The sequence below is a fragment of the Thalia democratica genome, chromosome 9 (assembly GCF_965202585.1).
Source record: "Thalia democratica chromosome 9, ktThaDemo2.hap1.1, whole genome shotgun sequence".
Classification (NCBI taxonomy): domain Eukaryota; kingdom Metazoa; phylum Chordata; class Thaliacea; order Salpida; family Salpidae; genus Thalia; species Thalia democratica.
The window spans coordinates 7,094,384-7,166,472 of NC_139173.1; the positions used below are offsets into that span (position 1 = coordinate 7,094,384).

Genomic DNA, 72,089 nt, shown 5'->3' on the forward strand with positions numbered 1-72,089 from the left:
AAAAACTTCGATAGAACTCGAATAAGCTAGTGTTTTTTGTTTCAATGAATCATACATTACTCTATTGACCTGCACTATGTAATTTACTATAGCTACTTTTGTTAAATAAAACTTAACTACTAATAAAATAGCTTCACAACTTTATGGTTCGCTATATAATCTAGTTACAACTCTACGTAAGTCAAAAGCATTTCAATGGAAGCTTTTTTCAAAGTTTTATATGTTTTGTAGATACTAAACTTGTGTTCAACATATATTTTTCAACTATTTATCATTTTTTCAAACAAACTGACCTAGCCTACTAAAGGTATAGTTTCAAACTTTAGTAAGCTGAGTTTTTAGTTTATTTGAAAAGTTTTAGTTTATTTACAGTCGTACAAAAATATTTATGAACGAATTGTAGTAGTATAAAATGCAATAGAAGTTTATTTTACAAAAGTAAAATTGTAAAACATTAGAATCATTAAACATAATTAAGTTTATTTATAATACAACTTTTCTTCTTCACTTTTTGTATAAAAGAATTAAACTGTTCTATATATTTCTTTGTTTTAAATTTAGTTTTACTGTTGTTGATTCTATAAACTTTAGTTGTTGAATAAGATGTAGAGAGAAGCTTTTGGTTTTATTAGCTTAATTTTTCTTCACTTAAAAATAATATATTTGAATGTAGAAAATGAATCAATTTCGTTCATCAATATTTTCAAACAGTAGATTTGTGTGTGCATTGTATCGAACACGTTTAACGTCTTCTGTTATTAAAAAAATTGTTTTTATTGTGGAGAATTTTGAAGTATAAGACAAATCAATAGTATAATTATACACATAGATGTACTTGTAGTATTGGAGTTAAAATATTTATATTTTTTCGATTAAATTTAGTTATAGGTCTACGTAAAATTAAAAAACTACCTCCGTTGTATCCGTATATTTGCACCCGAAAATAATTACAACACTTACTGAACATTCCCTAAAATTTATATAATGAGTTAAGTAAAAAGATTTAACACTATGGTAACATATTATTACAACATTATTAAAAAGATAAAAAATTTAAATTGATACATTTATGAGCGTAAAATAAAACTGAATTGTAAATTTGAATTTACTTAGCGACTACATAAAAAGTAAACTAAAATAACATTTTAACTTACAGTTTTGTATGATAGAAATATAAATCCGATCAACACAATGAAGGTGAGGATAACAGTTAGAGCAATGATGCCATTTGTAAGCGACTTCTTGACCACATTATTTTTTAACGTAATCGTATTTTTTGATGATGTTGATTGCGAAACTACTAAAAAGTAACATAAAAAGTTTGATGTAAACTTGGCTGTTTATTTGAAAAACAATCGATACCTGTTGAAGCAGCAGAGGTGGTTGTTATTTTGTCTTCATGGTGTGATGAACAATTCCTTACTAGATTTATATTTAGCAAGACTTTATTCTTTCTAAGTACATTTTGTTCTGTTTCATAAGCCTGTATTTTCAATAATAGTTATGCTATTGTTATGGTGTGCTTCCAAGTTCGTTTTTTAACTTTTAATTAAATTATTTACTGAATATTTTTTTAGATAACAAGTTTACTTATCATGCATTTATTTTAATATAAATTATAACTGGATGTGTACTTACTACAACCCAAACGTCGTAGAACGAAATAATTGTTTTATTGCTGTTCTCAACAGCGCTTTTAGTGGTAATTTTTCCGGTTTCCTGATCCAGATTGAGGTATCGAACGAGTCTCATGTATTCTGATTTTGTTTTTGTCTCCCAGCAATACAAAACTTTACCAGCTAGACCTGTATCTGCATCGTTAGTCTGTATAAATTAATAATAAGTAAGTAAATGCTTGGGTTGGTAAAACTATAAAAATTAGAAAATAATAAAATTAGATGATTTTAATCTCTAAAATAAGTATAAATGCTTTTAGTCTCTAGTTAAAACTTTAACCTAAGTATTCAATATAATCAAAAACTACATCAGAATATATATATATAAATATATCAAAAGAGTATTGCTATAATATTATTTTTACCTAGTTTTTTTTTGAAATTTTCGAAGTGTAAACTAACAAGTGAAAAAATTCAAAAAATACTAATATGAAATAGATTGTATAACAAACTTTTATTTTAAACAAATAAAAAATATTGTTTAAAAGAACTTTTTTGTTTTAAAGATGTACAGTTTTGAAAACAAAAGTGTTTTTAAGAAACAACAAACTTAAATTTTTTTAATCTTTACTGTTCTTAATAACTTAATATTTTTTTAATTGCTATCATTTTGTTTGTTTAAAATGGTAAGTTAGAGAGTTCATACTTCTATATGATCTTAAAAACTACTAAAAATACTAATTAAAAACTATTTTTACCAAAAATTTTGGACTTTTCCTTAAAATATGCTATTAAGATCCTCTGTGCTTCAGAATAAGTTATCTTTTAAAACTTAATCAACTTATGTACCATAAACTTACACTAATTTGGAGTACAGTTTTGTTTGCAGTCATGTTTTGCCAATGAGTAGTTCCATTTGTTTTTGGGTTTGTAAATATCGGATGATTGTCGTTATAATCCCTTACGTAAACTATTAGCCTTTGGGTGGAGTAATACTTGTCATTATTAACTCCATTTGATGCTTTTATGAGCAACTGACGATTAGTTTAGTTTTAGTTTTATTGACTGATTAATTAAACTTGAACAAGTCATTCAAAAATCAGTTAGGGTTATGTAAGTATATACTTTGTAATTTACAATTTTTTTTTTTAAACTATACGTGATTTAGAAATAGCTTTTTCTTTAGATAAATCTATATAGATTGACAAATTTTAAAAACTCGCGAATACATACTTTCCATAAAAATACAATTCAAACCAACTATTCATTCATAGTAATGTTTACAAACTCAATTTTAGCAAAAACTTATTATGTAAGTGAGCATTTTAACGGTTGTTAAATATACTATTTTAGTAACGATCTTAATACACAACCTCATATTTATTACTTTCTTCAAAATCAAGAGGTTTAAGAATAGTTATTTTTCCATCTGAAGAAACCTTGAATTTATCTGTCTTATTGACAAGCTTGTAAAATATCTGAAAAATAGAAAAAAATATAAAACAAGTTTCTGAAACTTGTTGTTGACAGTTTGAGATTTAAAACCTCCACTAAGAAGATGAAAAACTTTATACAAAACATTAAAACAATCTATTGTAATTAAAACAAACCTTGTGCTTAACGCCATTCAAGTAATGAGCATTAGTTTCTCCAATATCTTGTGGAAAATCATCAAATTCATTTACAAATCTAATTATTTTTGTTGATTTGTAAACTGGAATACTTTCTTCTGGATTAAAAGTTCTCACTGTTATATTCTTAGTAATACATCTGAAAAAATAAAACAATGTTATTAATTGCTCAAACATTTTGTAAAACTTACAATGCATCATCAATATTTGCTTACATTATTTTGTACCAGGGTTTTCATAACTTTTTTTTATTAAGCTCCCTTTGAAGAAATTAAAAAATTTATGGCCCCCATTAATAACATTTCTGAAAAAAACTACCTAACCCTTTTATTTTTGATTTCCCTCATCAACTCAAGAATATCTAGTGCTTCAAATTGTGTCCCTTCTTTTTCAGCTTATTGCCCCTAAATCTCTGAATTACAGACGCATAAAACCTTTCTTTTTTACTCTTCACCATCATTTAAAAAATAAAGTTTTTAGTAAAAGTCTCATGACCCCTTTACTACTCTACCCCCTTTAGCCCTTATCAGCTTGTAGCCCCTAAATTTTTGAATGGCCCACTTTGTGAAAACCATTTTAATACTCTTTCTTCCACATTATTCGGAAACAAAAATTGCTTATAGTATATACTAGGTAGATGTAAGATAAACTTGTTAACTTAATAAATGTACTATAAAATGTTATGTGACATGTAAATTTTGTAAAAATTATGTGTTATAATTATTAAATTTATTATAAAAATATTTTTTAAGAACAACTTGAGCTTTTAAAATATATACTTATAAAATTTTCCACAATCGATCATTTTTACAAAGTCAAAAGTCTAAAGTGCAGCGGGCAAAAGTTTAAAAACTTACGGATCAGTTACTTCCCAAGGATCTTTTTCAAAACAAACATTAAAAGATAGGTACCAAGTTTGAGGTTTTTTATATTTAAAATCATCTTTAGCTCTCAAAACAAATTTTCTTTGATTATCCGTGTTTATATAATCAACTAGAACTAATTGTTTGCTTGCATTCCCTTTCATGCTCATATTTTTAATTTCACTTTCGTCTTTTGTTGATGATACGTAAAATATGTTGAAATTTTCACTTGTATTAGCAGTACTTGGTAGGTAGACTGTTTCGGAAAATATTATTTGAGTTACCATTAAAACCATTTTCAAATATTCTTGCACAAGTAGTATAAACATTAATTAGTAGCTAGTGTTCTGTATTATCAAGTTTTTCAATGTGTTTAAGTGTTAACAAAGAAATTTGTATTTACGTACTATAAGATATACTATGCGTAGGTTTCTGTATACTGTAATTAAAATTAGTATAAACATATTTTTATGTGCAAGTAAACTAACAAATCCCATCATCATCATACCCATAAACAGACGTGAACCTGAAGTCTTGTATTTTAGCTCCTTCATGAAACTTGTTCTTCAATTTAATTTTTACTTCACTCCTGTGAGTCCACAATGGACCATTATCAAACACAAACGCTTTTCCACTGTTTGAAAAATTCCCATTAATACATATTTCTAAATTCTATAATATTTTAACAAAAATACCTAAACTAAGCATATACATTTAAGCTGAAGTGTAAATATTGAAGATGAGTAACTTACGTAATAATTTGTCTTTTTTCCTCTTCTAGTTTCTTTGTCATAGTTAAAACCCCGCTGGTCGAATTAATTTCAACAAGCCCCCATAAATCGTTGTTGTGTCTTGGCAGTTTGTATGTAAGTTTACCATAAGGAAGGTCGTCCCCGTCTCTAGCTTTTATTGTCCCTAAAACGTCCCCTGCTTTCTTGTTGAACCATTTGACTTTACTCATTTTTTTCTTTGACGACTCCTGGTTGGAAATACGTACATCTTTAAACCTAACTTGATAAAGAAGTATTAAGACTTTGATTAATTTATTGCTATTAAAAAATTAGTTCATTAACTTAATTTTATAGATAGAATAGTTTAACAACTCCTTTCATTTTAATGATTGACAAAACAAAGTGAAAAACAATAAAAGGTTAAAATCATCTGCTGACATATATGTGTGGATAATCCTTATTCATAGCTATTGAAGTGAGGATGATACATGTAGATTCTTTTCCGCTTTTGCTAAAAAAGTTTATACCGAGACTTACGTCACGGACACTTGCATCACCTAGAAAAAAAATAATATATTCATTAGTATTTAAAAAGGATCTAAAAGGAAACTACTTTAACATGTTCAAGCTAAAACAATCATTTACGCTTTCTAAAACAAATTCACAAACAAACTTTTGTGGTTTAGCCAAACTTTGGATTAGCTTATTATAACATTGACCTTAATAAAATTTAAGCTTCAAACTTACGTATAACTTTGTTTCTAACGTTAACGACGTTTTTATCAAGTTTAGTAATCAAAAATATATCTTCCATTTTTAAAACATCTTCATCATTTAAGATATAACTTCTATTATCCGTATTAACATAAGTGTAGAAATCAGTTGTAAAATTTACATCTTCATTTGCTGTGATAATTATACTGTTTCAATGTGTCGTATGCAATAGAAAATAGTAGCATATACTTTCATTTTTAGCACATTTTGTGTTAAAAGTTTTCTAAATTCTTAATGTTAGACAATTGTTTTTTAAACGAAAGATAAAGCACTGGTCGAAGACCTGGTGTACTAAAAAAAACCTTTCGGTTTTTAAGTGCTACATCAAAGATACAGTTTTTGTCTTGTCAAGTACTTTGTAGAACAGCGGACTTGGTAGACTTAAGGTTTAAAACAAAGTTCCATAAGTAAGAGTAAACTACAAAACTTAATCTTATTTATCTTTAGAACTTACTTATGGCAGTGATGTTTATGTCAACTGTGCCGATGGGATCTGTTGGATACAATTTTTGCACCATGGTGCCCTCATCGCAATTTAGCAGCTTGAGTTCACTACCACTGTCCCAATAACCAGAACTCGAAGTGGCGGTCAGTTGAAACATAAGTCGATATTTTGTGGAGTAAATCTGTTTTGAATTTACACATTTGTTGGCTAAACTGTTACTTTTTGTTTTGTTGTCAATTTTTTTCGTATTTTTTTGATGATTTTAATAAAGTAAACCACAAGTTTTAAGGTAATGTGAATAGTTCAATAGTAACTGTATTTAGAATTTTTTTAAAACTAATAAAATTAGTTTTAAGGAGAATGACAGTTTGAACTTTACTTTGTCTAATTTCATATGTATTAATAATTTTACAGACAATTAACTTGATTTAATATTTTTTTACAAAAGTACAGTAATTATTACCTCACCAGATATCTCGCACAAACTTTCATAACACTCAAAAAAGTCTGAAGTTTCGGAACCAACGGAAATAATTGACCACTCATCAAAACTTTGGTTTCTATTTTTTTCACCTTGGTTCAAATTTATCAAGCTTAACAATCCATATTCGACCTTTGATGAATGCCCAACATTAAGATGGTTTTGCTGGAAATTGATAATATCAAATTTTTCACTCAAATTAAACAACTCGAATATTCTTCCAAAATGGTAACCTATTCAAATTTAAATAAACAATTGTGAAATTGTAAAAGACGTTTGCTTTAATCATCAGAAAAATTTATTTTTACTTAACGTAAGCGTAAAAATTGTAATTTCTAAATTTCATCACTAAATGACTTGAAAAAAATCTAGAACAAACTTTAGTATTTTTCATATTAAACTTGATAATTCAATTAAGTTGAGGTTAAAAACTACTTCTTAATTTTTTAAAAACCACAAAGTTTTAGAAAGGTAATTAAGTTTAAGCTTTAAAACCTTTAATTTTTCAAGATAAAAATATAATTTTAACAATTATAATTTTTGCGTGATAATCACAAACGTATTTGATTTCGTATTTGTCATAGCTAGTTTAAATAAGTTTAAAAATTTATATATATTAAGTAAAAATATATAGTTGTTTCTTCATGCAAAGCAATAGTTATTTTAGTTCATACCGTCTTTTATATCATTCCAATCGACCGATGTAGAATAAGTTAAGTTTTTAAGATATTTTAGAGATCCATTCTTGTTCATTTCTTCATACAAATCAGTTGAAAAAGTTTTTGTACTCCAACAAAATGATCCTCGATTTATAATAAAACATACTAACAACAAGTAGGTTTTTATCATTTTATGTTTTTTTGAATTCTGTGTAAAGCAGCTTTGGTGTGTATTGACACTAAACTAGTTTTTAAATATCAATGCTGTAAATTTTTAAATTTTTAATATTCATTATTGATAAAGTATAAGTATTAAGCAGCTAATTTTGTAAAACAGTACTGGCTGTTTAATCATATTTTCAAAAATTAAAAATATAATGCCAATATTTTAAATAAATCCTTATTATCTTCCAGAGTTATACTCATTTCGTTAAAGTCTGAATTTTAACGCAACAATGTAATAGTTAATTAAGCTTTAGTTAGATATTTTGCTTTGTTACGGTTTGGAAAACTTTATATGACACAGTATTTTTCGATTAGTGTTATTTTGAGTTATAGATGTATTTTGCAATTTAGAAAAGATAAAATTATAAATTGTTTTAGTCTAAAAACACTTTTTAAATGTTAATCTAAAGTATTTTCGCTGTAGTTTTTTTATAAGTTACTTTAACTGAAAAACATATCTTAAAGTCTTTGTTTAGGTAATTTTGAATTGACAAACTTTTTACTTTAACAACTACCATTTAAAACATGTTACATATGCAAAAAAATAAAATCTATTTATAAGCTCTAATTCTTGTATTTCAAGTTAAACTGTATAAAAGTTTAAAAGTTATATTAAACTGTAAAAAAAGACAACTGTATATATATATAAAATCAAGTTTTAACTGTAACATTTATTTGTTGAAATGCAAACAATAATAATACTAGGTTTTATCAGGCTGTAAACTGTAATAATAATAAAGATATATGCTTAATTTACTATTAAAAAATCGAATAATTTTTTTTCATATATTTTACTTTTAAGTATATGTTCATACAAACTTGTAAAATAATATGATTGTTGCTTTTTTAAATAACAAAGAACATTATAAAGATATATATATATTTATTTATTAACTTAAGCAAAGATATGTTGTTTTATATTTTCAAACGTAATGATATTTTTTTTCTGTTAAACAAACTATCAAAAACAAGTTACCTATTATATTTAATAAAAACATAGTACTAAAAAAGTAGCACTGTTTTACTAAACTGTGTTTTTAAATTTTACAATATTTTTTATAAGATTATCACAACAGCAAATTAAACAACTCAGGTATAACTTTAATGCCTAGGGGTTTAAAATACATAAAAATTTGTTAAAAAAAATTAATTCGAAATCAAGCTCAAATAAAACTGTGTACACTTTATAAACAAAAAAGAAGAATTAAATTTAATCCAAAACGTTTTAATATATGAGTTTTTTAAACTAATATTAGCTATTAATGTTGTCTATATAACAAATATATGAAACTAAAAAAAAAAAATTCTGTGCTTACATACATTAAATAAATTTTTTTTTTACTTTCAAAGCACTAATTATGTAAATTAGTTTTACTTTTTGTACAGTCTAACTTGCTTTGTATAAAAGTATCTGTTTTGTTTTATTTAGCACAAGTTTATTTCAATAGTGCTTATATTGTTTTGACTACAAAAGACTAATCTTTTGAAAATAGTTTAAAACGGCAGATTAAGTAATTACTGTTTCATCAAAGTAAATTTTTAGTAGAAGAAAAGATGTCTTAAAAAAGTTAAAGAAATAGATAATTAAGTGCATTTTCATAGCTTAAACTTACTCATAAGATAAATGCTTTACAAATTTGTATAAACAATGAACAAAGCAAAAGCATTTCGTAGTAAAACTAAACAATGTTGTTTGGTTTAGGAAAAGATAGAAATAATTTGTTTAATTTTACCTAGTAAACTTGGTAAAATTTATGTTTTTTTTTTCAAAGTTAAACGCTTTTAAAGTGCATAACAAGTTTTATAGTATTTATAAAGTTCGGGAAAATTTTTACTAATAATAAATAAGTACGTAATCTTCTGAAGTCTTGTAAATTATCCAAATTAAAAAGTAAATTAAAACTAAATAAACTTTTAAAAGTAAAACTTGTATTCAACTTTCTTTATTTAGCTAATTTCGGTGCAAATTCTACAAAATATGCATTTTCATTAGCTCCTGAATTGTTACAAGTGAAAAGTAAAAATTAATTAACTTTTAAAAAGTTATTTTGAATTCTTTAGTTAAGTTAATTTGTTTTTAAATTTTATTTTCATCAATTTAAAAAGCATAAATTTAAATTTTTTTTAAGTTAAGCAAACTGTAATTTACTAACTACTTTATAATTTTCAATAAAACACTAAGAATATTGACTTTTTAAAATTTACATTTGTTTCCAAACGTAAATAAAAAAAGTTGATATGAAAATATTGTAGGACTTAGTTTTTTGTTATTATGCGGTCCAACCTGCGCCTCGCAAACTTTGGCGAAAGAAAATCTTGTGGGATTATTAAACATTGTGGAATTTGAAGTGAAGATAAATCATAGTAGGTAAAATTCACGGAAAGTTTGAAACTTACACTAGATACTTCGTGCCTGTAAATAAAAGCTAAAATTGTAGCCCGAGAATACTTTTATCTTTTATATTTGACTCGCAAACCGCAAAGCAAAAAATATGCTAAATATGGTGATATACTTTTCAGCTAAATAATTACATTTTAAATCGGTAAATAGACTTTGTGGTAAAAACTTGCAATTAGGTTAACAGTTTGATAGTTGTATATTAGTAAAGATTTATTTAGTAGCTTGTTTTGTCACATTTTTAGTTTAAAACAAGTTTTTATTGACTATTACAAAATCCACAACCACGAGCAAATTTTTTCTAGAAAAGGTGGCTCAAGAGTTATAAATAGCCTCTATTTTTTTAATATTAGAAATATTTAAAAGTTTGAAAGCAAAGCGTAATGAACTGTTCTTAATTTTTAACAAAAACATATATAATGAAGTTACTTGTTTTTTTTAATCAATAGACTATTTTGTTCTGCCAAAAGCCTTAAATATTCGGAATCAAAATTAATTAAATATTTTCAAAGCTGTTACATTTGAAAATTAATGTTACATATATATGTGTACTTTTCTGTTAATTGGTTCAGGCTAAATATCTTAATAAAACGCGTTTTTAATCTGAAGTAAATCAAAATAATTTTCTGTGCCTACTTTTTATTCAGTAATCAATGTTTACAAATAAAGCTACACTTTTTATTTTTATTTTTTATTAATATAAGTAGGTTAAAATTTGTTAAAAGCTTAAATTTGAAACCTTCGTCAGTCTTAAAACCAAATACTTTAAAACTTCCTGTTTAAGAGTTGGCGATACGTTTATTTATCAATTTTCATTTATTATTTAAGGACATTTTTCAACAGAACACTTTTTAGAAGCAGCTAATCGTAAAATAAATTCATTATCATATTTTTCTTGAGAATTTGTACAAACTTTTGAGTTTCCATCATCTTTCTCTGTAAATGCTACTTCAATCCTGTACTTGCCTCCCTTTAAATTTGTCCTCATTGAATACAGGTTATTATGCCTCAAACTGCTGAACAGATTTAATCTGATAATTTCATCCTCCACTGAAACGCTTCTTTTTTCGTTCCTTAACTCTAAACCGTTAATAACTAAGCGACATGATAATATTTTGGAATCGTCTTTAACAATTAAGTTGATAAGCAGTTCAGTGTTGTCACTGTCTACTTTCAAATCGTATTGTTTCTTAATTTCAAACTCATTACTGTCACTGGCTGTAAGCTTGTCAGTTAAATCTAAACAAGTCTCATTTTTTGATATTCTAAATATCTTATTTTTGAAGTAAGATGCTTGAATTAAGTATACATTATCTATAAAAATCTTTTTAGGAACTGAAAATGTTTTTCCCTGGGAATTATAGAGTTTCACAGTGTTTCTATTTACGTCAACTAAAGTATACCAGTGTGTATTTGTTATTTCATACTTTGGTAGATTCTCTGTAAAACCTACAACTACTTGTGATTTTGTTTTCCACAAATGATCAATTAAATCTTTCAAATTCAACTTATAATGGCCTATCATATGTTTTGAAAGTTCTTGCGGGTAGTTGACATAGATTTCAAAAAAACTGTCAGAAAAACAAGTCAATATTTTAAACGGAGCTGCGCCCCATGATGATTGATATTTTCCATCGAAAAGCAACTTAACCAACGCTTTTTCTAATAAAGGACCAACTAAACACTCATTTGAACTTTTTGAGTAGATAAGTCCTTCTCCGTCACTTTTCAAATTAGCGTCAACAACAACTTTGTGGAGCCTTCCAAATTTGTAAAGGTTGAACTCAAATTTTGAATGAGATTTCGCTTTAAAATTCACATTGAAGTTCTGGCCATTCGGAACTACTTTGTTGTATAGCTCTCGGTTGCCACCCAGTGTTGCCATGGAAGCTACCATTCCACAGTTTCCTAATATTCTGCTTTGTATGAAGTTGTGTTCGGTTACATTGATGTTTCTGTTTTTATGCACGTTGTAAAATTCTTCACAGGTTTTTCTTTTAGACATCAGTCCTGCTGCAACTATCTTCGACAAGTCTCTTAAATTTTTACTGCTAATCTTAAACATAATCTAAAATTGAATTTATACCAGTCTTTATGTTTGAGTTTATTCTTTTATTGTTTGAATGTTAGTCGGGTAGTTGAGATACCAATTGGAAGGATTTAATAATACAATTTAAGTAAATTTATTAAAAGTAGGTTATGCACACAAAAGACATATCTTTAAAATCTAAATAATTATTTAAAGTAGAGTTTTTTTTCTAATTTAGTTACAAATTAGTTTACTTTAAAAACTTTTGCTAATCAAACAGTAAAAACGTCTAAAATAAGTTCTTAAAGTTAGTAAAAATTATCAAGTATGATTACCAAATAGTAATTTTTTAGTTTCAGTTTTCTTTTTGAATTATCAGATTTTTGTTTGAAACTTATTGCTTAGAATACAAATAAACAGTTACATCAAAAAACTTTAAATATCTTTTCTAGGACATAAAACTTGTAAACTAAACTTTATTTTTGCTATTGGCAGAGTTTTCGTTTCTAAAAATTAATATTAAATTATTTACATAAGCATGATATTTAAGCTGAAACAAACAAAAATAATCAAGCTCAGTGTTCAGATTTTTATTTTTATTTTGACTGCAACTTAGCATATAACTGGAATATGGTTAACTTGGAATAAAATTATCAGTAGTTCTACACTACTAGTGTAAGAGTAACTTGACTGTGTTTAAAAATGAAAAAAAAAACATACTATAAAGATTGAATAGGAAAATATTTAGAATATAATCATAAGTATTCATGTCTAGGCTTTAAGATTTTAGTTTGTCTAGCAAGTACATAATTAATTATGATTACTAAATTTTTAAAACATTAAGATAATAATTTGAGACACTTAATTTTTAGCAAGTAGTAATTTTGTAAAAAACATCAAAAACTTGGTTATCTTTATTTCCATATTTTAACTAATTGATTATATATTTTTGAACTAGCTTATTTTGTTTAAATAATACTTATAATATTATTTAAAGTGAAAATTTAGATATTAAAAGTTATTTCTAAAGTTTGTAATGTTTCAACAAAATAAGTTCTTTTGTCAATTTATATGTTCACTAACTAATATATTTTATTTTTGAGGAAGTATAAATTGTAGATTTTTTTTTTAATTTTGTCACATTTTTAAATACATTTAATATTTAATTTTATTAAGTTTTAAACTAGTTATAATTTCAGTAAACACTATATTTAAACAGTAAATTTTTAACAAAATGGTATTTAACTTATGATAATTTTTTTGATAGTTTTAACATTTTAATTTAATCAAAACTACAATTACCAGTCAAAGAACTCTTTTAAAAAAAATAAAAAAATAAAAGTGACTAAAAAATATGAACCTGTAGTTTTATTTTAGATATAATGTAACACTGGTTTTTTGTTTATCATAAAGTACAACAAATTACAATTAAAATATTGTATTATAGCTAAATCTAATTGAATACTATATTTAGAATTATAAAAAATTATTCATTTCTTTAATCAAAATATTCTTATATATGTACTACTTTCAGTAATAAAAACAAAGTTTTCTACTTTTCTAAATAAATTAAAGTATTCTGATCTTGGAGGACAATTTTATAAAAGTACTAAAATGTCTTTTTTCTTTAAAACAGCCGGTCCATAAATTTGTCTATGTAAACGTTTACATAGTATAAAGATTTTAAAACCTAAATAGTAGCCTTCAGGGCAAGTGTTACGCTGATGCAAGTTAACATAATGAGATAATAATGTGCAGACAAAAAATTACTTATATTTTACTTAAACAAAAATGTGACAAAAAATTAAGAACGCTGCTATACAAACAGCCACAGAAAGTGGTGAGAGATTCTAGCCACAGCCTGCTGCAGTAAACATAATATTCATGTTAAATAGACATTTGTACTGTTTGATTGTTTTGTGTAAAGTTTTTATTAAGCAATGGTGTCTTCTCATAAGTATTTTATAGTTATAGTTTCAAGCAGTTAACTCTCATTTTAGTTTAAACATTCTCAAAGTTTAATTACTGTTGTTAGATTTAATTCTTGTATATTAGTTTTGAATACAGTTAAAGTATTTTTTAAGTTTGATGTTCTTTATATATTTGTAATGTTTGCAATTGTTCTTTAATACAACATGTTCCTTCATGTCAAGCCTAGTTTTATATAGAGCAGCCCTAAGTGTCATTTAGTATAAGTTAATGATTTAAGTTACCAACATCTGTAGGTTATAATTGGCGTCCTCGGTTAAAGAACAACCAGTCTTTTAGGTAACAGTTAAATATTACCAAGACATCATTTAACCCAAAAAAGTTTTACTTGTATATTACCTTTTATTTAGAATGCAGTATTTATCACAATTTTATCTCACATTACTTTATTTTTGTCATTTTTGTTATATACAATAACCTCTCGCTTATTTACGCACATTGTGTCCACAGAAAAATGCGTACAGATATGAGAGATCGTAAAGATACGAGAGGTACCAATTATACTTACTATAATGGTTGTTTTTTGACATTGCTTCTAGTTAAAGCAGACTGTGGACTTTCCCACTTCTAACAATATTTATAATTATGAAAACAAAAAATCAAACTGTACATATAGTAAAAAAAGGATTTAAATTAATATAAAATAATATTACTTTTAGAAAAACTTTACTAATTTTAATAATAAGTAGATTTTATTTTTTATCTTTATATGTATGTGACTTATTTGATCCTTAACTTTTATATTCTATTCTACTTAGCAAATTCAATTTATAATTAAGCATTTGTTTACAATTAAGAAATGGTGTGGTGTCTATATTAAGATTTGTTTCTTTAGCCTTTTACAAAAATATGCATTTGATGCTGTAATGGATTTCTTCGTTTGAACAAAAATATATAAAATATAAAAAAATGTCTAATAAAAATTGTTTATGATTAACCATTATGTTGAATTTTATGACCATTAACAACTTGCTTTATCATATTGCAATGATGAACGTTTTAAAATTCAACAACTTGCCGAAAATACTAGTAATAATCGTGTGCAAAATAACCAACTACTTTCAAGTCGAAATGCTCAGTAAAATAAATCCATAGAAATTGATCATGATCATAATTTTATTAGCTAATTTAATTATTTACACCAATCGCAACCAGCATTTAACTTAAACAGTTTGCTGTCTCAAACCATTTTACTTTTTAGCAACCAAAATTTACAAAACATGCAAAATAACAACCAACTCGTCAGAAATACAGGTAACAATCAAGTCCAAAACAACCAACTATTTTCAAGAGGAAATTCTCAGGGTAAACAAGCATCAGCGCAAAATACTGAGATTCATAATTCAACGCATCACAGTTAAAAACCTAGAATTTAAACGATAAAGAAATTAAATTGAGTGCTGTTACCAAAATCAACTGTCTAACGTCTCTAATGTTCATAAAATAACCTTTGTGTTGAGAAACTCAGTTATAATGGTTAAGTTGTAACATATAATATTAAAAATTTCTTAGAAATGCTTATTAATTTTTTTAAAACTGCATTTCAGTCTTGTTCGATTTATTTTTATATCATTGGCAAAATGTATTAATTATACGTAATTATAATTTATGCGTAATTTAATCTGCTTTTTTTTACTATAAATGAAAGAAGTTTATATTTTTCTTGATCATTTATAAGAATGCTTGTTAAATAAAATATAGTTTTCAAAGCTATGAAAAAAAATACTAAATCTAGTTTGTTCTACTAGAAAAAACATGGTAGCTAGAATAAATTTCCCACTTAAGTTTTGTATCGTCTGTATTTGTTTCTCGTTTCGTAAAAATTCTCTTTAATTCATTTCATATAATTAAACATTATATACTTTTGTTTTCTTATTTATGTAATGAATTTTTCTATTAGAAAATAATATTTTTATAAAAACTAAACAGTTTAATAGATATTATTATACAATTAATGATAGTATTTGTGTCTATGTTTCAATTTAAAAACTGTTTATAAATTCAAAATTTATAAATATTATTAAGAAGTAACAAAGTATTTTGTAAGAAATAAAGTTTACAAATAGCACAAATTGTGGTAATTAATAGAAATCAGCACATTTATTTTTAAGTAGTGAGTAATTGAAAGTTATTGAACCATCAGATTCAAGTCAAAAAACCTTTAGGAGAAATAAATACTTTTATTTTTTCTAAACAAATTTCAACCTAATTAAAAGTAAATATTTTGTTAAATTGCTTATATGTAAATATTTTTAACCGTATAATAATAAGCAGTGGCTTGGTCTTATTAAAGCAGATGCTAACTTGAAAAAAATATAATGCATAGCAGAAATAATTATCAAAAATATTTATCAAACTAATTAAACTTTTTCTTACAATTTTTTGGTAATTGTATTACTTTAGCCTTAAAAAACTATTTTAAAATTATCAAATTAAAGTGTCTTTTAAGTTTTTGTAATTTTTCGCAATCTTAAAAAAAATACTATGCGTTCCTACTGGCTTACACAATAATTAAAATGTGTGTTGAGTTTATAATAATTAATTTAAGTTTTAAATTTTAAATTTATTTTAATAACCCTAACAAATTAAAAACTAAACTCAAAAGGTTAGACTTAAAATTTGAACTTAATTAGTTTTAAATATATCAATAAAATAACAATTCTTTTTTAAATGACACACAAAGTTTAACATAGGTCTAAAGACTTTTTAAATAAGAATATAAAATTAGAAATAAATGCCTAAATAATGGTTAAACTTGCACAAACTTTAAAAAGTAATAAATTATTTTATTATAAAATTATGGATTAACTTTGCTTGAAAAAGTTAAGCGGTTTTCTAAATAGCTGTAGCAAATGGAAAATATTCGACATAAGTTATTTTGGGTAGTATAACCTAATACATATTAATTTTTTGTTTGAAAATTTTTTTGTGCTGTCCGTTTTTAACTTAGTCTTTTTAATTCTATCTATACCACTTGATAAATTTAACTAAATAATTCAGTATATATATTTCTTAATATTTCTAGGCAAAACTTTTTTTAGTATTTAGTAATTTTAAGTCCAACAACTATTTAAAAAAATTAAGTTTAGCTTATAAATTTGGTTAAATCTTATATACCAAAAAAAGAAAAAATGAATTCAAGAAAACTTTATTAGTTTAATGTTGCTAAAATAGTAGACTTGTCATAACCAGCTTATTAATTTCATAATTTCTTAAAACTTTTTGGTTAATTTTCATTGTCAACTATTTAGCAATAATTAGATATTTTTGAATTTTTATATTTTTTTATACAAATTATACATTTATTTCAATAATATTCTTACTTGTTTCATTTTGAATAGAAGTAGTTAAGACTAAACTGTTTAGTGACTTTAAACCTTTTTTGTACACTGATATTAAAGTTTTTTGTTTATAAGTTTAAAGGTTGAATAACAAAGTTATCTAATAATGCTACATAGCATGATGGCCAATAAAAACTTGGATTGTTTTACTACAGCACTTAAATTACAAAATGAAGAAAATGCTTCAGTTGTACATTTTATAGTTTGTGCATTTGGTTAAGTCTAATATTCAAGTTAAATAGAATAAATGTCAAATAAGTATACTATCACACATTCTTTATTTCTAACAGAAGTAGCCCGAAGGGTTTTGAAAACTCTCTGAGTTGAATCAATAGATCAAAACCCAGTGTTGACACATAAAAAACGCTTTTTTAATAAGTCAAGTTAATAAATACTAAATATTATTTTGAAATTTATTAGGAATAAACAATATTACTATTGTTAACTGAACATATGTACAATAAATAGTTTTTAAATAAATTGTTATAGTTCAACAAACTTTACATTTGTTAGTTGAAAACGTTTATCATTGCAACGGGTAGAGTTTGAGACTGATGTATTTAAATTATTAAGTTCATTAATAAGCACCAAGGTAAACTATATTACTATTGTTCTCATTACTAGGGATGTAACTTGAACAAATCTTACAGTTGCTATCAAAAATAAAGCAAAACAGCCTTATAGATAAGGGATGTTTAATGTTTCTTTGAAAACTCTCTGAGTTGAATGTTGCAAGGTATAATTCTGGTGGTCAACACACATACTAAAAAAACATATAGTTAAAAAATATTATAGCAGTTTAAGCTACTCCATTTAAAAACAGTTTTTCTCTTCTTCTTTTGTTTGAGTTTAGTTGCTATAGCACAATGAGATAGTAGAAAACTTATAAAAATTTAAAACAAATGATAACTTATTTTATTTTTTGTGAATAAAAACATCAGTACTCACTATCCCCTCTTAAATGATGAATATTTGAAAGTCAAGCAATGTTTCATTATGTATTACTTCACCTACCCCTTAAATTACTAGTTATTTTAAATAAATAAACAAAAACAATATTTAAAAAAATGAGTTATACATTATTGAATGTTGAGATAAAAAAGACTGTAATACACAATTTAAAAGGTATTTTTACTCAAAAAGTACCTCAACTTAAACAAAATAAAACACCTCTTAAAAAGTTTTGATTTGAGAGACCCTTAGTTGGACCTCTAATAAATCATGTCGTCCAAAACAACACCTAAGTTTTTCACCTTTAGTTCTATTAAAAACCAAAAATTATTTTTTCAAAAATATTTAATAAATATCCTCTTATCACTCACGTATTTACCAACTTTACTTAACTGCTTAGTAATAATTTATCTCAACTCCTTATTAATATTTTTATTAGAAACATATGCAGGCACAAACATAATATCACGTTAATATCAAAAGCAAAACATATTTAACTAATACACACAATAAATAAGAACGGTTCTAAACAAGAGCCCAAATATATGCTAACCTTTATAATTTCCTGTTCAGAAACAACAGTATTTATCACAGTTAAGGTCGTGACACTTTTTTTTCACAAAAATTAACTTTAGTTTTTATATGAAAGCTTGAAATATAAACTACAAGCCAGTTTTTATAGAATTTAAAAATGTCATTTAACGTTTTAGATATTTTATTTTTTGTAAAAAGTTTCCAATACAAACGTAAGGACCTCAAATTTTTTGGGGTTAATTTTCTTGGAATTCACTAAAAATCTATCTCCTCTTTCATTTTTTAAGCAATCTTCTTCAGGAAATGTTCCTTATATTAAAAGAAAAAAAAAACGTTACTTGTGAATTTTAATAAAAAAAAAAAAAAAAAAATTATCTCAAAAAAAAAAATAAATGTTTTTTTTCAAAAAAAGCATATTTTTAAAATTTTTTTTTTAATTTCAAAGTAACAATTTTTTATGATTGTATAAAGATTAGACTGTGAAAATTTGAAGAAGATTGCTTGAAAAATGTAGGAGGAAATATATTTGAAATAAAATAGTCTTTTTTTGCAGTTTTAGTTTCCCCTTCCCATAGGGAAACTATTATGCGGCCCGACTTTGACTGGTCATATCTCAAAAACTAATTTGAATTTTTTTAAATGGTAAAAAACATCTTGAAGCTTAGAAAAAACTCTATAAAATAAGATAAACTTGTAAAAAACATGTCTTACCCCCCTATGGCCTTAATTGAATTTTATATTGGTAATAGCTTTTAAGTAAATTTGAAGTTGAGTTTTTTATATTTTAGTTTTAAGTTTTGATAATAGCTTATTATGATTAAAAGTATTAAATGTTTTAGCAAAACTTAGAAAAACAATAGGTTTTTATATGAAAGCTTTAAGTAAGTTTTTATAGAATTCAAAAATTTCATTTAAATTTTGAGACATTTTATTTTTTGTAAAACTTTTCCAATACAAACGTATTGACCACAAAATTTTTGGGGTCAATTTTCTCTGAAATTTTTAAAATCAATAAAAATCTATCTCTCTTAACTTTTCAAGCAATCTTCATCAAATTTCAGGAAGCATTTCTTATATTAAAAGAAAAAACGTTACTTATAAATTTTATTAAATTAAAAACAAATATTTTACAAAAAAATAAAGTCATTAAAAAAAATACTTATTTACTTAAATTATTTTAAATTCTTAATTTTTTTTTACTGTATAAAGATTAAACTGTTAAAATTTGAAGAAGATTGCTTGAAAAATGTGTTAGGAGATAGATTTAAAATAAAATAGTCTTTTTTTGCAGTTTTAGTTCCCATAGGGAACCTATTACGCGGCCCGAATTTGACTGGTCATATCTTATAAACTAATTCCAATTTCTAAAATGATAAAAAGCATCTTGAAGCTTAAATAAAACTATAAAATAAGGTCAACTTGTAAAAAAACATGGCTCACCCCCCTATGGCCTTAATCAGCTTTTTTTTTCACCAACTCCAATCAGTTTGTCACAGTGATTCACAGTACTCAGTTGTACTCTTGTTATTCAAAATCTATATTGTATTCTTTGAACTCAACACAGAATATTTTAAAGATTTGTACAACAAACTCTACACATTTGTTATAAAATAGATGGATATGGAGCAAGAACCTTTGAAACTTGACAATATTTGACACTATCTCTTTAAAAACTTATATGTTAATAATTCAAAAGTAAACAGAGAAAGTATTTTTTTGGCTTTTGGTAAACACCAACAACTTTTAAAATTTTAATTATCTGATATAAATTTTAAAATAGTTTGAGCAGCAAAAAAGCACAGTCTTATCTTTTTATTTCCTTAGTTTGATTTTCTAATCAACAAAACACCCATTTCAGCTCAATGCTTAATGTTTTTTTTGTTGCCAATTTTGCTTATAGTACAATCAGTATAGATATTTTTATATTTTATTACAGAATCTATATATTTTTCAAAATTTTTCTAAGTCTGCAAAAATAACTAAGAAAAGTTTGTTGATCTAAATGTCCTTTGGTTATACTTTATTAAATTTATATTAGAAAAGGCAAGAAACACCAAAAACTTAAAAACTGTAAATAAGTTTTAAAACTCATAACCAAAAAAAAAAAACAGTCTGAGCCATAAAAAACTAATAATATAAAGTTTTTGCTTTAAATTTTAAGTTCATAGGTTACCAAACTTTATCTTTGTTTAACTTTGTTTTTTCAATTGGATTTTGTTTTTAGGCTTTTTTATTGGTTGTCTAACGACTTTTATAGCTTAAAATTTCAAAGTAAGTATGTATGAAAATTTAATACCTTCTTTATGGAAAACCAAAAAGATAAAAAAACTTTCTCAAAAGATATATCTTTGTCTCAATTTTATTTTACAAATTTTGTGTGTCTTTTACACTTAGCCCATTACTAATATTTAAATGTTTCTTCAAAGAAAAGTTTTCACTTTGTAAAATATATAGTAAGTCTTTATAAAAATTCCTTTATAAAAAAAATTTAAATTGTTAGTTTCTGTAGGTAACCTTCAACCCCTTTTTGGTTTTAACTTGAGATAAATTTAATTCATATAAAATCTAAAACTCATATAAAGAATAACTAATATTATTATCAGTTTTACATTTTTAATCTTTCAATTATCAGTAATACTAACAGATATAAATTACAATCGAAAATGTCATCTGGGCTGAGGATAAAGCAGATCAACTACTTGGACACTGAATCCTGCAAAGATTTAGCCGTGACCAGCTTCAAAAACTGCAACATAAACCTGGTCTACAACAGCAACAACGACAACATCAGGGACCAGATAATCCAGGAGTTCCACTCCCTGACCAACAACATCCCGCCCAACAGGGCCGCCAAGCCCCAGGGCACCATCATAGTCCCGCTGCACAACAACAAGATCGACTCGGCTCTCAACTCCATCAAGGTGCAGCAGAAAGGGGAGGTTCAGCAGCCGATCGGCACCAAGCCGCTGCAAGGCAGTTCGAGCGGCCAGTTCTTTTACAAAGGGGCCAACTTGAACAATGGCGTAGGTCAGCAGCAAGGGGTTGTGATGTCCAGTTCCGCCTCTCTGCAAATATCAAATTGATTGTTGGACCTAATTGTTGTGGACTGTCTGAAAAGAACTGACTTGTGTGCTTGCATTATTAAATAAGATTTTTGCATATTTTGTTTAACATTTCAAAAAGTTTTTGAGTTTTTTAATGTTTCCAAAAGACATAACACTTATCTTGGAATTAATAGATACCAACCACCATGCTGTTTTTCTACTTTATTTTTTAAGGTTTTTATTTTTAATTTAACAACTGAGATTGGCACTTATGTTTTTATTTTGGCTTTTATTTTGTTGTACAAATTAACTAATTTTTTAACAGCTTGTTTTACTTTACACTTAAATTTGAGACTTAATGTTTATGTTTCAAAACAAATTATTGATTAAAACTCAATTTTTTTAACCTATTCATTTTGACTAATAGTTCATATCACAAATAAAAACTCAGTTTTGTATCACTTTTGAGATTTAAATTTTTTACTTTAAAATTATATTAAAGTAAATAGACTAACTCTGCACTATTTTAACTCCTACAGAACTAACAGTAATGCACATTAATGAATAATCACCACTTTGCTGGTGATGGAATAAACAAGAAACACTACAAAGCAACAGATCGCAACTGCACAGTAACAAACAGAAAAATGGTCCCTACAGCACAATTCAAAGAAGCAGACCGCATCACAGGGTCGGAATTGCTCCAAGGTGACAACAGCGACCCGACACAGAGACTAATTGATAACAATGAATACCATAACAGTTTGAATCACAACAATTTTCCCGCCAAAGTAAAGTACAAACGAAGTAGAAATGATGACACCTCTGACGGTTCTGACAGTTTGTCAGATTTGTCAGACAAAGTTCTTCTCATAAAACCAAACAGGTTTGTTGAGTAAAAGTTTGGCTTTTATATGAAAGCTTTAAGTACAAACTACAAGCCAGTTTTTGTAGAATTCAAAAATATCATTTAACTTTTGAGATATTTAATTTTTTGTAAAAATTTTCCAATATAATCGTATAAACTACAAATTTTTAGGGGTCAATTTTTTCGGAAATTTTAAAATTCATTAAAAATTTATCTCCTCCCTCATTTTTCAAGCAGTCTTCTTCAAATTTTCAGGAAACGTTCCTTATAATAAAAGGAAAAAACGTTACTTTAGAATTTTAGTAATTTAAAGAAATAAAAATTTTATCACAAAAATTTAAAAAAAAGTGTTTTTTTTCAAAAAAAATTAAAAAAAATTTACAAAAAAATTTTAAATCCTAAGTAACATATTTATGTTATTGTATAAAGACTAGACTGTGAAAGTTTGAAGAAGATTGCTTGAAAAATGTAGGAGTAGATAGATTTTAAATGAAGTAGTCTTTTTTTGCTCTTTTATTTTTCCCTTCCCATAGGGAACCTATTATGCGGGCCAACTTTGACTGGTCATATCTCAAAAAATAATTCGAATTTTTTAAAACGATAAAAAGCATCTCAAAGCTTAGAAAAAACTCTAAAAAATCAGACCAACTTGTAAAAAACATGGTTTACCCCCTATGGCCTTAATAAGCTTTTTGTAATTTATTACAATATTTATTTACAAAAAAGTATTTATTTCTTAAAAGCTAAATAGGTCACTTTAATGAGTGAATATTTTTTATGAATATAAAACACCAACAAAAATATTTTATTATTGTTTTGCAAATGTTTTGTGCACAGTAATTACTAGAAATGAATTTAGAATGAAATTGAATTATTATTATTATATTGTTTATTGTGCAATGTTGGACTCAGGCATCAAAACCTGAGCCACTTAAACAGGACACACAAAAAGAGAAAAAGAAAATAAAGTTATATTCAACACTTTAAAATAAATTATATATATATATATAAAACATAATTTAAATGAAAACACAAAGTCAAACAATATGATATACAAATGAACTAAATTAAAAAAAAAAATTCAATTCAAAAAATTTCAAACTTATATATTACTTAGTACACACAATAAAGAAGTTTGTCTAAAATCATCGCTTATAAAACAAAATTCATAATTACAAAATAAATAAGTAAACCAATAGTTTATAGGAGGTAGGCGTAGGGAAAAGAATATTTTTTGTTTATAGTGGAAAATTAGTGAATTTTACTGGTATTTATTGTATTTAAATCTTTTTAGCTTTAAACGAAATTGTTTAACTCCCTCACAAGATACTATATCCTGAGGTAGTCTGTTCCACATAGCTTTTGCTCTGTGAAAAAATGCACCTTGCCACTGAATGTTTTTAAAATCATGTTTATATTTTATTTTCAACTTATTTCCTCTTAGTTGATATTTATTCTGGGAAAAACTAAAAAACTGGTTAAAAAAACTTTTATATTTGCCATTGATAATTTTGTAAAGAGTTAATAGATAAAATTCCCATCTTCTACATTCTAGTGATTCTAAGCCAAATTTAATCATTCTATCATTATATGACGTGTAAGATATGTTGCAACGACTACAAATATGACGGGTAAAACCCCTTTGCACAGATTCAGTTTTATTAATATCCTTTTTTAAATGGGGGGTCCAAATTTAGGTACTATACTCAAGTTTAGGGCTAACATATGTTTTAAATAGCTTTGTCAGAATTGAAGCAGAATTAGTTTAAATTTTTTTTAATATTTGATAACATCTAGTTTGTGCAACCTTATATAGATAGTTGATATGTTCATTCCATTTTAAATCTTTGGAAATATAAATTCCCAAATCTTTAAAAACTTTAACTTCTGGTAACTTGATGTTATTGATTAAGAGGTCAGTTGGAGAAATTTTTTTTTGTTAATGGTTAGAATTTTGCATTTGCTAGGATTTAAGTTTAGCTTTCTTGTTTTTAACCATATGTAAATATTATCTAAAGATAGTTGTAAAGAAGTATTTGACTGACTAAAGATTTTAGCATCATCTGCAAATAAGCTTAACTCACTTTTAATATTAATGTTTAAACAAATATCATTAATACAAATTAAAAAGAGAAGGGGACCAACTACACCACCTTGTGGTACTCCACTGTAGATTTTTAAAGAGTCAGAAAGCGTATTATTGATGATTACTCTTTGTGATCTATTATTTAAAAAGTTATCAAACCAATCAATTAAGTTTTTATGTAGCCCATACTGATTTAAAATTTTTAATAATCTTTTGTGTGATACTGAATCAAAGGCTTTTTGAATATCCGTATAAACTACTTTAGTAAATTCAATTTTGAGATAAGGAACTAACCAAGAATGTAAGCATCTTAACTGTTGAATGGTTGATGAGCGGTTTGGGACAAATTATATGATATAGGAAGTTTTGAAAAATAGGATTTTAAGTAAATGGTCAAATTCAATTTTGTGAAACTTTAATAAACTTATTTTTTTGTTGTTTTTTTTAGTATCATACAATTTTAACATTTATGCTTATAATTTAATTCACAAAGCATATGATTATTTACCATATAAAATAAAACAAAATACTTGAATTTTCGTACATATAGATCATCAAGCAAAATCAATAAGTGATAGTTCACATAACAAAATAAGTTAGGATTTACTTTAAAACATACTTCATAACTCACTTTTTGTAATAAGTTATGATTTTCCAACAGATCATCAAGCAACATTAACATGGAAGATACTGACAACCTGATACCACCAAATACAATACTCAACAAGCAGGAAAGCATGTTCACAATAGCGTTACAAATGCTCTTCCCATTCATAATGGCCGGTTTCGGTATGGTGGCAGCAGGTATCGTATTGGATAAAGTTCAGGTTACTATTGGTGTTTTAGTTTGTTAGATATTTTTTTTGTTCACTTTTAAGTAGTCAATTAAGGTAGTCAAAGTTACAAGTGTATTACATAATGAGCAACACTTCTAACAAAAATTTAGAATAATTACTCTGTAGAATAATAAAAATGTCTTTAGAAAATAAACTTACAGCATTAGAAAATGTTTGAGAAAGTGCTAAAAATACATATAGATTTTATTTATTAAAATAACTATTATTCAAAAACAAAAAAAATTTAGCATTGGAAAGTTTTTGAGAAAGTTCCAGAAATATTCATTTTAGTTCCAGCACTATTAGGACTGAAAGGAAATTTGGAAATGACCTTAGCTTCAAGACTCTCCACTAATGTTGGTTTTATTACTGTTTATTTGTTATCTTAACTTATTTTTTAATTGTTTGAATACATTTTGTTGATTGTTTAAGTAATTTTTAGAAACTTAGTTGGCATGTTACCCACTTAATTAGTAATTTCTTAATATAAATTGACTTACAATATAAATAAATATTTGGTTTAAAAAGTTTAAATTGAAGTTTGTTGAATTCGATTATGTATTAAATTATTGAAGTTTTATGTCAGTAAAAAATTGAACAAAATCTATCAGTATTGCATAATTTAAAAAAGAGTTTTTTGATTAATTTAAATGTCTTATATTAGTTTTCAGGATATTGATTATGTTTTTTGATAATACAACAAATAATTGTATAACTTTGTTTGTTTGACATAAAAAATTAAATATAATTAAGTTGAAGTGTATTCTATTATATATGAGATTTTTTTAGTCTATAATACTAGAAGGTCAGAATAAAAATATATCAACTACTAGAAAAAAATAATGCAGTATTTTCATATTAAAATAAAGTTATAAACTAAATAAAACTTTTTGTATTATATCTTAAACATTTGTTAGTTAGTTAGTTATGTAACCAAAAGTTTGTTACATAACTATAAATGTATACCTATTGATAGCTTTACTTAATATACATTTTTTAGTAATAACATATTTGTTAATTAAACTCTCCTAATACATTATTGTACAGATAAATACAATAAATACCTATTTTATGAATTTTAAATTTTATTTTAGAAATTTTTTTTCTATAAATAATAAATAACATTTTGCATTTAAATTATTTTGTTTACTAAAATAGCAAATCAAAAGAATACTTTTGAGCTATGAAGATAAACTTATTAAAAACTTGACTATTTTTGTAAGTCGTAATCATTTGTTTAAAGTTAGTTTTATGTTCATTCATTTTTTGTTTGTAAATTTTGAGTGCACTCTTACTATTGATATTTAATGAGCCGTGATATAGTATGTTATTGTAACTTATTTCCGTATGTTTGCATCTAAACAAATAGATTTTTTCATGATCAAATGTTATCAAGTGTTATCAAGTGTTGTTTTATCAAGTTTTCAAATTAAGCTTTATTTAAGTTCTTTGGTACGTTTAACTTTAAAACTCATTTAATAAGTAAAAATATTTTGTCTGTGAAACTTAGATCCTTAATTTTTTTGCGTTTTTTTTAGTGTAAAAATAATAGGTATATGTTAAATCGTAAGTAACATATTTTAGGGATTGCCATTTTGAAATAATTTAAATTAATATTTTTTACTTAAAAGTAATAAAAGTTATTCATTTTTGTGAGTATGCATCAAAAATTAAATCTATATTTTATCTGAATTTTCAATTCAAACACAAAATTTCGGCCATAAGGTTTCACATTGAAATAGTCAGTTATGAGGCACAACCATTATTACTTTACTCACACGTGTACAAATTATCTTGTAAAATTCAATCGTCAACTACTTTCATTGCAACATTCAAGCAGTTGTGGAACTTTATCAAAAAACGCACAAGTCATAAACCATCCCTTATATTCCATGTATAAAGAATATAATTTACAAAATGCCAATAAAAATTAATTACACACCATACACCTAGCTATTTGTCGTTTTATATTTTACAATTAAATTAAATAACTTAGATTATTAAAATAAAATATGATTAATTATAAAATAAAAAAAAAACAAATATTTCAGGCGAACAAGGGCTTGTTAGATACCCCGGCAACACTAAAATGCATAGTAACCGGAAACATGTTCCTGGTTGAGGGGCAGGCCATGGTTGTGGGTTGGCTGGCGTCCCTGGTTGCCATGGTGCTCGGTTGGATACCGGATGGAAAGTGGGAGTCCAACCACGCCATGCTGCTGTGTTTGGGGAGTTTGCTGACCGGCGCCCTTGCTAGTTTCTTGCTAGGTTTGTGTGAAATTTTATAGTAATTATATAAAGTGATAAATACTAAACATACTATTTTAGAGTTAAAAATAAATATAATAAAAGTAGTTGAGGTTCATAAAAGTAAAACAGTATAACAAAGTTGCTTAGCTTAATAAGGAGATAATATATAATCGAATTTTTTTTGCTACACATAGCTTCGTTTTATAAAAAATAAAAATAATAATTTTTATTTCTTTTGGTTAAAAACATTAGTGCACCTTCGAAGCATAACAAGTTTCAGCTTATTAAAAAAAATACTAATGTTTTTTAATTAATCAAAATTTGATAATAGCTACAATTTTTAAAAGTTGGAATTGTGATATTATTAATTATAACATCAAGAAAATACTTAAAATTTATTTTTAGATTGAGTTATGTTATTAGTTGTTCTAATATCAAGAAAAAAACTTATGATTTACATAGTTTTAATTATGAGAGCAGTTAATATAATTTTGAGAAAGTAATTATAATTGATTATTAGGTGGAATAATGAATCTAAAATAAGATAAGTTATAAAAAATAAATTATAAAATCAAAAAAGTTCTAGTTTATTTTGTTGTAATTGTAATAATAACTATTGAAAAATCAAGAGATAATTACAATTTATTTTTCAGTGAAATAATGATATTAGTTATTATAATATCAAGAAAGTATTTATAATGTATTAGTAAAGTAGAATTATCAGGTCTGTCACAAAGTCAGGAAAATCAGGAAAAGTCAGGAAAAAATGGGGGTTTTTGAAAAAATGTCAGGAAATTAGATACAAACATGCTTTTAAGAAGAAAGTTTATCGTCACTATAAACTGCATTTTGCTAATGTTATTAAAAAAAAACTTTTGCTTTTGCGATTCTTTTTTTCTGGGCCTAATTGAATTTTTTGAATTAATTAAAATCTTCTATGATCTCACGTGTGTATTTACTATGTGGTAGAGATACAAGTATTTTGCTTCTAGAGCTGTTTATTGAATATACACCCATCATACACAGATGGTTCAAATGTTTCAATGGAAGTTATATGATAGAGTTCAGCAAAAGAACTGTTGTTTTGACCTGTATAAAATTAAGATTGAAAACTTAACATAAATTCAAGTCTTTGTATATTTGAAGCGTTTTTACTTAAGATTTTGATAAAAAAATCAGGAAAAGTCAGGAAATTTTTCTCAGCTTGACCTGTGTCAAACCTGATTTATGATAATTACTATAATGTCAAGAAAATCCTTATAATTTATTATTTACGTGTTATAAAAAAATTATTAGTTATTATATCAAGCAGATTCTTATAATTTATTAAGATGGAATAATGGTACTAGTGATAATAATATTATGAAAATGCTTATAATTTATTTAGGTGGAATTATGATATTAGTTATCATAATATCAAGAAAATACTTATAATTTATTCATTAGTAGAACTATGATACTTGTTGTTATTATATCAAGAAAGTACTTATTTACTTTTAGGTGGAATAATGATACTTGTGATAATTATATCACGAAAATACGGTATTAATCCCGACAATGTGGCGACTCCGATCGCTGCTTCACTTGGCGACTTAGTTACATTACTTCTGCTTTCTTACATTGTTGAGGTACTATTTGTTATATGTTATTAAACAATTTCGTGTAAATAATTTTTTTTTTCACATTTATTAATCCAAAAGTTGTCGGCAGAGATTACATTAATTAATATCTTTAACAAAAATGGAAGATGTTGCTTCTTTTTGGATAACCCTGATCTATTAGCCTAATATTCAATTTTTTTTTTCTTGACAACTCTTTTTAAATAATTAAATGTTTTTTTTTCTTCTCTAAAATATGCTATTTTATACCTTGTTCATATTATTTTATCTCAATAATTTTTAATACATAATATAAAACAAGAAAAAAGTGTATGTTTATTATTTATTTAGTTTTAAAAGCACTTTTTAGATAAACTAAAAACAAAATTAACTAAACCAACTTAATTAAACTTAGAATAGTGCCAATCTGTGTTTTTTAGTTTTAGAAAACTCTCAAATTTAATCTACCCGATGTAACAAAGTTTTATTAAAAACTAAATTAGCTTTTGTTTTTATTTATTGAAAGTTTATATCAACTATTATTATTTTATTCAAGTTATATCAACTTTTGTTTTAAAATTGATGCTTTTTAAAACTAAAAGTAAGATTTAAAACAAGGCAACCTATTATTATTAACCTGTTACTATTATTTAATTTGTAAAAAAACGAAAGTTAGTAAATTATAAGTTAAGTAGCTGATGTTCAACATGTTGTGAGACCTGTCAAGGTATATATATGTTTATTTTGTTTGTTAAAGTTAATTAATTATATTTACCTACAGTACGAGTGCAACACACTGGATCGGTTCAGCCATAATACTTAATATTTATTTTAGCTCTTTAGTATAACAAAACTTTATTAATTTTATTCCAGTCGATGTACAACATATTGTACGATCCATCTACATACTGGATCGGACCGGCCATAATAGCAGTGTTCTGCGTACTGACACCACTGTTCCTGTACCTCTCATACAAGAACAAATACACCAAAGAAGTTGTCATTGAGGGGTGGGAACCTGTCATTGCCGCCATGGGTATTAGTAGGTTTGTTGGAAAATTTTTGCTAAAAAAAGTAATTTACATAAATGAATCTTTAAGCAGGTTGGGGAAAATGTATGATAATAACTTAATAATCTTTAGAAATCAAACAGTTTATTGAGTAAATATTAAAATGCAAATTAGTAATTTATTTACTAATAATGTTATAAAAATTCTAAATGTTTAGTTAAATATAAATTTTATTTTTATCATTATTGTTAAATTGTTGAGTTGGTAGAAAAAAATATTGTGAAATATAATAATTAATAATTAATATAATAAATTAAATGTTAAAGACACATAAGTTCAAATAATATAATACACTAATGTAATTTTTATACTTGTAAAGTTTAAGATTTTTTTTTGCCATTTCAATTTTAGTGTTAATTTTTTTTACATTTAAAATTCTAAACCATAAACTATCTGAACAGCTTTTTTCCGGTGCATAACTTATTTAAAAAATAAAACAGAATACATTTCATTTTCTTTAAATTTATTTTAGTTCTGTCGTAGTAAGGCTCATCAGAAATTGTTTCTTACTAAGTTATAATGAATACAAATTGAAATAAAATCATACTGTAGTTTAAAGTTTTAAAGTATAAAATGACGTGATAATCGAATGTTAAAAATTAATTAAGTTCTTATGCTATATACATTTGGTATACTGATGAAATTCGTTAGAATTAAAACAATGTAAAATAAACAAGCGATAAAAATTAAGATTAAAACTGTACTTTAAAATCAAATTTAACAAGAAACTAATTACTTTAAAATTACTTAATGTAAGGATTTGAAAAGTCTAGTTTGGTATACGAACTTTTTCTGCTTACATAAACTGGGCCATAAAGATTGAATACATAAGGCTTCCAGAATATGCAGTTGAAAAGAGTTCTCCGCTCTCACTAAGACTAAAAAAATCCTCTTTTTATAATTTTAGTAATTTTATAGTATTACTTCTCGGCGAATGGGCAATAATGAACAATCCTGAGTGTGCTAAAAATTATAAAAAGGACAATTTTTCAGTCTTAGTGTGAGCGGAGAACTCTTTTCAACTGCATATTCTGGAAGCCTTATGTATTCAATCTTTATGGCCCAGTTTATGTAAGCAGTAAAAGTTCGTATACCAAACTAGACTTTTCAAATCCTTATATTAAGTAATTTTAAAGTAATTAGTTTCTTGTTAAATTTGATTTTAAAGTACAGTTTTAATCTTAATTTTTATCGCTTGTTTATTTTAGATTGTTTTAATTCTAACGAATTTTATTAGTATACGAAATGTATATAGCATAAGCACTTAGTTAATTTTTAACATTCGGTTATTAGGTCATTTTATACTTTAAAACTTTAAACTACAGTATGATTTTATTTCAATTTGTATTCATTATAACTTAGTAAGAAACAATTTCTGATGAGCCTTACTACGAAAGTACTAAAATAAATTTAAGAAAATGAAATGTATTCTGTTATATTTTTTACATAAACTATCTGTAGCATAATTGAACTGTAGCTCATTTTATTGTAGTTCAATGTTCGTATTATTTATGTATTTATACACAAGGAGTTTTACTTAAATACAAAACAAAAATCCGTAGAAAAGCAACTTTCAGCAACCTTAAATGTTTTGTATTTAAAAAAATACATGCAGTTATGTTTACGAAATCATTTTAAAAGCGAATATTATAGTATGGAGCAGTATGATTCATCTTTCTAAAAATATCAAAACAAATTAATTATCCTCTCTCTGACCCTATTCTTGGTTATTATTAGCAACTATTTTGTAAATAATTTGTTATATTCAATCCCAACAGCATCATAATTTTTATTATCCCCAACAATGTAAACTTATTAAATATGGCATTGCTAAATGTTAATTTAGTTGGTAAATAAGTTATTCTAAAGTCGTGCTGTTCAAATAATTTTGTTATTAACAGTATTCAAACTGTTTTTTAACTATTTAAAATTTTTATAAAATTCAATTTAATTTATACAGCATCGGAGGGTTCATCTTGGACTTCGCGGTTTCGGCCAACCCGGGCATCGCGGTGTTCTCCCCCGTCATCAACGGGGTGGGGGGAAACCTGGTTGCCATACAGTCGTCACGCATTTCCACCCAGCTCCACCAATCAGGAGCGGGCGTGGGCCGGTTGCCTGGCAACGCGAAGAGCAACTGCGTCACCCCGTTCTTCCTCGTGTGCGGGAAAGGTGATTTGTTTGAAAAAAAATATAATAAAATTAATAAATGATAATAATTGAATTGGTGAATTTTACAGTATATTTAGTTACACGAGTAATTTGAAAATTTAAAAATATTTTGTTGGTTGATTACAGGTTTAATAACTCTTCGATAATTTTGCGGGAAAGGTTGAACTTGGTTACAATATATTTTTGTAATATAATCAATAATTTTAGTTTGTTGTATTTTTTATTGTATGCAATGCTCAAAGGTATAATAACTGTAATAATACAATCAAAAATAAGATATTTGTATTTAATGCTCTAAGGTAGTTTTTGTGAGATGATTGGTTGATTTATGAAGTTTTATAAAGCAGCTTTTTATTGGTTGTTTTGTAATGTACCAAGGGAGACTCTAGTTAAAACAAAGTCTGGGTAATTAAACAGTGAATTGGCGTTATCTATTTAAGGGTGGGTCGTTTTTTGAATTTCATCCAAAGGGGCGTTTATGAAAATGAGTTTTGGAAACCCTGCCATAGGTCATCAGTATAGCTTGTTAAAATGAAATATGTTTATGTAGATATATGTGTTGTACACATTATCTGTAAGTTATAAATATTTTGAAATTAATTGTTAAAAAATGCAATTAAAAGCAATTTTTGCATTTAATAGGTTTATTAAAGCAATTATTTTAAAATTTAACTATGTTCTGTTACAAAACAAAATAAATACTCACAAAACTAATTAATCAAACAATTTACGAGTAAATTTAAGAAATCATCAATAAGAAAATTAGATACAAAACTAGAACATTAATAGACTATTTAAAAACATTAAGTGCAATTCTTCATCCTTTATTTTTTTTTGCAATCAATTATTATATATCTAAAACCGTGTAAATTTCTTTTATCACATTTAGTTTTTAAAATAATTTTTATTTTTTTATTGAGGTGAAAAACTTTTAATTTCCACAAAATATTACTTTAATGTTTGCAAAGCCTTTTGATGTTGAGTCTTTGAACTACTGAGAGGAAAAAGTACAAATGGTTGTAAAACCCGTGAAAAGTTCCATCTTTTAAGTTTTAATAATTCCCTTATGTAGTTTTAATAAATTATGTGGTTATATTGTGAAAAATAAACTCTTAATCCCATAAATTCTATTTCAACATTAGTTTTTTCAATAAAGTAGTATTTCTTTTGAGATAGTTACTGAAAACTATGTAATTATTATTTGTTTTTAAGTAAAATACTTATTCAACAAACTTAAGATTAATTTTTCGCTACTAAAAAAAGTTTTATAAAAAAAAAGTTAGCACTTATAAGCAGTCGTTGAATTAAAAAATGCCTTGATAGTTTTTGTAATAAATTCAGTTTTTGATCAAAATTAAGTTGTTATTTTGGTAAAGTTATTTTAGGGTAACTAAATTTTGTTAGTAGTATTTGAAAACAAAATTGATTAATAAATCAATGTTTAAACATTATAGCTTTTAGTTGTTTATAATATTTTGATATGCTTTTTGTACTGAAAAAAAAATTAGAAAAATCTGTTTAATTTGGGTTGTGTAAAAAATAAAATTAGAACATTATTAGAAAATTGTCTCAAATTTTTTATATAATTTTTTATTAATTCATATTACATTCTTCTAATTAAAATGTTTATTTGCTTTCTATGTAGCTTTTGTTAAATCAAAAATATTAAAAAAATATGTTAGTATAAATTATTTTATATCAATTACCAGACCATTGATTGAAAAATAAGTTTACTAAACTATTGGAAATAATATATACTTTTAGGACAAAGTTTTATAGATATTCAACATAGTTAGCTTAATTAACTGTTATTTGTTTTTTATCAATTTAGTTTGTTTGTTTTGCTTGGTGTGTTAATAGTAATTTGATTAAATAGAGCGTTTAGTACTTTTTAATTTGTTTTATCTACAAAGGTTATCAAGTGTGCGATTTAAACCGCAGAGTTCTTAACTTGAGAACTGCTTTAAAAACAAGTTGAATATTAAATATGTGCCAAGAATTAAATCTTAAATAATAATATATCTACATAGTCTATTTATTATAACTCAAAAATGATTATTTTCTAAGTTATGATAAGTTAGATTGTTTAAAAAAACAAAAACCAGATCAATTAAAGTATAAAAATTAAATCGATCAAGTTTTAATGGTTATCTACTGAAATAGATTTTGATTGAATTCTTTCTTTGTATTTTAAATATAAGTCTAACTTTTAATCTAAAATACAACCATTATTTTATTATCTACGTAAAACTGTATGTAAAGTTGAATCAAATACTTTATTTACTGAGTGATCGTAACTAAATATAAACTTCAGTCAAATAAAACTGAATTAGCTTTATAAATGTCTAATGAAAACAGTTATTCTCATGCAAAACCAGAAATAATATTTACATATCTGGTTGTTTACAAGCAATATTGCACCAATTGTTTCTTGTACAACATGTCAATATTTATATTATTATTTCACAATTGCTTTTATATACAGCTCTTTATATGGAGTCTAAGTTGCAGTGTTATGGTGTAATAAATTTTCAAAGATTAGTAAAAAAAATATGCATAAGTGTGCTAATTAAGTTGAAACTCGAAAGTTAGTAAGAAAAATTATATTATATAAGTTTTAAAATAAAAAGTTGTAGTAATTTAATACATTTCTTGTTTACTTATTATTTTATATTGTTAAGTTTGAAATTAAAAGTATATTATTCTAAATTATTACTAAATTAAATAATACTAATAAATAATAATAAATATACTAAATAAACTAAATTTAACTTTGTTTCATTGTAAAAATTAAAAGGTTTCAAAAATAGACTAAATTTCTATTTGAATTGGGTAAAATAAAAAGCTGTAAAACGTTTCAAATTTGTCGCACGATTTTATGTATTATCGCACGTTTATCACTCTACATAAATTATGCAACGTAGTAATTTAAAAAAATGTACATTTAAGTTTGTATAAATTTATTTTTGTTATAAACTTCTATATTGTAAATTATTGAACAGTTTTATTCTTGTTTAAAAAGTGAGTAGAAAAGTTTACAGAAAGATGTCGAAAAAAAAACTTAAGATTGATAATAAATTTGAATTTTTTTTATTGAGAATTAGTCCTCATCATTTTGGTTACTAATTTTAATTTAAAGCTGAATGAAATTAAACTTAAAAACAGCTAAAAAATAGTTTCAGAGTAGTTTTAAATCAAAACAAAAATACAGTGCAGTTAAAATCTGAGTTACTGAAGGCTAATTTAAATATATAAACTAAAATAACCAAATGTATTACATTTTCTAAACAAAAGTTTTTAAATTTACTTAAGATTGTTAAAAAAGTTTGCAAAATCAAATATTGAATATTGGAAATACCTATTTTAAAAGATAAATTCAATATGTTTAAAGAAAAATAAACTGTATTTGCAAGTTTGAAACCTTATATCTAAATGATTTTGATAAAGTATTCCGGTCAACAATATTATAAATTAGTGTTTTCAAAGTGTGCACAAAGTGGTGTGATTGATATCTGTTTCGTGTGCACAGCAAATAATTATAAGTAATACAAACACTGAAACGTACATTTAAGTTTGTTTTGAAATATTTTTTGTTAGACCCAAAATTATTTACATACTTATACTTAAACTTATAAAGTCAATTAAATTGTATTAAAAATAAAAAATGGCTAAAATAAAAAACTTAAAAAAAATCTTTCTAATAAAAAGCTCCTACAAAAAAAAAAAAATAAACTGACTAAAAGTTAACCTCAAGTAAAAATATTCTCGATATAAAAGTCTCCTATACAAATAATCTTGGTATAAAAACCCATTAAAATTCACCTCTGAAAAGATCCCAAACAAAAAAATTTACAAAATAAATCCCCCAAAACAGAGAATCCTCACGCCAGCGGGGCGAAAGTGATGCTTTTGATGGTGGTGCCAGCTCAACTGCTGTTCCTGATGACAATTCAACTGCTGCAGGCCGGCCACACGACAATTTCAATTCAGTTCGTCATCGTCTACCTAATTGTGTCACTCATACAAGTTAGTGCTAATTTGATTGTTATTTATTTGTGAAACTTTTACAATTACATTTTCATTAAAACATTTTCAACTAAAAAAATTAAAACTCAATTATGCAACATAAAAAATTTTAAAAGAACTTTTAGATTTTTTTTTGTAATCAAAAGTTTAGTTTAATTTAACTATTGTATAATTTATTTTACTCTTTCTCAAATAGTATACTGATAACAAACTAAAACCATTTTAAACCAAATATCACTAAATATATAATTAAATACAATTTTACGCCCCCTAGGTGGCGATATTGCTGCAATGTTGTCACTGGTTGGTTCAGTTTCTATGGCAACGCGGCAGCGACCCTGACAACTCTGCCATCCCCTACCTGACCGCGTTGGGGGATTTACTTGGCACCGCGTTGCTGGGGCTCGGCTTCCTGTTGCTATGGACGGTTGGTGACCGCGACGGTGACGTTGGCGACTGATGACATCATTATCCTTTGTTTGTAATGTGACGTCATAACGTTTGATTTAGGTTTCGGTGGAGCGGTTGCAGATAGTTTGTTTAAAAAGTAAAAATGTATTTATAAAAAAATTAGTTTTAAAAGTTTATTTAAATTATAAACTAACTAGAATTTATTTTAACTGTGAGAGTTTTTTATCATTTTAAAGCTGAATATTTCAAATTTTTTTGGGCATATATATTATTTATTTAATATAACAAACTATTATCTTAAAGTTAAACGTTTGTACTTGTTCGTGAAAATAATCTAAAATTTCTTTTAAGTGTAAAATAAATAAAGTAGTATTTTTTTGTTTATCCTTTACAAAGTTACACTTTTTATAACCTTACACTTTGAAACTTTGCATTTTTGATATTAAATGTGTTTTTATTATTTATGTTTTTGATAAAAACAACATCATTTTCAACACGTACAATAAAAGAAAACTTATTAGTTTATTTTGTATCCTTGTTTTCTGTTTTGTACTTATTTTTATTTCAAACGTGTAGTAGTTGTTATAATTTGTATATATATTACTTTTTTCTGATAACTTTAATAGATCAATACTTATCATATTCAACGCCAACATAATTAAATATCTAACAACTGAATTACCTTTTCTAAAATTTACCATACAAGACCTGTACTGCTTATTTCGATATTGATTATTTAATAATAAAAGAATTAAAATGCGATCTTTTTTATTTAAAAATGTTGATTTCATTTTGAACATTTGTACTATAATTAAATTTTTCAAATTAACTTTTACAATTGCATGAATTTTGTATACAATTAAATATTGTTGTATAAAACCTCATGTAACCTTTTTGTGCAATTTTTTATTTGTATATGTTTATTGCGGAAAATAAATTGGATTTTATTAATTTGTTATTTTAAACTTAAACTTTCTGAACCATTATGTATTTTACATTAAAAGATAAATCAGATGTAATTATATCGAACACAATACTACTGTTTATTTATTCAAAACTTACACTATTTAAACTTTCACTAATTAAAGTAATGTTTACAATTCAACAAAAGAAAATAGAAAATAGTTGTTCCTTACAAAAATGTATTAGCTTTATAGGCTTAAAATTAGTTTTTATAAGTTTTAAGTATGACTTAATGAATTTATAATTTGAAGAAAAAAAATAAAATATACAATCAACTTTTTGTGATCATTAACATTGAATATGTTATGTACTGTTTTTACGAATTAAACATTAATTTGTTCAACTTGAATATCGATAATTTTGTCGTAAAAATGTAATAGTTGCTTTTAATTTAGGAGCAAGAAAATTGATTATATTATTCAGAAAACTTTCGTTATATATTTGTTTACACCTGTATACATTTATTAATATTGTAACTTAAAAAAATTATTAATAATAACTAATTTTATTTATAATGCTGAAAATTTTTAATGAGCTCAATGATAAAATATTGATGGTGATAAAAATGTTTTGGTTATATAATTGTGATTGCATTCATAGTTTATGGTTAAGTTAATTGTATAATAATGCTACCAGAAAAAAACTACTATGTAAACTAGTTTTAATTTCCTAAAAAGAATATGGTTATAAATTTTTTAAGCTCTAAAAATACCTGTGATTAGCATTTGCCAAAAAAACTCGATTTCTGGATAACAAAATAAATCTTAAACATTCCTATTGTTTTCCATTTTTCATCGATTTGGATTGAAAGTTATTGGTTTCAAATATACCAAATGTTTACAAACGTTTCTTTAATTTAAAGTTTTGCTATAGCTATTAGACGTTAAGAAAATCTAAATGCATCTATTATTAAAAGTTTTAAAATTTGCTTTACATATATATTTCAACATTGTATCAACGACCTATAAATTCAATATTTATTATAATTTAAGTAGAAGACAAAAGTTTTAGTAATTTTAGTTATAAAAAAGTATAATTGATAATATTGTTAAGGTTTTCAGTAAAGGTTTCAGTATTACTGTTCTATTTTTATAATGTTTTGAAACACTTAGCAAAAAAAGTTTAACACAATAACTAATAAATAGGGTTGGCACCTTTTTTTTGTCGGCGAGCCAGATTTATAAAAAAAATCTTTAAAATTTCTTAAAAATATACTTTGTGGCATGTAATCAATAAAACATGTACTTTAAACATACTCTTTAAAAGCAGCGCTCATTGAATTATTGTTACTGTTTATTAAAAATCAACATAATACATGCATATTTAAATTGTGTTGTTTAGCTACTTTTAATCTAAACAATGCAGCTCAGAGATTTCTATTACGATTGTGTTTATTACGTTGCCCACTACTGGTGTGTAATCTGAAAGAAAAACAAAAAACGTAAATATTTGAACTTAATTTAACTTAGTAGAGCGTTAATCAGAGGAGAATCTTGACAAAATGGATTAGTTAGGACTTTGTAAATGAACTTTGAGCAATACCAAATAAAATGTTTAATAAAAAGTATAACAAGTATAAAATAAAGTGAGTGTTTTGATTAATTAATAAAGTTTATTTTACATTATTTGTTTGTTACGATATACATTTATTCAATGTTGGAGAAAATTATGTTAAACATTCATCGTGTGTAGTACAATTTTAATAAAAAAACCAATGCAAAATATTATTTAATGTTATTTTTTCTTTTATATTCCAAATCACTATTTTTATGGTTTGTAATAAACTGCTTTTTTACCTATTATCAACTTATATTTTTGTTCCATTTATTTTGTTGAAAAACTTTTTTCAGATTCGTTTATAACAACTGATGATCTTCTACATCCCAATATAGGAGTGAAACATTTTATTTTGTTGATAATAAACTGTATAAATGAATAATAGATTATTAACATTTCAAACTTTAAAAGTTTTTATTTAGTGATCTACCTAATCTAGGATCCATATCTAACTATTTTTTCGTCCAAAACAAGTTCTAATCCGGATCTCAGCTAGGATCCGGCCAAAATAGGATCCAATGATTAAAAAAGAGTTGTATTTTTTCATAGAAACAAAACGCCTATGTTTCTAACAACTGTTTTTTTAAAAGAATATAATAATCTTTTATATACTGCCGGAAAATTTTATAAAAAAAAATACTTGAAAGGCTGTCCCCTAAAGAATTTTTTTTTGTGGCCTAAGTCGTTTAAAAGAATAATAAATAGTAAAAAAAACTAAAAAGCTTAACTCAAGTTTTATTGTCAAAAAAACGTTTTACTCGTTTGAAATAACTCAAACGAGATCCTCAGTTGAACAATAAGATCTGTAAATTAAAAAAAAGATATAAACATACAAGAAGACATTAGGCTAAATTTAAAATAAAATTGGCATTTATGTGTAAAAAACAAACAAAATAAAAAGTGTAGTTTAAAACTATCAATTTAGCAAAATCTTGATATTAACAGGTGAGTTCTCATACTAAAATAGTAAATAGACAATAAGTATAAAGATATCACATAAAAATAAATATTACAAAATAAGAAACAACAGAGCACTAGTTAACAGTAACCGTTAAATTTAGTGAGTAATCGTGAATTTTTACCAATTTTTATTTTATTGTTTTAAAAAAAGTAAGTTTTCAGCTGAAATGAGCATTGGAAGCCGCATCATTTTAGTTAAAGGGCGGAGTTTTGCCTGCAGTTAAATTAACGACCCCTGTCATCATCACTTCGTATCTAAAACTATACTTAGTTTGAATTTTAAGACTTTACTGAAACAGGTTTTTTATTTTGTGTTTGCACCAAATTATAACAATAATAAATATAATTTTACCACAATTTAATCTTAGTTAAATTTTTATCACAAATCTAATCTTTTGTTTATTAAATTTTTTCAAAATGTTTGTTTAGTACTAATTATCATCATTAAACGTTTAGTTGCAAATTACCATTTCTCAATTGTTTCTACTTGTTGCTACGAATAGTTACTACGAGGATTATGTTTTAAAACCCTGTTTTATGTAAATGTTTCTACAAAACAAACTAAAGATTATATATTAAGTTATTTTAGTTTTAGCAAGAAGGCCCCTTAAATAGATAAATTACTACCTTAAACATAAAATATTTTTAGAAATTTAGAAACTATTTATCTAAAGTCTTATTCTCTAAATAATTTATCGGTTAAACTACATTTACAAAAGTAAATAATAAATAATAAGTGAATGAACTTAGAGCTTTAAAATTTTATTTTTCGGTAGCAAAAAAAAGTATTTTGTAAAAGGTAATAATAACCATGATTTTAGTTGGAAATTAACGTATTTAACAAAATAATGCTTTTAAATTTTTATTAGCTTTAATATTACTATGTGAATAATAAAACTAAATTAAGTAAAAAAAAAACATCATTTATATTTATTGGTGTAAGTTCGTAAGGTTTAGTCGCTAGACTAAACAAAAACTTGTTAGTTTATGAATAAAATTAAAAAAAAACTATATGTTAAATCTAAAGTTGTTATTCAAAAGATATTAAAAGAAATATATAATGTTGATCTTTAATTTCATTAACTTTGAAAATTGAACAAAAGTTCATTTAAGTGAGATTTTTATTACAAAAAGTAATCTTTATGCGGAAATAGCAAAAATACTTGTTAATTAGCTTCATTAAATTAATTAAAAAATGTAATTTTCTATCGTTATTAGCTTATTAATATACAATATCTAGTATAATATAAAACCAATTAAAATCGTTAAACATTTTGCGTTAAATTAAGTAGACAGAATTTTAGAGCAAAATTATTTATTTTAAGAATATAAGGAAACGTTTTTAAACAATATTGTACTAGTACTAATAGCTAAATTAAACATATTAAGTAACATTCTTTGTTTTAGCTTCAATACATTATAAAAATTTTGTACTGCATTTTTGTTACTATTAGTCTTAAGGTTTCATTAAAGTTTTAAGTTAATATTAAATTATTGGAGAATAAAAAAATAATTAACTATATTTCTAAATATAGTTAAGAACAGTTTTTAGTTTTTAAATCAGAAGTTTATTATTTGGAAATATAGAATTTTTCTAATAAAATCAAGTTAATATTGAAAGTATCAGATATAATTACTTTAGTTAATTTATTAAAAAACTTACATAAACTTGAAATCTAAAATTTACAACTTTTTCACTAATAATGTTATTTATGTTAAATTGTGGCATCAACTACGTACAAAACTAAGATAAAAGCTAAATTTAGTTTTTCTTTATTCATATACTAAAAAAGTGTTGTTAAAATTTAACAAATTCAGCTTTAAATTTATAAATTTATTAAGGTTTAAACATTATTACTTAATTTGTTTTAGTACCTGTAAAACATAGTTTACTAAGTTTGTCATAAACTTCAGTAATCTTAACGAATCAACTGTTATAAACTGCTTAAAGTACTAAATGTTTTTTTTAATATTAGAGATTTACAGTATATGGTTGTCATCAATATGTTTAACATTTTAGTTAGAGCATAAGGAAAATACTTGAAAAAAGCTATTTCATTCTAGATTTGTAAATAATATTTTAAATGTTTATAAAATTTATCATTAAACTAAAAAAACAATTTACTATTGACTGATTTAAGAGTAATATTTAGAAATGAGTCATAAATTTTTAGTAACTTAAGAACTTATAAATTTTCTAAACTAAAATACAGATTTTCAATAAATTTATTCAATTATTGTTAAGTTTTTAAAACTTTTATTTAAGTTTTTAATGTTGTAACATAGACTACGTAGTGTTATTGTAAAAAGCAACATACTTATGTAATTAATTACAATAAAAACTTTTTACCACTTCTACTTAAAAATCTTAAAAATAAAAAAAGTTCTGCATTAAAAAATACTTGTTTTTATTTGTCATCCTACCATTAACAAAAATACGCAAAGTGTATTATACTTATAAACAATTAAAAAATATATATATATTAGCGAAAAACGATCAAGTAATAAAAAAAATTCAAATTGAGTTAACAAACATTTTTGTTATTCTTTATCACTTAAAGTAGTTAAACTCTTTAACGACATTTTTAAATTATCTAATGGTATTTAAGCATATTATTGTTTGGTTAGGCTTTCAAAGTAAATTATCTGTTTAAAAACATTATAATGAAAACAGTAACCAGTTATTTGAAATTTATATATTAGTCTTGAAAAAAATCGATTTTAATTAATTCTTTTATTTTACAGATAAGTACTTTTATTGACATGAAAGTTGACTTTGTAATCCTTTCAACATTTTTCATCTTAGTTTTATTGTTTCATTGTAATGCTGCGAGAAGTTAGCTTTTGAACTCTTTTATGTTTTATTTAAGATAAGAAATTAAATATATTTATCGAAAACTTAATCTTTAATTAGTTTGAAAACTTTTTCAGTTCATAAATATTTTTAAGTATCAACAATTTATAAAAATAGATCAATTTAGGCATGTTGATCTTGTTTTAAAATGTTTATTCTTGATAATGACATATAAAAAACAACTTTGTTTTCAAATAAAATTTTATATCTAAAAATCTTAATAAAGACAGAAATCTACATTAAAAAAACTAAATTTTATATATTCTGCTGCACTATAGAAATAGAATTTTCGTGTTTTTTTTACTTCTCAAAGATGAAAGTAAACCAATACACAACTTATAGTAATGCCACAAATTTTTACTAAATTATAAATTTGTTTTTCAATAACGTCTAACACTTTTATTAACTTCGAACATTTTAACTTAGTTCTTTTTTTATTAGTATTGCTGTTTTTCAAAAATAACTTATTGTAAAATATAAATTTTCAAAGCTATTTAAAACATTTAATCTTTGAACACATGTAATACTGTACAATAAATGATAGTAATATAACTTATCAATTGACTCATTTAATTTAAGTTTTTTGAGATTAGTTTTTCATTTAAAACTACTAAGCATTAAAAAACTCAGCTTGTAATTAAACCAATAAAAAGTAGTAATACTAACAAATAAGTATACAGTTAAAGTTAATGAAAAATAATTGAGCTTAAAGCTTCGAAAAATTCCTACTAGTAAAAAGCTATATTCCACAAAACATGAGGTATTTTAGAAAGTTTCATGTCAAATTCAACTGTGTTTCAACAGAATGCGTGAAAGGCACAAACCTAGTTTGCACCCCGTTTGTGTTTAAGCGTGAAATTTACGACGACTGTTACCCAGCCACCAACAAGTTCGGAGAATGGTGCTTGAGAAACGGGCGAAGTGGAAAGTACTGGAGAGGTAGGAGCAAATGCGGTGAGTGTTTAGGTAGCAAGAAGATCAGAACAGAACAAAAAGTAACTGAAATTTCTCCTGCAACGGAGAACGCCATCGCTGCTAATACGACACAAATGAGAAAAGGTTGGGTTGAGTATAAAAAACTAAGAAAAAATGACGAAAAATTAGGTGTTGCTATTAACCGTTTTTCAGAATTGAGTGTTGGTCAAGAAACTCACGTCAATGAAACTTTAGGATCCGGTTTTGTTGATAGTTTAGCTTATAATGAGAAATTAAGATTAAATACAAATACGTACAGCGCTGATGAAGAACAAAAAGTTAAGCTTGAAAAAATGTTTAATGATGAAAAAATTAATTATACTTCACATTATGACGTTAGCACTAGTGTTAAAGGTGATGACGTAATCATTTCTGAAACTAATAACAAAAACGGAACAAGTTTTAACATCAAAGTTAACAAGATGCCTGATATATTTAAAGCTAATAGATCTGCTGCACCAGAAATAACTGCAGTAAGTTTTAATAAAAACGAAGTTAAAAACAGCAGTCAGAATGCAAAACGTTAGTGCTTGGTACTTTTTACATAGATAAACAAATATTTATTTTACGAATAAATTTTGCTGTAACTCATATTGTTGATATTTTGAAGCGTTAATTTAGAAACAGTAAAATACTAAGATAAGTTTATTTGGTCGAAAAATTAAAAAAATAAATAATTTAAGGCTTTACTTAATGTGATATCTTATTTAGTTATTATTTTTGCCACTAGTTTAGTCCTTTACTATTAGTTATGACATTAAAATGGTGAAGAACTCGATAACTGAACAACTTTTTTGTACTTAAATTTTACTTGAATTACTTTCAGCGCTTTTTTTTGTTTTGTCGTTCAATAAATAATACTTTGCTAGTTTAATACTTAAAATAAATTATGAAAAGAAGAAAAAAAGTTTTAATTCAGACACAAAAACTACAACAAGCGTATTTCCAACAACTATTAACAAATATAAATTAAATATAAATAAAAAATATTATAACACTTACCAAACAATTTTGTTTAAAGTTTCGTTCTTTAGTTTGTAAATACATCATACATCAATAACTTTTGAATTCATATGATTTGAATGTACATATCTTTATTCTAAAATTCTTCAGATTTGTTATTGATCATCAAAACTAGTTTTAAAGCTTAACTTTTTTAGGTTTATTAAAATAATTAATTTAAAGGTTCATTATAAAAAATTTAAAGGTTCATTATAGCTATTTATTTCATTATTTTATTACAACTACAAATAATTGTGTAAATTAAACAATGTGATTTTGGAATAAATAAAATACGTATTCATGTTTAGATACCACGAAGTTAAACAAGGTTCATAAAATAGTTATTGGAATTTCTGTTGCTACTCTTGTAATGGGTGTTGTATCGATTATATATTTCAAGTAAGATCAACTATGTATAATCTACAAAGAATAATTTTTTCTAAACAAAATTAATTGTAAAAATATCTTAATAAAGAACAAAACTAGATGTTTTAACTATAAAAACTATTTACCGTTTAGTAAAAATACAGCGTCATAAACCTAATTTTTTTTAAATATTGTATTTAGTCATAAACTTATTGTTCTATCTTTTGTAAAATTTTCATAATTGTTTTTTAAACACTGCAATTTCTCTTAAACAGGTTTGGAGATAATATAAAGTCGAAATTGAAAAAAGAGAAAGAAGCTTATAATGCAGACACTGATCTGGAAAAAGAAGTTTACGAAGTTATTAAAAATTGAACAGGTAATTAGATAAGTAATTAGAAATTTATTCATTTTAAGTCCTAAGTTGAACTGAAATTTTGTACTTTTAAAAATATACTTGTCTAATTTATGATGTGTAGTTTAAGTAATTTATGTTAAAACTTACATATTTTTCAAGTCTTTCATCTTAAAAAAATTGATGTGATTAGTTCATCAATTATTAGTTTGAATGTTAGTTATATGCACGAACAATTATTTAAGCTTCGGAACATTTTATAAATAGATTTTAAATTTTATGGTTTCGTAAAAAAGCACAACAAACTGTTAAGTTTAGGTTGATTAGAAATAAAAAATTGGTTTTGGTAATAATTGTAACAATATTCATGTGAATTATGTTTAGTACGTAAACTTTATTTTAAAATATGTTTTCATGTAAAATATTTTAATTACTACATTTTCTGCAGGTTGCTGCAGTTTCATCAAGATATGATTAATGAATTGAAATGAAGAACTTTTTTTTGTATATATGTACTTGAATTGTCTTAAATGTGCATAGTTTTAACTAATTTTGTAACTATATTTCAAAATGTAGAAAACTACAATTATTAAAAAACATAAAAGTTTTATACTAAAATAATTATTGGCTATAGATAACAAACTAAACTAAAGTCATACTTTTTAAAAGTATTTAAACAAACCAGAACTTGTTATACGACATGTTTATAAATAAAAAGTTACTTTGTAACAATACTACTTTTCATAATGCTTTATACTTTAATTTTGAAGTGACTTGTTATAAGTTTAACTCTAATTTTCTTCTCTTCCAATAGTTGATCAATTTTAATTTTCTTTAAAAAGTTCCAATGATGCTAATTTTTAAAATTATTAAATAAATTTTGTGCATGATAACTAAATGCATAGTACATTCAAGCTGTTTTTGTACTGTATAAAAAAAAAACTAGAAAATATTGAAAGCAAACTTGTTTCTTAAATCTATTGTTATGTTTAAGTTTCTACAAAATTTTAATTAGTCTAACTAAACCGAATAAGCTAATTGTCTAACATTTTAAGTTAACCTTAAGATAAACAAAATGTTTAAATATAAAATAACTAAATGTTCAACAAAAGAAACTCGATTAAAAAGCAGTAATAAAAATAGAAAAAAAATATATTTGTATTTTATCTACCTGCTTTTAGAAATATATTACTCGTTCAAGTTTTAAACATTTCGTAGTGTTATGGTATTTATACAATGTATTATAAAAGAAGTTTAGGTTTAAACTTTAACTTTACACTAATAAAACGATGCTAAAAATGTTTTCTCAAAAAATGTAAAGTTTAGCTTAATTTAGATCCTAACACAGTTAGCTAAAATGTTAGTCGAGATATGTTGTATTTACTGATGTTTCTAAAATTTTAGAATTTCTATTAACTTTTTATTGAAATCCTAGTAAAAAATCTTTGTTTTCTGTAAATAATAAATTTTCAGTCAAAAATGCCTGTTAAAGATTGAGTTCAACTGGTCACTTTGTTAAGAAGTAAGTTAGAATAAACAACTTTACTTACTAAAAATTATAGAGTTTTCCGATTAATTTTTCACTTAAACTAGGTATTTTTAAGTTATATTACTTATTTAATTATTTTTAATTTTACTACATATATTTAAACCAACTAATGTTATTTTTTATGAAGTTTTATTGAACGAAAATAAAAACATCTAACTGCCATATCAAAAATCGAAACATTGTATTTTCGTCCTTAAAATGAATTAATGCCCTTATATTACAAATTCACAGAAATTGCTACATAAATCAAAATAAGTTGAAATTTACAAATAGAGTTTTTGGTCTTGAGACACAACCTCTAAATCTTTATTGATCCTCAAAAGTTCCAACGAATCAGTAGTGACATTTTCCCTGCATTTCGGGCACTTTTTTATTCCGCTTTTTAATATCTCATCAGCGCACTTGCAACACAACGGATGCCCGCATCTCGGAACGACAATGTGAAGATCTTCATCAACGATCTCTTTGTAGTTGCTGAGACATACAGAACATTTGTTGTCTTCAAAGAACTTCACCGCTTCATCATCCTTGGCCAAGCTGGCTAATTTTCGTTTCAAGTCGGACTGTGAAATTTGATCTCCTGCTAAAACTCTTTTCCTACATGTAGTGTGAGTTGGCACATAAATTTGCGATTCCCTACCGTCCTGGTTGTTTTGTCGTAATTTTTGGAAACCTTCAACCATGTCACCTCTCAAGTGTTGTGAGCCAGTTTCTCTCACAAAACTGTCTAGAAGTCTTGACAATGCTTCATCTTCATTTTGGTTTGACCAATTCAGCGACGTGCTAAGATTCCAGCTTCCATTTACATAATATTTAATCTTTAGATGAGACCACGATTCAATATTGCTGCTTCTTTGGATTTTGAGTTTTTCAACAAAATTTGACATTTTTCTTTATAAACAAGCTGAAAGTTTTAACTAAGTTATCAAAGAAGAAGATTTATTGTTGGATGAAAAATATAAATCATAACATTTTACAAATAAATGCAGAATTTACAAACCTTAGTAAACAAGGTTGCGAATTTGAATTTTGTTTAACTTTAGTATTTTAAAATGTACAATCTAGTTTTGTTGTTACAAAAGTATTTAGCCTAATTTTGCTCAAAAGAACATCTAACCAAAGTCAAAAGTCAAATAATAACAATTAAAAATAGTTTAAGCTTAAAACTTATGTTTTTCAATTAAGAAAACCGACTAAAGTATCGATACTAAATAAATAATAGTTTTATGCATTTTGATACAATTAAAAAGCTAATGAAAAGGTATAGAAATTATTTAAATAGCACAAAAATATCGTAGTACTAAACATATTATGAAACATTGAAATTGAAAAAAAAAACCAACACTTATATTGACATACTGACACCATCAAACGTTAAGATTTCAAATCATCAGAACAAGTTTTAAAAAACTATATCTACACTTAACTCAAGTTAAATTCTATTAGTTTTACATCTGTGATTATTACTCTTAGCTATTACTCTTACAACTGATTAAGTAGAATGCAATCTGTTATATAATACAGATTGTTATGATTAACTTTTCTAATAAGTCACATTAAGCTTCAATTAGTGAACTAAACTACTTAATTAAACTAAGAATTATATATTAACACTGTCATGTTTTATCAAAAATGCTGTTTTTAAAAAAAGATCAGGCCTGATATAAAAAAAAAGTACTTTTTATACCTCATTACGTATGTTTTATGACTTTGCACAAATTACTTTCAGATTATATAAATGACAAATATTTTATCATTCAACAAATTTTAAAATCGCCACCAAGGGAGCGGTCTGGCCCACTTTAGGAAACCCTGATCTAGATGTAATTTAATGTAAATAAAAATTTTAAAATTTTTTAAATTGTTAATTTTACTTTTAAAATCTAAAGCTTAATCAAATGATCCTTAAAATATTATTTATTTATTTATTATTGTATAGAAATATTACGATTGTATAAATAAATGTTGCAAACACTTTTTAAACTAAAAAATTCAAGATGATCAAGACCTTTATAGAATCAAAATCAACAATTTGCAATTGATAGCTTATGATTACTTGCAAAACTTAAGCATATATAATAACTAAAATTTAGATTAAATTCAGCTCAGGTCTGTTTTGAAAATAAGAAAATAATTTTTGAAAATTAATAGTTAAACTTATTTTAGTAACACATTATCTTTAACATATATTTCTAAATTTTTCAATTTCTTTAATAAATAAACTAAGGTGTTGAATTAAAATATACATACGTTAAAACACACTTAAAATAGATTAAAGTTAAAAAAAAATTATTCTACCATTAGATAGTCAAACTATATATTGTACTTTTTGGTATCTTTATTTCGATATTTAATTTATGTAAAACAAATACATATAGCTAAATTATAAATAAAAACAGCCTAAACTCAAACGGAAGAATAAAAAATAAATAACGTAAATATTTAATCGGCTAGCTAACCTATTATTTTAGTATTATAATCAGCACTTCAGAAAAGTGAAATAGTATTTACTATAATGTTAATTTAATGACAAAAAATATTTCAAAATAATTTTTTTTTGACTTTTGTGTCCAAAACTACCTTTCACTTATTGAGTCGTACACCACTTGGATACAGTTAACATTTTGTCGAGGACAACTGTAAATAGAGCTGTAAATTGATTTTCATATTAAAATAAAAAGCGTTAAAGTAATAAAATACAAGTCAAATTTTTTAGCTAGACATAATACAGATTTAACATACCAAAAAAACATAACACTTTAAAATAGGATAAAAAACTATTTTATATCTTTAGTCATCTTATGTAAGAAGATAAAAGTTGGTTCAACTTTTTAAGTATTACTCGGTCGTAAGTAAAAACTAATTGAATAGATTTTTACTAAAATTCTACGCTGTGTGCTAAGTAAATTTTTTTTTGGTAAAAAGTTTGCTTTTCATTTTTTTTTACAATAGTTTATTAATCCTTTTATCAATATATATATTTTTTAAATTTTAATCCAAAATACAGATTATTTACTTAAAAACTTTCGTTCAAAATATTGTCAGTATCGTTTAAGAGTTTATTGAGCAAAATATTTAGCATTTTTAAATTTAAACTGCTTATTATTGTTATATTTCTCAGGTAATCATAATTTTAAAGGTATAAAAATATATATATTTTAAATCGATAACCCTTGTTAGACTTTAAGTTTATGATTACTACAAAACAGTACGAACTTTCTGTATATGTTTTTCATTGTTATAACAATTAAACTATAAAAAAAAAAATAATCTAAAAAACTGATTTGTTTTAGCTGTTGTTATATACAAGTGTTAATTCTTATTTTGCTCAATTTGTATATAAACTTAATTTTTTTTTTAAATATATCTAAAAATTGATGATGCGAATAGAATAAAGTGATCAACATTTTATTAACACCACTGAACTAGAAAATGAGCAAAAAATGTATAATTAACTTAGGCTACCTTTAAACTTCAGCTAATTTTGAAAAGTAAAACTTATAGAAATATTATACTAAGTATCTAATAAAAATAAACTATCTTACTTCCCTTAAAAAAAAAAAGTCTACCTCAGTTTAAAGTTAAAACAACAATTTCATGAAGTTACTCATATACTTAACCTAACTTAATTTTGTTGCTCAACACAATCACTTTTGGTAGGCTACTGCTGTCATTTATTCTTTTAAATTATACTATGGCTTTTAAATTTGTAGATAAAATTTTGTATAACATAATTTCTTTACTGTCACATAATGTCTTAGATATAAGTTTCAATTGTCAGTTCTAGTAATTATGTTCTAAAAAAAAATTCTAAAATAGGACTTTACAGCCCTTCCTAGTGATTTTTAATGTTTTCTAGAAGTATAAATCTCTAGTGACTAATTTTACAAATTAGAGCCGGATCCGCATTGCAATCAATAGATATGCTCTAGCTAAAATATAATTAGACCAGATGAGTACTTTTTTAGTAGATTTTTATTTAATGCGTTTTACTATAAAACAACATACGACTTGTTGGCAAACTGCGTAAAAAAAAAGTTTAGAATATTTGTACTACAAAAACGTATACAAAAATGTTCATTAAACTCACAAGTATACAATAAGCTGAGAGTAAATGGTGCTAGTTTCATGTTTTGAGTGTTACAGTTTGATGCACGAACAGACTAAAAGAATTGAAAAACAGTTTTACAAAAGAAAAACAATACAAGAAAGTTTATCTCTATCAATTTCGGCACGTAATCTACAAAGTACTAACACGTTTCGCCGATTAGTCAATTGTTCTGAACTAATGTAAATAAATTATTTTAATATACCCCGGTTGACAAGTTTTACAAATTAAAAATTAAAATTACAATACAGAAACGTTTTTTTGTTGTATTTCGTTAAAAAAAGCACTTAAAGTAATATATTTTAATCAACATGCTTTTATTAATTTAATTAAGGAAAACATATGAAAATTAAGTTCAAGTAGAAATTTTAACTATCTGCTTTTTATTAAACATTTCATATTTTCTATAGCATTAAAAATAAACTATTAAAAAAAAGGAACTGTATATATTAAGTGCTTTTTAAAAGTGTGCTTTAGAATTATAACTGCATAATAATCAAATAAACCACTTGCTAGATATATTTCTTATGTAACTAGAAAAGTAGTATGAAATAGTACATGTGATCAGTGGAGTAGCGTGGTATTTTTGTCAGGGGATGCGCAAACCTTTATTCTCAAAAATTCTCTAGCTTAAGACTTTTTTAATTAGCTATAAAAAAATCTTTTTAAAAGTAGTATAATTGAAATACATTTATTAAATAAAATAATATCGTAGTTACTGTTTTAAAAAGTACTTATATATTACAAAATTAAACAATTTAACAAAGTATAAACTTCATTAGAATTACTTATACTTGCACAAATATAAACTAACTAAATAAAAATTGTTTTTACTACTTACAGTAAAGTGTCATGTGTCATCATAAGCATTTTAAATTCCTTTAAAGTTTTTTTCTATTTTTTAAACTAATAGAAACTAGGCTGTTTAAAAAAATTAGTTAGACAACAGCATAAAATGCAATTAAATTAACTAAATGTCATATATACTCTAAAAAAAAACATAAAAGCTTTTAAAAACACTAAAACTACCCTGAGTTAAAAAAAAAACTATCCTTAGTTAGCCTGATCTTAAAAATACTTAAAATATTCTGAGTTATCCTGATATCTACTGAGTCATACTAAAATTTTCAAAAACTTTATAAAATCCTGAGTTATCCTGAGTATGTGTGGAAGGATTTTATTAAATGTTTCTGATACAAAACAAAAATTTTAAAAGCTAAATTTTTAAAGGTCAACTTTTCACAAGAAATATAACTTTTCCGTTATCTTAAAATCAGTTCCTCTCAGATCTTTAGGGAAAAGAATTTTTTAAATGTTACAAACCGTTGGTAGAAAGAAAATTTAGAAAAATACCATTTCAAATTTAATTTAGAACTAAATAAATTTAAATTTAAAATTAATTATTTATGTCTTTTATATTAAGAATTGTTTATAAAAGATTTGTTTTTACAAGTTGGTTTAAATTTAATCATAATGTCACTGAAATTTTTTTAAAATAATTTGCTACAAAATTGGTAAGTTTTTTAATTCTATGGCTGATAGAAAAACAAAATTTGATATCTTAATAAAAAAGAAACTTCTTTTACTAGAAATTTTGCGTCTACTGAAATTTAAACAATACTTTTTGTATAGTAGATTAACACTGTTTTCACAGTATGAACTCTCTGTCTATTATTTGTTTTATTTTATTTATTTATTATTTTAAATATTTTTTTTTTGTTATTTACTTTTTTAAATTATGTTGTTAATATTTTTTATTCGTATAATGAATTTATTTTTACTTTATTAGCAGTTATTTATTGCTATTTTTACTACAATTTGTTTATTATTGAATAATTATCACTATAAAACAGGTTTAGCTTTATGGTTTGTTAACAAAAACTTAGCATTTGTCATTGTAAAAAAATCTGTCGTAAGTGTTATACTCATGCGGTGCACTAATTATTTGCGTTCTTTTTAAGTCTAAATTTGTAAGATGTTTATAAAGTTAAACAATTAAAAAGTAACACTTAGTTAAATTCTGATAAAAAAAATATCTAAGAAAAAACTTTAAAATTTATATTCAAGCAACAAGTATTTTCATTAAAACTGTTTATTAAAAAATTGTTTAAAAAGTTAATTAATTTCTTTGTGTTTTTTCTTCATATGCTATTATAGAAGCACTTTGTTGCTAAAGAAACCTTGAGAAATGTTTTTGGTACTGTCTTGAAAGTTGCTCTTGGTTTAGAGGTTTCATAAAAGTCAGAAGAATTTTTCTACTTTGAGGATCAACAAATTCATCTTCTGTTGAATCAGCTGAAAAGTATACATTTGTTTAAATACTTATTTCTGGTAAAAAAACGTGAAAAAGTATGTTATTTAATACAACTAACACATAACAGTAAAGCTTAAGCATCTCGAAAGGGTAACAAGAAATAAAAAATTATTTTACTTCTAAGCAGAAATTTCTATTACAATAAAAGTAAACTAAAACAAGAACAAGTAGGTTTGCTAATAATACCATAATGTTTTTTTCTTACTTAAAAAATTAAAAACCTTCACAGAAAATTATATTAATGTAAAATTGTAGTTATAATTTTTTTTAAATAGTACTTTAATTGAAGCTTCTTGGATTTTTTTAATTAGTAGTTAAAATATATTAGTTTATGTAACAAATTTTTACAAAATAAAAAAGAAAAAAGATAATAAAAAAAACTAACCATCAATATCACGAATAAAAAAGCTGACTCGTTGGTTTGTCCTACCAGGTCTCAATCCCGCTTTCTGTGTAAAAATGTTTTGTTTATGTTAATTTTTTAAAATTTTTATAATAATAGTTGTAGGAACCAATTACTGATATCGATTGAAATATATAAATCAGCAACCAGGGGCGACGAGTTTGTTTTTAAAAGGGTGTAGTTTTATATACCTCATGCATAGTTATCTTTTACATTTATTATTAAGAAAATACGAAAAATATAATGTCTGTGGTAGATAAAGTTAATCTGTTATGACGTCATAATGTACCGCCTCTGTTTGCTAATTAATTGTAGATACTAAACAATAAAACTAATTGTACTTTTTCAGTAACAAACAAAGTAAAACCGTAACAAAGCTTCTATGCAAAAACAGAAAAAAATTAAAATTGATTCTTTACTTTGGGATCAAACAATTTTTGATTTAAACAAACCTCGAAATTGTACTGCTGAAGTCTCAATTGCATCATCATCAGCGGATCAATATTCAACTTCCTACTTATTTTTCCCACATTCTGATTGGTTCTTTTGTACTTTGTTGTCCAATCAGGCGGCAGGAAGGCGCCGTCTCGGGACTTTTTCAAAAGGTTTAGGTTGAGCTTTTTGATCAGATGCATGCAGTGAAGGAAAGTAGACAATTCTTGGATGTCTGTTAATTAATTATTGTTTGTTTCAAAAAATCTAATATTTATATACTACATAATTTAACTACGTGTTCAAACTAAGATTTGTTTGAAAAAATATGAAACATAAGTTAATCGTAATAGTTCTCAAAATTTTTGTATATATAACCTTACATTTTTGAGCTCAAAAGTAAAACAAAGCAAAAAAAAAAAAAACAAACATTGTGAAGCAAATGCATTAGTCAGGTTGGCCGGGTTGAAATGAGAATTAGTCTTGATTTTTGTGTTTTCTACTTTGAACACTTGTTCCAATTTGGTCAGTTTCCATTGAGAAAATATTTGCACGTGTGCTTTGAAGTTGTTGAATTGAGCCAGTTTGTCTTTCTTGGCTTTGTTTAAATGCAATGTCCTTTCGATTTCATTGTTTAGGTGGCATATAAGGTTGTTAACTCTGTTAAATTAAATTTTTACTTGAATGGCGTAAACATACAAACTTAAACATTGTTCGTCAAAGTTTGATATGTACATGTAAAAACTTTTGAATCTTTATGTTTGGAATTAGTTTGTTAATACTGCTATTGTTGTAGATAACTTATAGAAAGGTGAATCAATATTTAAGAGAATCATGAATATTTAAAGCCTGTAAATATAGAAAAAAAAACATATACTTGATACTTTATATAAAAAGTTCCATTTTACTGAAAGATACAGAAGAAAAACTATAGATAATAGTTTAGTTTTATTTAAATTTTAACAAATTTCTTAAAAATTAAAAATTTAAATTTAAAAAGTTTAATAGTTTTTAAAAGTTTTTAAATGTTTATCAAAGTTTAAGTAAGTATAAATAATTTTTAAGATAAATTTTTTTATTTTACAGTAGTTAAACTGTTCAGACAGTTTGTGCAGTGCTTAGGAAAGAAATATTTTTAATTGACTAAAATATTAAAATTGTTCATACGCTTATCAAGAAAAACGTTCTACCTCATTCTATTTTCGAATATCATGCAGTCGCGTTTGTGGTTAATACTGACCATTTTTTCTTTAATTTTGTGCAAATGGTTTTGTATGCCCTTGTGTTTGGAATACATCTCCTCATGACGTTTCAAAAACCTCAAAACTTGCCCTCTGATTTGCTGTTACGTCATAATAGTTTGTTATTGATATAACGTAAAAGGTACTTTACTTACTGCAGTAGGTATTGGTTTTTATTTTGTCTGGAGTTTATTTATTTTCGTTATATAACTTTTGTATAAGTGCATTGCAACAGCTTTTAAATAGAAAAATATTACAATGAAAAAGATAGTATACTTTAACATTATATCGTGCAAAACTAAGCTTTTTATATAATGTTTCATAATAAAGTAAGTCAATCCTTTTGTAATGTTTAAAAATGATAATACAACTAACAGTTGGTTCAAATACATCAATTTTACACTTTCTTAATTCAGAAGTCACTTTTGTAATTTGTTCCATGACTTGCCAAATTCTTATTTTATCTGATTTTCTTTCATCTTTTGGCTTTTTGTACAATTCATTGTATACCGAACGTTGAGTCACTGAAACAATAATTCGTGTTTAAAAGTTGTCCACAAACTAAATATCTTTTAGTGTCTATCTTTATTAATCAAAGCTTATTTCTAACCTTTAAGTACTGTAGGAATGATCGAACTAAGCTAATATATATTTTAAAAATACCGAAACACTAATTTTTAATTTACAAATCTTGCAAAATAGCTTATTTTGTGCAAAAAAAGTTAATAACTATAAACTTGAAGCTTGAATTTAGACTAAAAAATTAGAAAAATTATGGTTAGCTTTTTAAAAAGAATTAAATACAACAACAGTTAGGAAAAAATTCCAACATAATTTTTTTATGTTTAAGAATTGATTAAGTTATAAAAACTGACTGGCTCTTTGCAGGGCTTTCTGGTTAGCTCTCTTGACCATGTTGTTGGCGAAAGTGTTGAAGACTGCCGACGCGTTGGCGTTCAACTTCTTCCTGATCTTCTCCGAGATGAACACCCGATCGCAGTTCTTGATCTCGTACACGATCTGCTGCAGCTGTTCGATCTCGCTCCATCTCTCCTCGCGATCCTGCTGCGAACTCAATGAGAATCTTTGCTTCTCCTCCTACAAAGTTATTGAAATTAAAAGTCTCAGGTTTTAGTAATATAAGAAATAGTATTTGACTCTATTATAAATCGAGTTAAAATTAAGCTTATAAAACTGTAAGAAACTTATGGAAACTGTAGTTCTACATCAGCGTATTAGAAGATTTTACAGATACTAAGACAATACTAATTTAAAACTTTTTTTTTTTCGCCTGAAAATATTTTTAAGACACAAGGTTTAGATAACAAAAGACTAGCGTTTGTAAAACATTTACTAAATATATTACAACTTAGAACACAGTTTGAAAAATTTAAGAGAAAATATTTTGCTGCAACATACAATGTCTAAGAAAACTTTAGACAAACTTAAAAAGTGTAGTTCAAAATTAAACTAAAATTTTAATAGAGGAAAATGCTTAAGTAATAATAACACATTTTAGATACATACAAGAACTATAAAATTGCTTTTTATACAGAAGTTTAAAAAATAATTTTGTTTTTTAAAATGTACAAGCAAATAGAAAATATTACATTCCTGCTGTTTTATTTTTAAAAAGTTGTAAAACTAAAATTCTACAACTACTTTTTTAAAGTAAAATCCATAAAAAAATAAATAAAAACTTACAACAGACAACTTGCATTTCTTCATAATTTTTTTCTGTTCTTTGAGACTGGTTTTGGTTGATTTTTCATAAACTTTCAGTTCTTGTTCTGTCTTTTCGATCATGCTAGGTAGTTCGCGACACTGAGCCTGTTAACAGTGTTTGAAAGTTACTTTAATAATTTATAGCGCATGCATTAATAAAATGCCTCTTTCTTGATGTATCAACTGAATATCTTTATAAAGGAAATTGTGTTAGTTTCAAAACTAAAAAACCTATCTTGTAAACTAAATCAACAACAAGGCAAGACTTTGATAATCTTAATTGTAAGTTTCACTTTTAATCATACAGTTTTATGTGGTAAAACTAAAGAACGCCTTTATTTTTATTGCCGTGTTTTGTACCTTAACAAAAATAACTAACTTTCAGTTGGTCTATCACAAGCTTGTACCAACGATTAATCCTTTGAGCTGTGTAATATTTAGTCTTTATTCTACTGATCTTCACAGCTAAATGGTCACATACCTTTTTTTTTAAAGAGATTGTTAGCTATTATAAAAGCATAGTTTTAGTAAGACTTCAAATTAAAAAATATAGTTTTTTAAATTTTAATTTTTAAAATTAACCAAAGTCCTACAGCAAAGATAACTTAGTTTAGCCCTCAGTTAAATCAGTGCTTCTGAAACTTTTTCTAGTGGCGGAACCCTTTTCCAAAGTTCAACTTTTCCGCGGAACCCTTGACTTGAATTTTACATAAAATGTTTAATTAAATAAACGTTCTTTTTTAAATTTCGAAAGGCTTCGCGGAACCCCATTTCAGAAGCACTGAGTTAAACGACACAAAAGCTTATTTTTTTATTTAATCCGAATACTATCTCTTTTAGGTATCTCATCTGATAAAGACTTAGTAGTAAAAACATTATTTATTATACTATGATATAAGTGGTCAAACAACATAAATATAGTTCGTAGAACATTTAAAACTATAAAAAAAACAAAGCTAAATAACTTAAACGTGTCAAAAAATAAGATGAACGTTTAGCTTATTTCTAAAACTTGAAGTGTCTTTCATTAAAAAACTAAGAAAAAATAAAACAAGAAACAAAAAAATCACTACCTATATTATATATAATCATAAAATTAAGCAAAATATTTAAATCAAAAGTTTTATTCTCTTATTTAATTTTACTTTAGTGAGCTTGTTGTCGATTTCAGCTTGTTTTGTGAACACCTTTTCATTGTCTAAGCACTTTTTCCTCATTTGCTTAACTTTTTCTCTTCTTCTAAGCTGCTTGTTCACATATTGGTTCACCACCAAACTAATTGTCTTGTTCCCTTTTTCTATATTCTTTAACGACCACTGTTTGAAAAAATGCTTTAACTTATTGATAGAAGAAATAATAAAACGAAAATTTTCATTAAGCAGATCTAAAAACTGTTATCCATTAAAAAAAAAGTTTTCTAAGCCCGTTTAAAAGTTTATTAGAAACTTAAACTTTAAGCACATTTATACAATTTATGTATCTAAATATAATATGATAAAAACTGACGAGAACACCAAAACAATTGTACGTGTTGCGGTCCTCCTTGGACATTGTCAACTTTGCCATTTCTTCCTTGATGTTTCCGCACGGTTTGCTCTTGACGCTGGCTTGAGTCCTTGTCACAGTGACCTCGTTGCGTCTTCTGCGCACCATGTCTGTCTGCGCCTTCAACTCGTATTTGAGAGCTTGCACGTCCAGTTTCAGTTGCTTCACTGTTTCAAAAGTTACTGAGTGAATTTTTTTTTGACTAACTTGTGTACACTGTACAAGTCTGTTTAGTTATACTTGATTTTAAAAGTTTTGAACTGACCAATAACTTGTAATTTAATAACCATTTCAAGACTGCGAATATTTTTATATAGTTTTTTTACAAACTGCTGTAAGTAATTAGTCAAAGTAAATTTATTTAAAAATCTTCGCAAAGATTAAATAAATAAAAACAAGTTCTTATACAAACTTTATTTTTTAACATTTTAGTGCACTTTTAAACAAGTTAATTATTACTTATATTACTTTTTAAAACAAAAAAACTACTGACTTTTCAATCCAAGTTGGCCTCTGTGAAGATTAATTTGAAATTTTTGATAATCAGTTGCCTGATCAGAAACATCTGACCATTGCTTGGTTTTCTGCTTGATTGTTTTCACAGCTGGCATTTTTACTCTGTTTAATATTTAGTTCTTGTAACTGCTTTTTAACAATGTTTTAATATTTTATATTATAACTTATATTTAGCATGGAATATTTATAAAAAATTTTCAAACCAATCCAGTTTGTTTTAAATCGTTTAAGTTGACAAATTCTAATAAGTAAAGAAAGTTATTGTACAAATAGTTAACTATTTTTACATAATTAGACATAGAACTAATGTTTTTTGATAAATAACAAATATCCCTGTTTAAACATATTTATTAGATAGTTACACATTAAAATTTGTTTAACAAAAACGTTAAAAGGACAAAGTTGAAGTATTAAACGTTATCATGAAAACATTTTTTTACTTAAAGTACCCTCTAACAGTCTATGCACAGCAAAAATAAACAGTTAAATTAGTTTAAGAACGAAATATTTAACATAACTTTTAAAAAGGTCATTATACAAAAGTAAGTAAACTACAACTATTTAGTTTGGTGTCTTAATTGATAGGCTTAATTATATTAAAAAGATAACTTGTTTGTACACTGCACTAGTAATTTACAAATAAAAATATAACATAAACTTATGTACAAACAAACTCACGAATGAAGTAAGATTCACTTTTGGGTAGATAAGATAGATAGTGCTACTCCGAAATGAAGTTATTTTTATAAAATTGTTTTAATTATTTGTTTCGAAAATATAAATATCAAAACGTCATATTAAATTTAATCGTCAAGTTTAAATTGACGTATTTTGTATGTATATTTTTTGTAGGATTCTAAGATACTTTTTCTTAGGTTTTTAATTTATTAAAAAAATACTGTATTTAAATACAAAGACTGCAAATAAGTCTTTTATTATAACTTTTTTGTAAGCACTTTTTAAAAATCTTTTAAATTTAAAATTACTCACATTTTCAATCCAAAAAATAGTTATATAAAATGAATTTTTTAGTAACATTTATTAATTTAAAAAATATTTTTCAAATATGAATTTTTATATATTAAATATAATATAGATATATAAAATTATAACCGATGCATAGTACCAAATAGAATTTTTAAAGTATGAAAAAAAATCAAATATGATTGTAGTATTATCAATCAGCTTTAAAACTTTATAAGTTGTAATATGTGTGCCTAACTTTTGATAATTATGTTTATTTTGTTGTTAGTAACTATATTTTTAACATCTTAAAATCAAATACAACACTTGTCTCTCTGTATTATAAATAATTTATTCACAAACAGTACCTTTGAAAAGTAAAGTAAAACAAACATAAAAAAAGTGTTTGCTACAGTTAGATGTAAATCTAAAGTTATAAAGACATTTTAATACTAAACCTACAAGTAAAAAAGAGTGATTTTACAATATATAACATAGTCTGATCTAAAATATTGTTTTGGTTATTCATTTACGCAAGGCATATACTTTTTTATAATCAAATTTCAAGGTAAAACTTCCAAAGATAAACCAAACATGAACAAAGTTTTAGAAAAAACAAAAAAATTATAATACAAAACTAAACTTTAAGAACAATGTGGTCCGGTCAGTTGAAATCATAATTTTAGCTAGTTGTAGTTACTATAGTTTTAAAATACTATAGTTTGTTCTGAAAAGTATTTGGTTTTTGTTTTTTAAATCATAGTTTGTTACAACTTTCAAATAATCAAAATATAGTATTTTTAATAGACTATAAGTCATTGTTTTTAGTCAAATAAAGTTCTTGTACTTACGATTTGTTAAATATTTTAAAAAATCATTCTAAACACATTTTAGTAATATTTTTAATTTTCTTTTTTTTAAATAAGTAATAAATATCAATTTAAGCTATTAATAGGTTTATAGATATTCAAGCAGTAACTAGTTAAGTATTGTTGCAAGTTTTAAAAATAAATATTTATTCTAATTTTTACTTTTTTATAATAATCATTTAAAAATTGTTTTAAATGACAGCTAATTATCTACGGTTTAGGAAAACAAAATTTAAAGCTATGTATACAAAGAAAATATGCTTATTTTATCTAAACAAAACATATTAAATTATATATACAGTTTATTGAAAGACAAAAAGTACGCTCAAACTATTTGGTCCTAAGACCTGGTGCACAAAAAAACTTTTCGGTTATCGAGTCGCATACTACGGATATATTTCAACGTCTTGTCCAGAACTCTAAAATATATAACTTATAGAATTAACTTCGAGTAAAAAGGTTAAATATACAAAAACTTATGAAAATTTTGTTCAGTTTTCAAAAAAAAGTATTTTTGACTGTACTTTTGTTTTATATAAACTTTAACAAAAATAATCACTTTAAAAAAAGTTAATGGTTAAACCATTTAGTTACTGTTTGTACTATCCTGAAATAATAAAATAAAACTATACAGAAAAATTTCACAGTATTGCTAAAAGTAAGTATTTAGAAAACTTTCTTAAACTTTGTTTATCGCTGAGATTACAACATTTGAGTGCATAGATAAATTTCGTTAAATTGATAACTTAATAAACTATTATAAAGTAAAACACATCAAATATTCAATTAATGTAATAACTAAAGCACAAACAAACTCACAGATTAACTTGGATGTACTTTTTTGTAGACAAGAAAAAAGTCGTACTCCAAAATATAAAGTCGATTTTGTAAAAGTTCTTTATTTTTTTTTTAGAAAGATAGTTTGCAAAACGTCATATTGAATTTAAAGAAAGTTGGATTTTTGAATGAATATTTTTTGTATGATTATAGGACGTTTTATTGGATTTTATATAATTTTACAAATTTTAAAGAAAATTGTAATCTGCAAAAGATGTTTTTCTACCAATGTTAAATTAAAATTAAGCTTAATTAGAATAACTTTACGGCTGCTTTATGCTACGAATTAGTTATCTTTATTTTAGAAGTAACTCAAAAATTTAAAAGGTATATATAGACCTACTTCCAAATTCTTTATATTAATGTTTGCTATAAAAAACTTCAATTTTACAGATGTTAAAGATTAAATGTTTTACACTTGATGTATGTACTTTACTTTAAAACAAAAGAAAACATTTTAGATAATATTTTGAATAATCATAAATCAGAAAAATATTGATTATTTTAATATAAGTCGCTTTTTGTGCTTATTCTTTTAGTTGACGATATGTTTATAAAGAATTTATTATTGGTGAAAGTTGGTGATAACTAACAGATCAATTAAAAAATAGTAATTTTGTTTTAATAAAAACAGACGACACATTTCGAAAAAAAAAAAAATTTCAACAAAATTATTCATGTTACATAATACTTATTTTTAAGACATAATTTGACACTAAGAAAAATATTTTATAGAAATTTTTATTTACATAAACCAAATTTGAAAGCCATAATATAAATTAAAAGTATAAATAATAGCAGTAGCCTACCAAAAGTGATTGTGTTGAGCAACAAATTTAAGTTAAGTTAAATACATGAGTAACTTCGTGAAATTTTTGTTTTAACTTTAAACTGTGATAGACTTTTTTAAAAGTTTTATTCAGGACAATAACACACTTTATTTTCATTAGCTATTATATGAACTATATATTGGAGTTTTAACAATAAATTTCTAGAGAGCTTCACACTTAGAGAACATACAATTGTGAACTATTTCTTTAAGTTATAGTTTTCAAACTTAGCTGTAGTTTAAATGCAGCATAAGTTAATTATACTTTTTTTTTTGCTCATTTTATAATCTAGTGATGCAAATTGTAAGTTGATTGTATGTATACTTCATTCGTATCATCAATTTTTACATATACTTTAAGAATTGTTTTAAGTATATATACAAATTAGTGAAAATAACAATTTACACTTGTATATAACAACAGCTAAAACCAATCAATTTTTTAGATTTTATATCTTTTAAAGTTTAATTGTTATAAGGTTGAAAAACATATACAGAAAGTTTATACTGTTTTGTATTAAACATAAACTTTAAGTCTGACAAGGGTTATCGATTTGAAATATAATTTTTTTACAACTTTAAGTTTATGATTACCTGAGAAAAATTATAATAAGCAGTTTAGATTTGAAATTTCTAAACATTTTTCTCAATAAACTTTTAAACGGTACTGACATAATTTTGAACGAAAGCTTTTAAGTAAATAATCTATATTTTGGATTAAAATTTAAAAAAAACATATATATTGATAAAAGAATTAATAAATTTTTATAAAAAAGAAAAATGAAAAACTAACTTTTTAGCAATAAAAATTTACTTAGCACCCGACGTAGGGTTTTAGTAAAAAAATCTATTCACTTAGTTTCTTTTACGAATGAGTAACACTTAAAAAGTTGAAGCAACTAATTTCTTCTTAATTAAAATAATTAAAAGTATAGAATAGTTTTAATCTTGTTTTTAAGTGTTATACTTTTTTTTATGTTAAAAAAAGCTGTATTATGTCTAGCGAAAAACTAGGACTTGTATTTTTACTTAAATGTTTTCTTTAAAAAAGTATAAAAAGCAGTTTAGAGCTCTATTTACAGTTGTCCTGGACAAGATGTTAACTGTATCCAAGTGGTGTACGACTCGATGATTGATTCTTTTGGGACACTAGGGCCAAGAAACTATTATTTTTTAAAATTTAGTCGTTTAATAAACATTATAGAATACAATTTAAATACTATGTTACCTTTTTGAAACGCTGATTACAATTTCAAAATACTAAAATCGCTCGCCAATTTTTACTTTAGTTTTTTTAAATTTCCATCTAAGTTTGGTTTATTTTAATTTATAATTTACTACGTTCGTAAACAATTTAGTTTACTTAAACTTAAAAAAATTGAATAAGTATCCTAAAAAAGTACGATACACAGCCACACTATCTAGTGATAAAGTAAGCTTTTATCAATTTAAAAAAAGTTTATTTTAATGTAAAAACAATTTAACACCTTAGTTTATTTATCAAAAGATAAAAAAAATAAAACTTTAGAGATAAATACTCACTAAAACAACTTTAACTCTTTATTTTACTTCAAAAAGTATTTTCTTGTTTTAACTACATACCTGAGTTCTTCTAAATATTATATTTAGTTTTGTTTGCTTAAGTTTTGCAAGTAATCATAAGCTATCAAATACAAATTGTTGGCTTTCATTTTATAAAGGTCGTGATCATATTGAATTTTTACTTCAGTTAGTTGTAGAAAAACTTATTAATACAACTATAATACTTCAAAATAATTAAAAAATATTACAAAAAAAAAAAACTTTAAAGAAAACTTGATTAACATGTAAATTTAGAAAACTTAATCTTAAAATTTTTAAAGTTTTGAACAGTTATTTACATAATATAGAGCGTAATTAAATTTGATTTGGTGCGTTTTCAATTCATGAAATGTAGAAAATAAGTATAGTGTAAACTTTTTGTATTTTAATTAATCTGAAAATACTTTAGTGAAGTCATAAAACATACGTAAAAAAAAAACAACAACTTAATTTAAAAACACCACAATATTTTTTAATAACAGGTCTGGATTTTTTAAACAGTTTTGGTGAATTATGACAGTATAAATATATAATAGTTAGTATAATTATCTAATCTTAGTTATTTATGAATTGTAACTTATTAGAAACTTTAATCAAAAGAATATATTTTATATACCAGATTAATTCTAGTAAGTTAGTTGTAGCTAAAAGATCTATGAGTAACAATCAAAGATGTAAAACTTAAATAAATATTACTTTAACCAAGTAAAGATAAAGATTAAAAAAACTGTTCTGATGATTTTATATACTTACTGTTTGACTGCGTAAGCTAATTAATATCAATTTGGATAACAGTAATACTATTTTTTGTTGTTGTATCTCAAAACATTTTTAACACTACAAAATTTATATACTGTTTTAATAAGTTTCTGTATCTTTTCACCATTTTGCAAATTTACAGTTATTAAGATATTTTTAACTCAAGCTAGTTTTTAAAATTATAAATTAATTTTATTTTTGCTGTTTATGGTAAAACTGTTGTTGGGTAATTTAAAATTTTTAATTTTGATATTTTAGTCGATTTGGATTATTTAAAGATACATTTAGTTTTAAGCAAAAAATCTTTTGTTAAAACTGTTATAATTTTATATTTAATTATAACTAAACATTCTTTTTAACATAATTTAGCTAAAAACTAAACTTAATATTTTAAATTATGTTATACTATTGTTTTATTAAAATTAAATATGCTACCTTGTATACAAACGTTTAACATTTTTTTGGAAATTTTGACGATATACATAGTGAAACTAACAATAAATCTTCTTTTTTAATAACTTTGTTTTGACTTATAGCTTGTTTATAAAGAAAAATGTCAAATTTAGTTGAAAGATTAAAATCTAAAGATGCAGCAATATTGAATCGTGGACTCTTCTGATGATTAAATACTAATCAAATGGAAGCTGGAATCTTAGCACGTCACTGAAATTGAAAAATCAAAATGAAGATGAAGCACTGTCAAGTCTGCTGGACAATTTTGTGAACGAAACTGGTTCACAACACTTGAGAGGTGACATTGGTGAAGGTTTCCAAAGATTGAGACAAAACAACCAAGAAGGCATTGAATTAAAAATGTATGTGCCAACTCACACTTCATGTAGACAAAACAAAAAAGACATTCTTCTAGACATTTAGAAGGAGATGAAATTTCACAGTCCGACTTGAAACAAAAATTAGCCAACTTGGTCGAGGATGATAAAGCAATAAAGTTTTTTTAGAATAACGCGTGTTCTGTGTGTCTCAGCAACTACAAAGAGATCGTTGATGAAAATTTCCACATTGTTGTTCCGAGATGCGGGCATCCATTAGTGCGCTGATGAAATATTAAACAGCGGAAATAAAGAGTGCTCAATCTGCAGGGGAAATATCACAATTGATTCGTTTGAACTATTGAGGATCAATAACAATTTAGAGGTGATATCTGAAGACCAAAAAATATATTTGGAAATTTAAACTAGTTTTTAATAATGTAGCAACTTCTTTGAATTTTTATTATAAGGACATTAATTAATTTAAAGAATAAAATTAAAAGTTTTCGATTTTATCATATTGCATTTTTTTTTATTTCCGTTCAATAAAACTTCATAGAAAGTTACATTAGTTTTTTTAATTTCTGTTGTAAAACCAATAATGATTAATACTACATAGAATTGTTCACAACAGTTAACCAAATGAAACTTAATTTAATTAAATATTATCAATTCTAACTTTCTACTTTTAATTTATTTCAATTTAGTTAATCAGTTTTTACAAGAAAGTTAAAATAAATCTTAACAGTTTTTTTGACTGAAAACATGTTTTTAATCGAAAACAAAGAATATTACGAAGATGCCGATCAAAAGGTTATAGCAATTTAGAATATTAGAAATTTATAAAATTCATTAATTACAAATTGTTTAAACTAACATTTTTACTTTTAACCTAGTTCTAGAGAATATCGCAAAACGTACAAAGATTAATCCGTGTTAATTACGTGTTCTCACATAATTTACTCATATTGCTAAAGTTTTGTTTGTATAAAATTTTAATAAATTTATTATTTGTGATACTATCGGCAGTTAGATATAATAAAGTATATGTAAACCATACTCTTTATCAAAAAAATCTTTAAGAATGTTTTATGTTAAAAGCTGCTAGTTTTTTGTACAAACGTGCATAATTTACTGTTTTTGTATGCAATTCTTTTTTATAATGCAAGAAAACAAAACCTTACAAAGGTATAAGGTTTTTAATGCAAATAAATAAAGAAATAATTCATTTACACCTAAAAAGTTATTTCAAAGTTTATAACATAATATTAAGAAACAAACTAATAAAACTTTATTATTTTTTGCATTCTTTAAAAACTATTAGCTGAAATTATATTTTAAAAAGTTTTTCATCGTTTGCAAGTAAGTTTTTTCTGATATCATTACCAAGAAATCCAGCTAACGTTTTATTACTCTAGAAAAATTCAAAACCTACCGTCAAATATTTTTAGTCACATTAAAACACACTAACTTCTCATAGTTGGTTTTCATATTCTCGTACAACACAAAATAAAAATTTTTGCAACACTTACTTTCGCCCTATAAATTTAGAACAGCTTAAAAGTAACTCTCATAGAGTATTTTTCCTCAATAGATAGTTTGAAAAAGTCATTGAATTGAATATGTCTCCAGTTGTAGGTTTTGTCAGAAACAACAATGTGATGGTAATATGAAACAGCAACGTCTTTAGGACGTCTTGCTTTAAAAAGTGAGAAAACACAGTTAAATTTTTGTTCACTACTATAATATCAAAAAAGTTTTATTACATTTTTTTTTAGTATGCTATATTAATTCGAGAAAATGATTAGATAAACGCTTAGTTTGTGAAATTTTCCAAATACCACAATATTACTTTTTCTTTTATTACTTAAACTTTTTTTGTATCTTATTTTCTAATATTATATAAGTATTAAAAACAGCTACTACTTTTGTTTAATTTGGATATTAATATGTTTATTGAGAACTTTAAAATGTTTGAACTGGGTTGAAAAACTTTTAATTCATTATATATATTGAAACTTTAATTTAAAACTAATCGTCAAAAAATACATTATTTTAGATAGAGCTTCGATTTTTATACTAAGTTAAAAAAATACGTTTAAATTGTTTTGCTTTAATAGCTTTTAAAAGCTCTTTGAACTAAAATAAACAGTACAGAACTAAAGAAATTTAGATATACAAACTTGTTTTTTACTACACTAATTATGAACTAAATCACAATTATACACAATTAAACCAACCAAACTTTCAGCTTAATTACATAAACAAACTACACACTAGTATGAATTTGTCTCACGTATTTAGATAAAATATTTATATTAGTCCTATATTAGAAATAGGACTTTCAAAAATTTTGCACGATTTTTTGCACGAAGTGTAGCTTAATGTTTTCAACTAATATTTAATCAAAGTAAATTATTTTCACTTAAAGAATTTTGCATGTGACGTCACTATTGTTGTTTTAATGCAGCACGTAGTTTGATAAGTTATACTTTAGTGTAGAAAACGGCGCATTTTTTAGCTCATCGTTTTTCAAAAAAAAATTTAGTTTTGAAAACAAACTTTGAAAATTAAGATAGTAAAGATAGAAGTATATTTCAAGTATTACATAGTATTAGTTTTTAAAAAGTTTCTAAAGTAAATGAAAACACAAATGTTTAATAATGGATGTAATCTTTATTATTTTTTTTACAGTTTTCTTACTTTTTTATTCAAGAAGTAGTACTATTTTATAAATAATATTAAAAACGGTAATTGTAAAACGACACATACTTATATATATCATAAGACAAAAAAATTTATAAATAATATGTTTCAATCTTAGCTTATAACTACTTCCATTTAAAAACCCCTTTTTATTCTTGTATGTTGAAACAATGTTTTAATGTTTTAATAAAACATACAAGCTTCAGAAAAAAGAATTAATTTATATAAAATGATTCACATAGGTTTAATACAAAACTAAAAACTTTATAAAGTTTAACAATACTTAAAATAGTTTAAAATTTTTAAGATTTAAAGTACGAAAAAACTATTTGACCGACGACATTTTTACACCAGGGTGATTTTTTATAAAACTTAAGTTTAAATGGGTTTTATTTAACCAGTCTTGGTTTTAAGATGCTTTCACTAATCTTTTTTCCAAATCTCTCAAGAAATGGAAAATAGTTCGAAAGATTTGTTTTATTTCTTCCCCTCCTCTGAGTTGTTAAAGCAAGTAAAGCTGTAAAATAAAATAATTTCAGTTTTATCAATTTTCTTTATATTAAACTCCTATAACCACAAGTTAGAGTGTATTGATAGTAGGTTAAATTTGTTTAGGTTTATTTACAAAAAAAAAAACTTTTGTTTCATATCTTAAAGAATTTCATAACAAGTGTCAACTATATAGTACAGTGCGAGAACGTAGACAGCAGTTTTATAAATAACTACATTTTGGAACAATAGCAGTTTTAACCACAAGTAAATTAGTAGTAGGTGGTAGAACTATTTACTTAAACTTGGTTGAATTTTAAATGAAAATTTCAAATGAAAATATACGTTTAATTCTATGGAAGACAATGTAGCTTAGAAAGATTAGAAGAAAAGAAAACTTATAATATTTTTAATAACTACTAATTTTTTCACAGATTCATTAAAAAATCGTTTTTTACGGCAACATAAGGTTAAAAGCATTTAGAAAAGTTATTTTAGTTTACTAAGGTTAGCTACTATCTAAACTAGGGTTTCCCAAACTTTTTTCAAATGGCCCCCTCTAAAGAAATTAAAAAAGCTATGGCGCCTATGTGACAAGATTACTTAAAAACTACCATAAAAAATACCCAATACCTGTTGTCTTTGTTTTTGCGCTTCATCAGCAACTCAAGATTAATAAAATAAGTTTCCAAACTACCATTTAAAACACCTGAGACCTTTTTTTTTTTGCTCTTCATCAGCTTCAGAATATCTAATGTAATTTTCAAATTATGACCTAATAGCCCCCCTGTGGCTCCTCTACTGCTCATGACCCACTTTATATCTGTCATGGCCCTCAAAGGGGCCACTTGGTCTACTTTAAAAACCCTGATGTAGACCATTTTAGAACCTTTCAAATTTATTACTTAATAACTATTAATATATGTATATACTTCTTCAAAATTTTTTAACTATATAAATATTTATATAAGAGAAAAATGTTTAAAACAAAATTTTTTTATGTTAAGCTAAATTATTTATACTATTTATTGCAGGTGACACTTTAAACTACGTCTGAAATAAGAAAGTTTATTGAAAACTATTAACATGACTTTTCGTTTGAGTAAAATACTTACAAAAAAGTATTATAATTAAGATTTTTATTGCTTAATAGCAAATATAGTAACTAAAAAAAGCGTATTTCCAACATTTAGCAAGAAATAAAAAAAAAAATAAAAAAAAAAATTTTTATAATGCTAATCAAACAATCAAACAAGTTTGTTTAAAGTTTCGTCTAATAGGTTGTAAATAAATGATGCTTCAGTAACTTTTAAATACATATGAATTAGATGTCATCTATACTTTAACCTTTAGTTTCTAGGTTTTTTTAGTAATCATCAAAACTAGTTGTAAAGTTAAAAGTTTTAAAATTTATTACCGAAAGTATTTAAAATTTGAATGTGATTTTTCCTTTTTTTGACTACAAGTATTAATGATTTAGTAAGTTTAAACAATCGGAGTTCAAAATAAATAAAATACGAAATCATTTTTAGATACCACAAAGTTAAACAAGGTTCATAAAATAGTTATTAAAATTTCTGTTGCTATTCTTGTAATGGGCGTTGTAACGATTATATATTTAAAGTAAGATCAGCTATGTATAATTTACAAAAAATATTTTTTTCTGAACAAAACTAATAGTAAAAAATCGCTTAAAAAATAAAACTATATGTTTTAACTATGAAACTAACTACCGTTAATTAAAAATACTAGATATAGTCACTATTGTTTTTTAATATTGTGTTTAGTTATAAACTTATTGTCCTATCTTTTGTCAAGTTTATATATATTTTTTTAAAGGCTGTAACTTCCTTTAAACAGGTTTGGAGATAATATAAAGTCGAAATTTAAAAAAGAGAAAGAAGCTTATAATGCAGACACTGATCTGGAAAAAGAAGTTGATGAAATTACTAAAAATTGAACAGGTAATTAGATAAGTAATAACATTTTTATAATTTCTAAGTTGAAAATTGAATTGAAAAATTGTACTTAAAAGATATACTGGTATAATTTGTAATTTTTATTTTAAGTAATTTATGTTAGAATTTACATTTTTTTACAATAATTTTAACTTTTGATTTTGATGTTGTTAATTAATTATTAGTTTGAATGTAAACAAAGTTATGGATAATGTTTGAAACAAATAATTATTACAGCTTCGGAATATTTTTCAAGTAGAGCTTAAATTCTATGCTTTCGTAAACAAGCATTACAAAATTAATAGTTTAGGTTGATTAGAAGATAACAAAAAGGTTTTGTAAACAATTGTAAGAATATATATGTGAAATTATGTTTAGTATGTAAATTTTATTTTGAAATTGTTTTTATACAAACTATTTCAATTGCTGAATTTT

At 24.7% G+C, this 72,089-nt stretch overlaps 1 protein-coding gene across 1 annotated transcript; it reads left to right on the top strand.

Annotated features, from left to right (window-relative positions):
• Positions 1 to 22,252: 22,252 nt before the first annotated feature.
• On the top strand, positions 22,253 to 37,350 carry LOC145844703 (solute carrier family 41 member 1-like). The gene is made up of 9 exons (XM_082952119.1): positions 22,253 to 22,597; positions 25,327 to 25,492; positions 25,750 to 25,857; positions 27,553 to 27,769; positions 29,252 to 29,379; positions 30,223 to 30,395; positions 32,380 to 32,591; positions 36,466 to 36,617; positions 36,892 to 37,350. The coding sequence occupies exons 1-9, from the start codon at positions 22,272 to 22,274 to the stop codon at positions 37,075 to 37,077; spliced, it is 1,668 nt and encodes a 555-aa protein (XP_082808245.1). The 5' UTR covers positions 22,253 to 22,271; the 3' UTR covers positions 37,078 to 37,350.
• The last annotated feature ends 34,739 nt before the right edge of the window (positions 37,351 to 72,089 follow it).

Coding starts and splice junctions, on each gene's coding strand:
- LOC145844703 (XM_082952119.1), top strand. CDS start 22,272: ATGAATAATCACCACTTTGCTGGTGATGGAATAAACAAGAAACACTAC. Junction 22,598..25,326: donor CTTCTCATAAAACCAAACAG/GTTTGTTGAGTA, acceptor ATTTTCCAACAG/ATCATCAAGCAACATTAACA. Junction 25,858..27,552: donor CTTCAAGACTCTCCACTAAT/GTTGGTTTTATT, acceptor CAAATATTTCAG/GCGAACAAGGGCTTGTTAGA.